The sequence below is a fragment of the Nelumbo lutea genome, chromosome 1 (assembly GCF_056320005.1).
Source record: "Nelumbo lutea isolate HS-2025 chromosome 1, American lotus-T2T, whole genome shotgun sequence".
Lineage (NCBI taxonomy): Eukaryota > Viridiplantae > Streptophyta > Magnoliopsida > Proteales > Nelumbonaceae > Nelumbo > Nelumbo lutea.
In genome coordinates this window covers 65,828,849-65,889,796 of record NC_142684.1, presented here as the reverse complement: position 1 = coordinate 65,889,796, position 60,948 = coordinate 65,828,849, and the positions used below count along the sequence as shown (strand labels likewise).

At 38.1% G+C, this 60,948-nt stretch overlaps 3 protein-coding genes and 2 long non-coding RNA genes across 9 annotated transcripts; 3 read left to right on the top strand and 2 right to left on the bottom strand.

Moving 5' to 3' along the window:
- Positions 1–8,573: 8,573 nt before the first annotated feature.
- On the top strand, positions 8,574–10,796 carry LOC148875000 (small ribosomal subunit protein mS81 (rPPR8)-like). Its single transcript, XM_088968377.1, has one exon. It carries the CDS (start codon positions 8,693–8,695, stop codon positions 10,637–10,639), a length of 1,947 nt encoding a protein of 648 aa, XP_088824503.1. The 5' UTR covers positions 8,574–8,692; the 3' UTR covers positions 10,640–10,796.
- Positions 10,797–26,003: 15,207 nt separating this feature from the next.
- On the bottom strand, positions 26,004–26,883 carry LOC148874999 (uncharacterized). The gene is made up of 2 exons (XR_016105128.1): positions 26,517–26,883; positions 26,004–26,427 (listed from the first exon to the last, which is right to left on the bottom strand). It is a non-coding gene; the product is annotated as an uncharacterized LOC148874999 (long non-coding RNA).
- A 6,665-nt stretch (positions 26,884–33,548) lies between these two features.
- On the top strand, positions 33,549–34,299 carry XERICO (RING/U-box superfamily protein). Its single transcript, XM_088963994.1, has one exon. It carries the CDS (start codon positions 33,682–33,684, stop codon positions 34,162–34,164), a length of 483 nt encoding a protein of 160 aa, XP_088820120.1. The 5' UTR covers positions 33,549–33,681; the 3' UTR covers positions 34,165–34,299.
- A 581-nt stretch (positions 34,300–34,880) lies between these two features.
- Positions 34,881–42,097, bottom strand: LOC148874996 (BTB/POZ domain-containing protein At5g47800-like). Of its 5 annotated transcripts, none has more exons than XM_088963989.1 (7): positions 41,872–42,097; positions 41,621–41,740; positions 38,397–38,570; positions 38,212–38,281; positions 36,910–37,311; positions 36,049–36,783; positions 34,881–35,677 (listed from the first exon to the last, which is right to left on the bottom strand). In XM_088963989.1, the coding sequence occupies exons 3-7, from the start codon at positions 38,453–38,455 to the stop codon at positions 35,246–35,248; spliced, it is 1,698 nt and encodes a 565-aa protein (XP_088820115.1). In that variant the 5' UTR covers positions 38,456–38,570; positions 41,621–41,740; positions 41,872–42,097; the 3' UTR covers positions 34,881–35,245. The 5 variants fall into 5 exon arrangements, with proteins under 5 accessions (XP_088820115.1, XP_088820118.1, XP_088820116.1 ...); XM_088963992.1 differs by having other exon boundaries at positions 41,654–41,740; positions 41,872–41,969; XM_088963990.1 differs by lacking the exon at positions 41,872–42,097 and having other exon boundaries at positions 41,621–41,842.
- Positions 35,557–38,473, top strand: LOC148874997 (uncharacterized). The gene is made up of 2 exons (XR_016104853.1): positions 35,557–35,695; positions 38,067–38,473. It is a non-coding gene; the product is annotated as an uncharacterized LOC148874997 (long non-coding RNA).
- Positions 42,098–60,948: the final 18,851 nt, after the last annotated feature.

Genomic DNA, 60,948 nt, shown 5'->3' with positions numbered 1-60,948 from the left:
TTGGATTCATTTGGCCTTTAAAGACTTCATATGGAGCACTTCTCTTATTCTAGAAGAAGCACGATGGGTCTTTATGCCTATGCATAGACTACCAGGCCCTCAACAAGGTAACTATAAAAAACAAGTATCCCATTTCATTAATTATTAACTTGTTTGATCAGCTAGAGCATGCAAGATTCTTCTCCAAATTTGACTTGCACTCGGGATACTATCAAGTGAGAATAGTAGAAAGGGATGAGCCAAAGACTATTTGTGTGACTAGGTATGGTTCCTTTGAATCCTAGTCATGTCCTTTGGCCTCGCCAATGCCCCAGCAACAAGATCCGAGCCACCCACTAAGCTAAGATCCTTGGCGTAGTTAACTACTATAGGTGTTTCATTAAGGGATACTTTGGACACTGGATGAGCAACATTGTTCAACCTACAAAGAAGGGTTGTGCTTGGGAGTGGACAACTAAGTTCAATAGGCCTTTGAAGACTTAAAGAAGGCCATCATTGAAGAGCTCGTGTTACATCTGTCAGATCACAAATCACCATATGAGGTTTACACTAACATTTCAGAATTTTCCATTGACAGGGTACTTATGCAAGAGGGACACCTCATCACCTTTGAGAGCAAAATGTTGAATGATACAGAGAGAAGGAGGTGATTGCCATTGTGCACTACTTAAGGACTTGGAGGCACTATTTACTTGGGGCCAAATTCACTATGAGGACAGACAACATTGCACTAGCTACTTTTAGTCTTAAAAGAATCTTAGTCGTAACCAAGCAAGGTGGTAAGACTTTTTTAGCAGAATTTGGCATGGCCTTGGAGTATAAACTGGGACGAGACAATCATGTGGATAATGCCTTAAACCAAAAGTTTGAACTAGCAACAATGAAGAAAGACTACTTGACCACTATTACTCGCTCCAAAATACCATGCCAACCGAAGTCAAAGAAGGCCTGGACAAAGATTCTATGGCCAAAAACATCTTGCAGCTAATAAAAAAAGGTAAGACATGACAACTTTGGCCAAGGGATAGAGTTGTATGCAATAAAGGTGACTGTCTATATGTGTCTAAGTGGGGGAACCTTAGGCGCACTATTGTCTAAGAGTGTCATAATACTCTATGAGACGAGCATCTAGGCCAATGTAGGACATTGGCCTTAGTTAAATAATCTTACTTTTGGTCTTAAATGGAGGATGACATTGAGGCTTATGTGTGGACTTGCTTGGTCTGTCAACAAGACAAGATGGAGCAACATGGGCTAGGGGCCTTACTAGAGCCACTACCCATTCCAAGTAGACCCAAGGAAAGTATCACCATGGGCTTCATATTTGCCTTACCCAAGTCTGAAGGGTATGGCTCTATCATGGTGATCTTGGATCAATTCTCCAAGTATGGCACCTTCATATGTGCCCCTACTGACCGCACTACAGATGAGGTAGTCTGATTGTTCCTAAAGCATGTTGTCAAGTATTGGGGGTTATCATAAACCATCGTTAGTGATAGAGACCCTTAATTCACGAGTCATTTCTATACAAAGCTATTCAAGCTTATGGGGTCAAAGCTCAATCCTTCCACTAGCTTTCATCCCCAAATTAATAGGCAAATAGAATGGGTTAATGCCCTATTAGAGCTATATCTTAAACACTTTGTTAGTGCCAACCAATGAGACTGGGCCAAGTTGCTTGATGTGGCTTGGTTCTTTTACAATTTTTAAAGGAGTGTCTACTAATCATAGTCCATTCAAGCTGGCAATGGGGAAATAGTCACTCACACCACATACTCTTGTAGCTGGCTACACAAGGTGGAGCCTTAGAACCTATAAGTTTGCAAAGCACTACCACAAGAAGGCAAAGCTAGCCAAGGCCTATCTCACTAAGGCATCTAAGCAAATGAAGAAGTGGGTAGATAAGAAGCAATGACCAGTTGAATGCCAAGTAGAGGACTTGGTGATGGTCAAGTTACTGCCCCAACAATTCAAGTCTTTAAGAAAGGGACATAAGATCTTAATGTGACAGTATGAGAGGCCCTTCCCCATAATCAAGAGGATCAGTCGAGTAGCCTACAAGGTGTAACTACCATTGCGGTTGAAGATCCATAACGTCTTCAGTGCCAGCATGCTCAAGCCATACCATCAAGACATGGAAGACCCTTCGAGGAGTGTCTTAACAAGGGCATCTATAGCCGTCACCACCTCCTTCGACAAAGAAGCTAAGAATATCTTGGTTGATCGGGTTATACATTGCGAGGAGTCCCACCATATACTAAATACTTGGTAAAGTGGAAGCATTTTCCTGACAGTGAGGTTAGATGGGAGCATGCCAATACTTTATGGCAATTCAAGGATTAAATACAACAATACTTGCAAGGGACATTAAGAAGGACACCACCACCTTAAGTAGGGGAGAATGTAATGAATTGCCTAATCTTTTCCCTCCCTAAGGGCCTTTCCAGTGGATTTTGTAATAAGGATGTGGAAATATGTGATTGTAGTGAAGAGGTTCTATCCAACGGTCCACACAAGGAGGTCGTAAAATGGAGGGTCATGAATTCATGATTGCACCCCCAAAGGAGGTGGAGAGCCCTATAAATAGGAGTGACCTCCCCCCATTGGTATCATCATAAAGCTTTGAGTTCAAGTAGCCTTCACCTTCCTAAAGAGTTCTCTCCTTGTTGGCTTGCTTTACACCTTTCCTTTCCTTTGTTCCTTTGTTCTCTTATCAGTTATTATCTTTCCTTAGCCAACTTTGGGTCCTAATCACTTAGCTTAAGGAAGCTAAGTCCATTGGGGTATTTACCTTATTCTTTCTAGGAGCCAAGAGTGCCACACGACTTGGTCTCTGAAGAGTTAGATTGTGATATAAAGCTTCCATTCGTTCTAGACTTTTTCTTAGCTTTATAGTTATGATAGGATGGGTTTTTAAATGACTTAGTATCTTTGACCATCTTATCATACTAGGTTAATGCAAGAGTTGTTCCTTAGTTTAAACTAGTCATTATTTGCTTTGGAGAGTTGTCAATGATGTCTTTCTCCTCAAGATCTTTATTATTATCATTTATGCTTTCATTTCTCATTTTTTAATTCTTGGAATTTGAAGCTGAGGAGTTAAGTTAGCCTGAGTTCTCCAAGTGTTTGGTTTAAGATCCTTCTTCGTACATGATGATTTTCTTTAATGTGTTTCTTGTAGATAAGTGATCACCACACAAGTCTACTATCTAGCCTTTTCTTATCATTGCTTCTTTTAGCAAAATAGCCCCTCCTTAATAGATCAATTTTTGCAAATTTTCCAAAGGTTTGGCATAAGGCTGAATTTCTTTGCTAATGCTTCCTTTCCATTTAGGATTTTGTTCATACTAGGGGTTGTCTTTCTTAGCCTAGACAAGCCTATCATGTTACTATCTTTATACAGACCATCCCCCGAAGAGGTTGTTATTTCTATAGTCAAAATAATTTGTGACTTTTAGCTTGTTCTTCATTTTAAGTTGGCGTTCACTTAAGGTGGTTTCCTATTTTTTCCACCCTTGTCTTGGATTTGTATGGGATTGATACCCCTCCCCCACCCACCCCACAATCTCGTTTGTATCAGACCATTGTTCTTCACTTTGCCATTTTTTTGATAGATGTAAAAAAATTATTGCATTTTGAATATTGTTAATATCTTTTGTGTCCCCAAATCTCTCAAGAGTTATCACCCACTTGGGGCCTTGATCATTTTTGTGGTGACTCTTACACCATCATTTCCCATCATAACCATTAACCATTAAAATAAAGGCTCTATCAATCCAAGAAAGCCTTGGTAGTATTAAAGAGAACTACTCAACTTTAATTTCTCTCTCATCTTTTTAACATTATTTTCCCCTCATTTTCTCTTTAATTTTTCTTTCATTTTGATAAAAATATATCTAGAGTTATTGAGAGGGGAGATGTTGTTATATGAGGAAGAAAAACAACAACGCTTAAGGATTATCCAAGTCATAGTTACTACCACTAAGAAGAATAGACACCACTAAGAGCATATTAAAATACAACAAAAGAAAGGAAGGGAAAGAAAGAATAAAGCTAAAAAACTATCAACTTGGAGTTGTGGGGTAGGAAAAACGTGGACACAACCTAACTAGTAAGATGGCAGAGCTTGATGTGCCAAGTCCGCAACAGATCGAGTTCGGATAGTCCAACCACCTCAGGACGAGTTCACCTTGGTGTAAGGTCGCATCAAAACCACCTCGGTCTCAAGGCACTTCAGCGTTCACCCCAGGTCGGATCTAAAGAGCACTAGCTCGGGTAATACTGACAGACCACTACATGGCAACCCCGAAGATCTCGCCATCAGATTCTGAGCCCCGTGGGATCACACCTTGTAATGGTAAGCCTTATCTCCACCCCACCCGGTTCAAGTGGGATTGATAAGCCCTATCTGTTATCCCCCATTAACGCGAAAACGGATCTCACCATGACAAGGATCCCGGAACCGCTCCACGAAACCCGCGAGGACTCCACTATATAAAGGATCTACACTCGGAGGCCCATGGTATGCGTGATTTTCCTACTCTCAAGCTCTCTACTTTCAAAAGCAATTACAGTTCGCTACTAGCTTACTAACTTAAGCATCGGAGCAACCTCGCCGGGTTACCATCCCCGGGTTCTCTGATATCCTTGCAGGTTCAGTCCGTCATCCGTCTAGAAGCCAGATCACCTCTAACTAGGAGTAGCCAGATCGCGCTACATCAATTGGCGTCGTCTGTGGGAAGTGCTATGACAAGCCTCTTTTCACCAAGAATCACAAACTTAGAATCCATGGCATCCTCCCGCAATGCTGGACAAAATAATGAGATGAATGTCTCCAGGGGCAACCTTAGATCCTGACCGTGTGCACCGGTTAGTTCACCATACCGCTTTCTGCGGTTGGGGTCCCGACGCTGACCGTGCCTCAAGCAATTGTTCCAGTGAATGCCCCACTCCCTCTTGTAGTGGGTGAAACTTTTGTTGAACCATTTGCGGTTCCTCCTAGAGTCGGACACCATCAACTTGATGACCTGGTACACTGCGTGCGGGCTATTCAAACCCAAATGCAACAGGTCCAACAATTTCAGCACTACCAGTAACAGGTTTTACAGCATTTATACCAGTAGCAGTTCCCACCGTTGCAGCAGAATCAACAGTCGATTCCACCTCGGCATCCGGCAGCACAACAGAGTAAGTCCCATCGTCAGAACACTCGCCCTCCTCGCCGGGGAGAGACTTCCCAGATTTAGCATCCCCTTGGGAGCCAGCTCTCGTCCTGTGGCAGGAGGGAAAGGCAAGTTACTCCTCCCGCTTCACAGAACGTGAACATGTCGGGAGACACTCAGCCCGCCAAAGCTACTTCACCTTGGCCCCTGCATCATGAAGGTTCACTTGCAGGGAACCGGTTCGGGGTTCTGGCCGTAGACTCCAGGCGAGGCCCCTCCGTTCATAGCAGCCAGCATCAGTAGTCCAAACCACTCAGTGTCAGGACATTACCCAACCACATTGAGGTCAGCAACACCTCGTAACAATAAGCCTTATCTCCTCCCTGCCCGGTTCGAGCGGGATTGATAAGTCCTATCTATTATCCCCCATTAACGCGGAAACGGATCTTATCGTGACGAGGATCTTGGAACCGCTCCGCAAAACCTGCGAGGACTCCACTATATAAAGGCTCTACACCCGGAGGCCCATGGTATGTGTGATTTTCCTGCTTTCAAGCTCTCTACTTTCAAAAGCAATTTCAACTCACTACTAACCTACTAACTTAAGCATCGGAGTGATGTCGCCGAGTTAACATCCATGGGTTTTCTGATATCCTTGCAGGTTCAGTCCACCATCCGTCTAGAAGTCAAATCACCTCCCGTTGGGAGCAGCCAGATCACTGAGGTGTGAGGGATTCTTGAGAACCAAATTCTTGACTTCTGCTATAAAACATTTTAAACTATGCAATGATTCAATCATAATTTGAGAGAAAAGTGGCAAGAGACAGAATAAAAAGGAAAAATGTCCTTATCGGCTTATACTAAGAGATATGAGCTAAGGTGCACTAAATCACATGCCACGACATATGACTGGACCCACCACTAGCTCCAACAACAGTTTAGCAAAGATGTCCTGCATTTTAGAAAATGAACTCAAACTTATCCTACGGTTTGAAAAATCTCTCAAAAAGCACCTCTATTTTTTTTTTTTGACAATTTACAAAATCCTCCCCTACGGCTAGTGCACTGTTACAATCTGTTTATATAATGTCACATTATTTGTATATATTTTCTTAATTGCAAAGCTACCCTTTTTACAATTGATTTTGAACTTCATTGTTCTTCACATTTTCAAAATAAAACCCAATGACAATTCCTCTTTTTTTATCTTCCTTGTCTCTCCATTGCTTTAACCAATAGTGGGAAAGCTTTGAGTGTTTAGGAACTAATAATGATAACAAAGAGTGTCTTAAATCCTTTTACAATGGTTTGGCATCAAACATGCACCTAAAGACTTTAAAATCTCTACTCAAACAACATTTTGTTCCTAAATAGAAGTTGGGAAAAAACAACCTGAAAAAAAAATCATAGAAACAAATATTGTTGTGTCATCCTATTATAGTCAAACAATTTCTCTAGCACCTGCATTTTCAATATACCGATTGAATACCAATTTCCTTCTTCTTTTGTACTGCATAATCTTAGTAATTGTCATATTCGGTAGCTTCTAGACTTTCAATCCTCAAAAATCTCAAAAGATACAATAATAATCCAAATAAATGCAAATTCAAATCAAATTCCAAAATGTTTCTTGGACTTCATAAAGAAAAAACAGAATTCACAATTCTGATCCTAATTGAGTGTTAAAAATCACTTGGAAGGTTGTGAACTTCAAAGAGCTTTTTGGCCAGAAGATACAATTGGAATGATGAATTGAAAGGGGAAGTTATGTTCAGTTGAGGTTATGCCTTTGAATAAATACACATAGGCCCCGTTCATTTTTTGGTAAGTTAATTATTCGGGTAAATGCAATTATCTGGGTAAAAACTTACTCAGGTAAGCGCATTTATCCATGTGCTTTTATTTCTCAGATAAATAAAGTAATGACCATTTTAGTCATAAAAATCCATTATTAAAAGGGGCATTTTTGTCCTATTCAAGTGGTGACAATTTTCCCCTATGTGGGAAAGTTATTTGTCCACCTAGGAGATGGATATCACTTTCATGAATAAGTGATACCCAGAAAAATAAATTTTCTCTGATCCCCACAAAAAGCTGAAAAAAAAATATGAGATTTTTTATCAATGGGAACCAAAACCTCATGTACCAACTTTCTCCCCTCTCTAAATCCAAAAAAAGAATGTCCCTTAGAGTTTGAGTATATATAGGAGTTTGTTACAAATAAGCTAAGTGATAAGAAAAAACAGATTTGGATGAGAGATGGCATCCATGCATGAGTTTGCAGCCTTTGGCCCTCTTTTAACCTCTATTAAAGCTTTCTACAATCATTTCCCTTTTTCTCAAGTCATTCATCACCTATTAGATAGACCCTTACCATTACCTTACTTCCCCTTTTACATAAAGAATTCAATGGTGAAATAGTGAAAATAGTAAAAGAAAGGAGAGACTAAGAAGTTTTGGACATTAACAATAAAGTGAAAGAAGGTTTTAAATAAAAATATCGATATTATTTTCTTATAAAAAACAAATCGGTTTGATTGAGAGCCAAATCGGCGAGTATATTTATTTTGATAAGTAGGCCTTCGGCTTGATTGAGAGCCAAATCGGCGAGTTTATGACTACAAATGAACTCATCCACCAATAGTGTTGTGGTGATATTTGGCATTGACGTGATTCTTTCTTGCCAATTTTTCAAAAATCGATAAATTTTGTTATTTGGTATCATTTTGTGAGTTGCTTGGTGCTGGTTCTCAAAAGTTGATTATTTTGTATTAGAATTATTATTCAATGCTATGTCATCTTCAAAAAATCCAAAAAAGCTAAAAATCAAGAAATCACCAAAAAAATGTGATCTTTAAAAAATGCTGATTTCAATAGTTGATTTTTGGTCAATTTCCCAAAAATCATTAACGTGTTCGTTTCATCTTAACTCTTATGTTTTAAGAGGAATTTTTTAATTTTAAGAGAAAAGAGAAAAATGATTGTTCCTTTCCTCTTACCTATTACTTCTTAAGGTGCAATCATACAATTTTTTTGTTTTCTAATGATACCCCAAAAAAATAAAAAAAAAAACTCTAATATATGATGTCAAAATGGATATTTGATAATTTTCAGAACTCATAACAAAATTTACCGATACCAATATTCCTCTTAATATAATTATTACACTTTCAAATGTTAGACTTTAGAGCAACGAAGAGGCACAAAATTGGCCCAACCAAACAGAAATTTAAACACCATTCCTTTGTACTGTAATAAAATGATTTTTAAGAAACTATCATTCATGCCAAACATCACCCTAATTGTGGGAGCAAACGGCCACGTGGTGGGGCTTAATCCTTGACGCGTGTGATGACTGATAACGGGGCAAAACCCCTTTTAAAACTCCTACCTAAAATGAAAAGAAGGAAAAACCCTTTAAACCCTAATTTATACAAAGCAAGCAATCTTCGCTTCAAAGTTTGAAGTTTAAACACAAAGAAGAAAGGAAGAGCCCTAACTTCTCCCCACAGGCTTTCCCGAGCAAGAACATGAAAAATCAATCGCGATTGCTCCTCCGTAGTTTCTCTCGTTCCCTAGTCCGTAGCTCGACGGTCGAGACTCAGTGTTCCCGGGTTAGGAAGCTCAATCCTCAAATAGCTCGTTATTTCTCTGGATATTCTCATCAAAATGTTTCTCCACTTGCCTTTTATTTGGAATCAAGAAACATTACAAGTAGTAGGCTTTCGTCTCAACCGGCTTTGGAGCAGAAGGACTCTGACCACATTCTGGTCGCCCAGATATTTTCCAAGGACTGCAGTTCTGATAAGATCAAGGATGAACTAGAGTCAAATAATATATCCATAAACCACGATCTGGTCTTGTCGGTCTTGCAGAATCTCGATGGGAGCCCGGAGATTGCTCGTAGGTTTTTTGATTGGGTTTCAGAGACTGAAAATGAGAAGCTCAGTTCGAAGATTTATAATTTGATGTTGCGGATATTGGGTAAGAAAGATTGCGTCAAAGAATTTTGGGCTTTGGTTGAGATTATGAAGAAGAAAGGGTATGGTATTTCTAAGAGCACGTATACTGAGGTTTCGCAGAATTTTGAGAAGGAAGAAATGACAGGAAATCTAGATAAGTTGAAGGAGGTGCTCACATCTAAGTCTGCGCCAGTGGAGAAGGTGTGTTCTCGGGTTTGCAACATTATTATTAGAGAAGAAGCGTGGAATGAAGATGTTGAAAAGAGATTGCGAGATTTGGATGTTAGTTTTTCTAGTGATTTAGTTGCTATGGTACTGGAAAATCTTAGCCCGTATCCGATGAAAGCATTGATGTTCTTTTGGTGGCTGGAAGAAGGTCCATATTTTAAACACAACCAACAGACTTACAATGCTATGATTAAGGTTTTGGGACGGGAAGATTGCATTGATAGATTCTGGGCTGTCCTCGATAAAATGAGGGACTCTGGATATGAACTGGAGATGGAAACGTATTTTAAGGTTTTGGGGCGCTTTTATAAGAGAAAGCTGATTAAGGAAGCTGTTGATTTGTATGAAGTGGCAATGGCTGGCGCATATAAGCCTCCAGTTCATGACTGTACCTTTCTTCTTCATAAAATCTTGGTGAGTAAAGATCTAGATATGGATCTGTTTTCTAGAGTTCTCAAGATTTTTACAGAGGGTGGGAATGTTTTGACTAAGTCTATCTTTGATGGAGTTGTCAAGTCTTTGACCAGTGTTGATAGATTGGGTGAATGCAGGAAAATCTTAAAAATCATGGAGAATAGTGGATTTGTAGTTAGTGATGCTGTGGAAAGTAAAATCATCTACAGGCTTAGTAGTTCTCGGAGATTGGATGAGGCTTATGAAATCATGGATGAGTTTGAAGCATCCGGAAAAAATCCAACTTTTGAAGCGTGGTCATCTTTAATCCATGGGTACTGTGCAGTTGGTGATGTAGACAAGGCATCTTCTTGTTTCCAAAAGATGGTGGAAAAGAAGGGTATTGCAGGTCCTGGTTATGTTTTTGAAGTATTAGTTAAAGGGTTATGTGACAACAGCAGAGCAGAGGATGCATCCAAGTTGCTATCTGAGATGGTTAGTGGAAAGCAGCTACGGCCTTTGCATACTACCTACAAAATCTTAATTAAAATTTTATTGGAACGAGGGAGTCTTAAAGAAGCTTTGAGTCTTCTGGGGTTGATGAAGAACAATGGCTTTCCGCCATTCTTGGACCCTTATATCAGCTATATCTCCAAATCAGGGACAGGGGATGATGCCATTACATTTTTAAAAGCAATGACAACGAAGAGGTTCCCATCTACATCTGTGTTTATCCATGTTTTTGAAGCGTTTTTCAGGGCTGGAAGGCATAATGAGGCACACAATTTTCTTGCCAAGTGCCCAGGCTACATCCGAAGCCATGCTGATGTTCTTGATCTGTTTTACTCTATGAAGAATGGAGAGGTTGCTGCTTCTACTGCTTTAGTTGTGTAGGCTTCACTCATCTCTTGTTGTATTTTGTGATATTCAAATAGGATGAGTCTTTGGGTTTTGGTATGTAATTCAGCCTCACTCCTTTAAATTTTTTAATCTGGAGCATGGTTAAAATTTTTTATTGCAAATAAAATTCATGCTTTCAAGACTTTCTCCAGTTTCCACCGGTTCAATGGTTCACGTCTCAAATAAGTGGACAGGTCTGTTCTTCCATTTAATAGTATCTTCTATTCATTTCTTTTGTGTTCTTTGGGTGTTTAAAAAGACTCTGGAATGGAATATGGAATCTTTTTCAATAGCATTAGTATTTATTTAGTTGGTCTTTGTTCTGTGATCTTATTAACTGAGGTTTCTGATATATAAAAGTACGAGTTTAGGTCACACTCAACTCAGGTTAGATCAAGTTATGATTGGTCATTGAGTTCTTGCTTCTTAAGTTTTGTCTTGGGTTGCTCCTTGGTTCATTCTCCAGTTGCATCCCTATGTGATACCTTCTTTATTCTGTGCATGGCATAAACGTTATGCTAAGACCAAATGTCACTAGACTTTGTGCTGACATAGATTCTAGACAAGGTTCGTTAAAGTTCAATGAAGAAAGTGAAGAAAACAAAGAGAGTTGCAAGAAGAGGTAGAGAGGTTCTTATTTAAGATCGGAGAAGATAAGCATTGGTGCCAAGCATCTTTATGGTTCAGTTGATTGGCTGTACTTTTCTCTTAACGGGATTTTGGGTTTCTTTGTGGGGTTTGATTTTTCTGTTTTTGGATGGATTAGTAATGTTTCATTTGAGTTTGTTGGTTGGAAGTGGAAATCTGCATAGAGTATTTTGGTTTTTGAATTTTTGTATGAGTTTGGATGAAATTTAGCAATATCTCTTGGTTTGGAGAGTGTGTGTTGTGATTGTTTCTTTTGTTTACATGGGTTTCTTGGTTGGAGTTGTGATTGGGAGTAATGTTATTTATTTTTCTTTATTTTCTTTTTCTCGCAGGTGACTTTGGGCCACCTTCATTGTAATTTTCTTTTTCCTTTTAATAAATTTTATTTTATCATAAAAAAAGCTTTTAGATGCTAGATGAGTTATTTATAGAGGACATTAAATAACGCAGGACTTAGACAAGTGCAGTAGACAGAGCTTCATGTGTTCTCCTTTGCTCATGCAATCATGCTCCATGGACATTCCCCAACTTCAGATTGAAAATCAAAGCTTTAAAAAATTCTTATAAGTTGTATTAATAAAAAATGCATAATTTGATAAAAAGACAAATATGGAGCTGATGCCGACTGAGGGTTTCACATCTGGACAATCCAGAGAGCCCCTACTTGAAGAAATGTTTTGGTTGACTATATGAGCTCTTGACATGGTTGAAATAGTTGTCAAGAGAAGCCAAATGACCCATTATGTATTACCTGTCTGTGAAATTGAGCGTTGGTATTTGAGAGGGTTTCTAATTTCCTTTTCCCTTAGGCTATGTTTGGTTTGAAGGAAAAAGTAGAGAAAAGAAAGGAAAGGTGGGAAAACCTTTACAAACCTTGTATAGATTTCCTTACCTTTCCTTTCCCTACCTTTTCCTTCAAACCAAACATGGCCTTATTGTCCCTTTAGTATCAGGGGATATCATAATTCCCTTATTTACTACCAAAAAAATTTATACCCTTTATGCAATTAATGATAGCTGCTATTTTTGCAATTTATCTGTCCATCTGCTTTTCACTGTGTTCTCTAGGATGGTTTCTTCTCAGGATTTCATTTGTTTATGCAATTCTGGTGTTGTATGCAATTAAAATTTTGATCTTATTAACATTGAAATGATAACAGGTTCGACACTTCAAATTGGTAGCTTTATGGCCTGTTGTTTTGCACTCAAGTCTCAACATCTGAATGCCTTTGAAACTATAATTACGTGTAGATGTAGAGGTGCATTGGTCTTGGGGATTTTTTCTTGGTTTTGAAGTTTGAATGTAGAGATTGTTGCTCTGAAAGTGCTGAGTTCTGAAAATGTTTGTAAATGGAATGCTAGGTCGAATTTGCATTGCATGATGGATCGCTTTCATTGATTATGTCTTGTAACTGGTATATTGTAATCAATAATGCAGCCACCAGCCAGGGAGTACAGAGAAGCCTGTATTCTCCTTTCCAATGATTGAGACCCATGAATATTTCAGTGCACATATGTTTCTTCATTCACTGTAATGAAGTAACCTGGTGATCCAAATTATGCTCTTGAAAGATCCAATAAATAGCCACAAAACTGTCATCCCAAGAACTGTGGGCCACATCATAGATAAGGTTATACATGTAAAGTCAACTTCCACACCATTCGCCCAAAATTTTATCGATGAATTATAGTTGTAGAGGTGTTTAAACTTTAGGGTAAAAGACTTTAAACCTCCCCTGATATTCACACTAAATACTAAAACCTCCCTTTTTAAGTTGCATTAGCTGTTATACATGACGCAGTTGAAACGTCTAATATGCCCTTGTATATATCTCCCTTCTCTCATGTTACCTCAAGATAACCTGTTTTTCTCTTATTGTGCATTAACTGCCCTTTATATCACAATAATGTTCAATATTGTTATGATCCCTTATTTATTTATTTGTCTCTTTTGGGGTTTGTCTTTTGGTTTCCACTGGATCACCTCAAGAGGATTAATCTTCCTTCAGAAGATCTGTGCGTGAACTAATCCTAGCAATCAAAACACAAACAGACTTGCTCAAGGATAAATGTTAATCTTCTCTGGTTTTGCCGGTGCTCCAAATGTTTCCACAGAAATTTCTTGCATCAAATTACTGAATTAGCAGCCTCGATACTAAATCCCTGTTCTGAATTTTTGAAAGCTTATTGTTCAACCGTACTCTCTATTTCTACATGTATCTTCCCAGCAAACGGAATGGGAATCTTACGAACACAGACAAGCTATTTATTTACTGTTCGTTTTGATGTGTTCGCTGTTTCAATATCAGGAGTCTCATCAATATATTGCCGTCACATGTTGACAGAAGAACGATCTGGTCGTTGAGCATTTTACATTGTTAGCTTGAAAGCAAAGTTCCAGGTTGTAAAAAACGATTGCTTTGTTCTAGCAACATTTCCATCAACTCTCATCTGTTTCTCCACGTTCAATGAGACCCTATAGAGGTATCGCCATTACCTCTTCCTTCCATTGCTTCAGTCAAATTCAGACCAAAGAAAGTGAGATTTGGAGCTCAACTCGAATGAGCGATTTTAAGCTCCGCTAGAAAGGATTGGGTACCTTGATTATTTATCATTGTTTGCCTTCTTTCTAAAGGTCGATTACTCCAAAAGTATATAAAAAAAATCATGCTTTTGAGCTTTCTTTGTGGATTTTCTACCGAGTTTAGAATGTAAAGGGTATGGTTTTCAAAACCGGAGTGGACCAGATGGTTGGACCGGAAAAACCGGGAACCGGTTACCCGATCGGTTCTATTTTTCTCAAAAACCGGATTTCCTCCAAAACCATTGATTTTGGTCAGAGAACTATTGAACCGGCCGAGTGGTTAACTGTTTGAATCATTTGAACGGTTTTGACCGTTTTTTTTTTAATTTTTTTTATTTCTTTGTCAGAACGGGCCAAGTGTTTGGTTTAAACGGTTGGACCGTTCGACCTGATAACCAGACCCCTGACCGATTCAATCACTGGATCGGTTTTAAAGGGTTTTGGAGATAATTACCGAGTTCTAAATCATCTCTGTTCTATCTGAATATTTTTACTCTCGGGAGAACGAGTGGATGTTGGATTTTAATAGTTTTCCATTGTTTGTAATGATTGTGTAATCTACAATATTCAACTAAATATCAATTTAATGGAGTTTTGATATGTTTACTTTTGGCTTTAACTGAGTTTGTCTATATTCTATTTTTCTTATTTTCTTTATTTGTTTTCCATTGTCTCTTGCATTGGCAATACTACGAGTCTACAAACACCAATTCAGAAGAATGGCAAACGCTAACTAAAACATCATTTGTGAGGGGAGGTCTTTGTCCATTGAAATTAGGGGTAATATTGGATTTTTCAAAATATTTAACGGCATATGAAGTAACATACAATTAGGGGTGGATTCGAGTCAAGCCGAATATTACCAAGCTCGAGCTTGAGCTCAGTTCGAGCCAGAACCTTGTGCTCAAGCTTGGCTCGTTTCGAGCTTGATTTTGAAAAAAAATATTTTATAAAAATAAAAAATTATATATAAAATTATTTTTTATTTGATATTTAAAAATTAAGAATTATAATATTTTTATTATATATATATATATTATTTTTTATAATTTTATTATATATTATTATATATTATATATATTCAAGTCGGTTTGCGAACTTCACAAGTCGAGTTCTAGTAGACTCGAGCTTGGTTGAAACCGAGCCGAGCTGAGCTTTTCACAAGCCAAGCTTGAGCAGCTCGTGAAAAGTTGGGCTTATTGCCACCTCTAATACAACTAGATCTTAATGGATTTCTTATATAGGGGAGGTTTATGTCCAATGACATCACTTATAAGGGAGATCTTAGTCTATTTTGAAAAGAGAGGGGAGCTCTTAGTATTTTGTATGAATCTCAAGGGTGGTTTGAGTCTTTTACCCTAAACTTTAAAGACTGCCACTACTGGTAAGGTGCCAACTAGCTGGTTGGTAAGGTCTCCTGCTGATCGTAGTAGAGACTTGGGATGTACTCTCGCATGCACATGTGAACTAAGAAACATTATTACATTTTTCTGCTTCAAAAGCATTGGTTTTGCCAAAACTGAGGTTGTGTTTGGTTTTAAGGAAAAGGTGGGGAAACCTATACAAAGTTAACATTAAATTTTCTTGGGATGAGCCATTGAAAAGAGTGGAAAACCTGTACAAACTATATACCTTTTCCTTCAAACCAAACACAGCCTTAATTAAAGCGTTGAGCCATTGAGAAGAGTGGGAAGAAAATTACTCGCTTCCAAATAAGAAAAGACCCACAATTTGAATTTTAAGCCACTCGACAATTTGGTGCAAATGGCATGGCCCATTCATTCGCTGAATCAAAATTTCAAAGTTCAATCATCATCACAATAGCCATCAAATGTAAATGGAATTCCATCCATGATGCATGCCATCTTCCATAGTTGTCTCCTGTAATTGCTTCAAAAATAAACGAAATGAAATACAATGGAGAAAATAAAACATTTGTGGACCTGAGGTTCACATTTCATCCTATAAATGATCTATAAATGGAATTATTATGGCCACTGGTTTTTGGGTTGATGGTTTGATCGTTTGGTTCAAACAGATAGTCAATTCTGATAAAAAATTTAAAAAATGTTAAAAACCATTGAACGGGTTGATGGATCGACAATTCGACCACCTGAATTAAAGGATCATTGACTGATTCAATGATTTTTGGTCAGAGACCAGGTTTAATGTAAAACAGAATCGATTGCTTAGACAGTTCTCGGGCTGAACAGTCCGAGTATCTGGGTCGATGGTGGCTTGTAAACTCTTATAACGTGATGGTCCTCAATCTTCCGGCCATCAATTGGCATTTGGTAATGTTAGTTAAAGAGCCTTTTGGAGATTCAAATTCATTCCCCCCCACATTCAGATTGACCTTCAAAGGAAACATGCAAGAGTTGACACTTTGTGCAACTCTTTCACTGCCATTATATATGCATTTACTCTTTCACTGCCATTATATATGCAGCATTAGTTTGGCCTGTTGGTCTCATTTCATGTCATCATCAGGATTGGAATTTGCATCAGTGGCTATCATATTGGGTTGAGATGGACAATCCCTTCCAGCCTCACCATATTTCATTGTTCTCGGTTTGTGCTTTATTTCTTTGGAATATCTGGAAGCCTAGATGCATATTTATCTTCTCTGGAAATCTTTTTGACCCTGTTTATGTTGTTGGCTCCATCAAGCTCAACTCCCAGATCTCTTTCGGCCTCTTAGGTTGCTGTGTTTGGAAACGATGCAAATGGAGTGTAAATCCCAGTTTGGGGTAAATTTGTATTTTAGTTTACTTTTGCTTGTATTTGACAATATTACATTTATGTATTGACAAATGACAGAAAACACATTTTCTAATGCATATTTACATTGATAATAAGATGTAAAAGTATATTAATAAAAACGAAGTAAATTTGTATTCCAGTGAGCTTTTGATAAAAAAAAGCATATGTTTTATTAGAATTCGTCTTTGATCCATTACAACTAAAAGTCTGTTTAGTAAGAAGTAACCCAACTTTATAACTTATACGAACCTTTTTACACTCTATATATTTTTATTCACACTTATTTGCATAATTTCTAAACACAGCCTTGGGGAGGAAATCTCTTCTACTATCAGGAATCTGCACTACTACTCCTCCCCATTGCCATCGGTTGCTCTTCGTTGGGCTGCACCACCACAGGGTTTCATGAAAATGAATTTTGATGGGGTATTCAATGGCTATGTTGCTGGTGCGGGTTGTGTTCTTTTGAGACCATCACGAGTGAGCTTCCAACATCCATGCAGACTCGCCATTACTAGCTGAGGCTCTTGCTCCACCATTTAATTATGGAAGGTGATAAGAAAGTTTTCATTTATTCTTTGTTAGAAGGTGATAAGAAATTATCGCTAGAAGATTCCTCAAGTAATCGTTGACTATATAGAGACATCTTTTTTCGCATTCCCCATTGCTCTATTCCAAGGTTCTTAAAAATGAATCGGAAACAGAACTGGTCAGGGGACCAGTTTCCGATTAAGCGGTTCAATCGTCCGGATCAAATGGTTCGACCCGTGATGTCATAAATAAATTAAAATAATAATATATTTTGAAATAATAAAAAATAGCATAAAATTAAATAAAAACAGAAATATAGGAAAATATAAAAATAAAATAAAATTATCTAAATACAAAAGTAACAAATAGAAAATAATAAAAGTACAAAATTGTCCTCTCTGTTCTAAAGATGAGAAAGTTAAAAAAATAATAAAATGACTAAATTAATAAAATAAAAGCAAGAGTATGAGGGAGAATGAGATTGAGAACAAGAATCAAATAAAACAAATGGAGAGATGGAAAGGGGAGGAGGAGTAGCGACACTGTTCTCGCTGCTCGTGAAGTAGAGTAGATGTGTTCCTTCGAAAACAAAAGCAATAGTTTTGAGAGAACTTATGTAAAAGCGCACGCTGTCGCTGCAAAATTGTCGACCGCCACTACTCCATATTGCTCCTTGTTGCTGTTGATTACAAGAGGAAGGAAATCCGCCACTGCAAAATTGTTGGCTGCCATTGCTCTTGTTGCTGTTGATTACAAGAAGGAAATCCGTCGCTACTCCTTGTTGCTCACCACCGTAGATGAAGCCCTTTTGAAGAAGGAAATCTGGACAACAGTCGCCGGTCGTCGTGATTCACCGTTGGTCGACGTTGGTTGTGTTGCCGTAGGTCGTCAGTTAGACGTCGATCATGGCTATTGCAGGTCTTCGGTCGCGCCGTCGAATGAGAAGGAAGGTTGGAACTTGGAAGGGTTAGAAGTTGGAAGAAAAATGAACTTTTGTTCTAACCCTAACTCGTAAGGGAGAATCGTGGGATATGAATGGATTTTATTTTTTAAAATCGGACAAAAATAAATTTCGCCTACCCGCGAACTGCTGCTCGGGTCGAATAGTTTAGCAGTTCAACCACCCGGCTCAACAGCTTTTTGACTTTTTCAACAATTATTACTAAATAATCATTCACAGTATAACCGAACCCGGGGCTGAATGGTTACCGGTTTTCGGATCCAACCATCCGGTCCGATCCGGTTTTAAAAACCATGTTCTATTCAGTTTTGTTCTTAATCCTCCAATTCTATCACTCATTTGTTAGCTTCTCCAGCTCTTTCCTTGGGCATTCATGGGAGAGGGCTCCTGGCTTTCTTGGGCATTCATTGTATTCAGATTCTATTGAGCAATGAATGATAAAAAAAATAAAAAACATATTGAAATATGTTACTTTATTAACTGGCTCATCAACATGTACAAACATAGAACAAGCCCTTTATTTATTACTTTTATTATTTAGCCTTTCAGGATATAAGCAATCTATATATATAAAATGGACGTAATTTATGTTTAGACCTTAGCATTCAGATCTCACAATAATTTTTTTTTGAGAAAAGGTAAAATATAATTATATTAATAAAAGGTCCTATGTGTCCAATGATTAGCTTAGCTGTACAAAAAAGAATGACCATATTTGTCTATTTAATCCTCGGGACCTCGGTCTTGGCCAATTGGCCCGAGGTGACCAAGGTGACTTGGCCTGCTGAAATGTCTGGAAATGCTGAGATGTCTCCTAATTGACAAGTCGCTCCACGTGACATGTTAACAGGACATGCCAAATTACCCCTCATCAAAACTATTTTACTATTTGACAAAGATCAATAGTTCAACTTTTGGGTCAAATGTGTTAACATTTAATGTCATAAATAAATAATAAAAATTAATAAAATATAAATATACAAAAATGAAAAAATACATAAATTTGCAAAAAATCATTCATGTAGATGTATAATACTATATAATTATCATATTAAACAAAAGATAAGTGTGACATATCATAATTATTTTTATACATAGAAATACAAAAATTATAGAAAAATTGAACACATTTGTAATTCTATATTTACACTACTAATAAAAATATGAATAAGATTGTGGAACTTTCTTTTAACTAAAATACTCATTTTTTGAGTTTAGTTCTTATTTAATTGTGAGGTTTAAATTGTAGATTGAACTACTGTTTTTCACTTCATTTAATTTTCTTTTATTTAAATCTTAAATTTCTTTAATAAATGAATAAAAAAGATATACCAAAAAGATAAAACATTACAAAAAGAAGAATTTAGCCAAGCAGATAGGTTTATCAATCATACTTGAAGTGTCCCAACTCGACCCGATTATCACATATTTGAATGAGGTGTTTATATAATTAGATTTGGATTTTACAATCTACAACTGACTAATAATAAAAGAAGTTAAAAAAAAATACATCTTTATAGAAAATTTTGGATACATTATTACTTCGCACATACTTACTAGTTTCATAAAATAATCAATTGCATTCCCACTTTGGAATTTCTTTCAACTGTGGTGCTCAAATTTTTTTTTTTTTGGTCTTTTAAGCAAACAAAACGTAGAACTAGAAAATTGTAACTACTATCTTGACTATATGGTGGGAGAATTTGGGTGGGAGGTATAAATCCTCCTTGAGTCTGGGGTGCCAACAGATAAATTTCAAATCCAATTGGAATATCCAAATTTGATTTGATATCCAATAGACATTGAAAATCAATGTTCGAATTCAAATTTTATTAAATATTTGAGTATTCCTTTCAAATTCAATTGATTAATTATTTTAAGTAATTAATAAATATATAAAACACATATTTTTTATATAAAGTAGATAAATATATAAATTATTTATATAATTTAATTATTAGGTATATAAATTATATAGAATATATTAACATTATATATATTATATATAAAACTTAAATAACTAGTCAAGTTTGGATATTTATCGAATTGAATTAGGCCATATCAGAATTCGATTCGATTATATCAAATCTAGAATTCAAAATCAGATCTTTTGAATAACGTTGACACTCCTATCCTCCACTACCTATATTCACATTGGAAAATTCGTGCAAACTTTTCTTCACAATCTGTAATAAATATCAGTAGTGACCGTAAAAATAAGGGGAAATGCTCACCATTTGTGTTGAATCCCTTACAATTGGGAGTGCAACAAGATGATTTCCTATAATGCCATTCATGTCCAAGCATGTTTTAGTTCAGAGTACTCATATCCAATCACTCTTAACTTTTGAGTTATGGTGGGATCCGATGCATTAGTGCTAGTATGATTACATCCAATTTCAGCGTTAAGAATAGCTCACCAACTGAAGAAATGGTCAAAAATGATTTAGGGGGTGTTCTATAGTGTGGATGAGAAATTGTGGCAGGGACCAATCCACACCACACCACAGTTCATAGTTGTTCTGAATTGTGGACAAATTGTGTGGATTAGAGCAGTCCACACCCACAGTGGCATTTTGTAGGCGTGGTGTGGTCCACACCACACTTTTTGATTCCATGTATCTCATACATTTATGAATGATCTACAGCAATATTTTAAAAAATAACCTAGAAATGGAACCGTTCTGGCCACCGGTTTCCAAGTCGACAGTCCAATCGTCTTTCGAATGGACAACCATTTCTAACAAACAAATCAAAAAATAAAAAAAAATAATTAAAAATAAAAAATGGTAAAAAACTGTTGAATGGGTCGATGGTTTCACCGCTCAAGTCAATGGGTTGTTGACTTTTTCAATGGTTTTTTAAAAAATAAATTTAAAATATAATTTTATTTATTGATAAAACATTAAAATTTAAAAAAAATTAAGTAAAATAACTAATATTTTATTGACAAAAACATTAAAATGTGAAACAGACAATAAGGTAGCCTTTCAGGGAAAGTGTGATTCCAGTCCACGAGATTTACGCGATTCCAAACACCGCCTTTGGTGGTTAGGGTTATGTAATGTCGTAGTATTTTTTTAGAAAAGGCCAATGCATTGAGGTATTTGGTTGATTGCCATTTTTTGAAAAACGGCACCTTGTGGGAGTCATATCAACAATCATACCCAGCAACGTTTTGGGAAAGCAAAAAAACGTTACAAATAATGTTTCCCAAAGTGGACCATTTTTCGAGAATTGAGTGATACATTTTTTATTGTTTTCGAGAATATCTGATATAATCTAACGTGGCACCATTTTCATAAAAATGACAATGGAACCAAATACCTCCTTAATAGCTCTATTAATTAGTCGGTAACTCACTTATCCAGGCAACAGTTAACTAGGCAATTACGTGCAAATATTCGTTCATGTTTCAACTTGAGTAAAGATAGAGGCGAGAGATTTTAATGTTTTTGAGAGGTGGATAACTAACTTACCCACACAAGAAAAAAACCAGCTATCCAACACTTTAAGATAATCGATTAATACTATTTTTTAATTGAGATCTATTATGCCAACGTTAGCATTTTAACATAGGGAAATTGATCAATTACCCAATGATTAAAGTATTAGTATTATGTATTGTATTAAACCACTTGAATACAGATACGGATATGAATACTCTTTGTAAACACATGGATACGGACAAAAAAAATGGATACACCAAAAAATGCACATAAATTCCATTAACATATTAGTAACATTATTTTTAAGATCAAAATAGTCATAATTAGTGTATAGATACATAGAAAATGTATATTCTAAAGGTATATGTGAAAAAATATACTATAACTAATATAATGGGATGCATAGAAATCATAAAATTGTATTGATATTGTATCAATCAAGAATCCTGGAACATATTATATATATATATATATTTTTTTAAATTAATACATGCACAAAACTATTATTATGTTATTTTCTATTGAATTTCAAGGCACAAAACATATGCAACTATTATATGTGAATTATTATATTGATTATTTTCTATTTTACTATTTTTAATTTTTAATATTAATCAAAATTCAACTAAAAATATAATTCTCAAATGTTTAGTTAACAATATTTTTATTTTTATAAACAACAAACATGTTATTATAAAATGTAATTAAAATATAAATTAAAAATTTATAAAAATATATAATATTAACTTAAAATATATCAAATATATTAAATTTTCTAAGGTACACATCATATGCAAATTCATAATTTTTAACTGCTAAAATAATTATTCCAATATTAATATTTTTATTTCCCTAAATTTTGAGATAAAATAAATCATTTTTTGATATAAATGTAGATTAATGGATTTGAAAAATTCCATTTATATTATATTCTTGAGGTTTTTGTAAATAATATTTTTATTTTTATAAATAATATATACTTTTATTTAGTTCAAATTAAAATATTAATTAATAATTTATAAAATTTTAAGATACATGTCATGTTCAATTTTATAAATATTAAGTACTAAAATAATTATTCTATTATTAATATCTTTTTTCATATAAATTCTTGAGATTAAGCAAATTTTTTATATAAATGTGGACTTAAGAAATTATTTATTCTATTGGTTTATAAAATATTAGTTTTAAATATTATTTTTTTATTTTGTTAGAATTCTTGAACACAAATGTAGTTTTTCCGCATTACATGTGGACACTAGAATAGAAAAAAAGTTATTTTATTTCATCAAAATTCATAAGATAAAAGATGGCCTAGTGGATTAAGTGCATAGTTAAGGCTTTAACGCTAGGTGATTTGTGTTTGAATCACACTAAGCGCATTTTTACAAAAAACGCGTGTCCACACAAGAAACACATCGATCTGTATCGTAACGGTCAATACAACACGATATGGGTCAATACGAATGTGTATCACTCCGGTACGCACGATTCAGGGGATATGGGATTAGTTGTAGCATATCCTATATCCCCTCTGGCCGATACTGATGTGATACGACGTATTGTATCGATATTTGAATTCTTGCAATTACCATTTTCTTTTGATAAAAAAACAATTAACCAATTGACCAATTTATCTCATGAGATACTAGTAAGGAACAACTATCCAAGGAAACCATTAGGGGTAAGCAAGTGGGTAGGTTTTACCTAGAATCAAATGAAATGGACCTTGAACTGGCTTTGAAACGACCCTACCCGATTTGTTATAGGGTAGCGTTTGGTTCCCATTTCTTGGAACCGACCCCACCAAGGTCAGTTACAGGGTCTAGGGGTTTACCCTACCCGAACCGACCCCACCAAGGTCAGTTAAGGATTTGAGCCCAAACATTCATGGTTAGAAAAACCATGGTCTCACTTGACCATTGAGTTACTTAAGTTATTTGATCATTTGTTTTCATCTTAATATTTATATGTATATAATAAATAATGTAAAAAATAATATTTACAAAATTTAAATTATAATAATAAATTATCGACCATATATTAATATATTATGATAATCTATATATTAAATTATTCAATTTAATTGATAAAGATAATATAAATTTTAAATTATATATTATTATTATTATTATTATTATTATTATTATTATTATTGAAAATCAAATTTTTAAAGGATACGTTTCATTTCTTTTTCTTAAAGGTAGAGAATAAAGAAAGAACAGATTCAATAGATAAACCCCGGAACTCATGCTCACCCATAAAAACTATACAATCAGGCGGGATTGTTCCCACGCCACCGTTGTCATACCCTGTCACGCCGAGTGACCATGTAAAGGATAGTAGGATTCAACGAGCGAGACGAAAATTATTGGGTTCCGAGTTATCTAAGCTACGAGTTATCTAAGCAGAAGATAACTACAACAGTACAACAAGTGGGCGAAGGGTCGTTACGCAAAGAAAGTGCTGGGTAAACCGGTACATGTGTTATTATGTCAATGCCTTTGTTGACGCTGCAGTAGATGACAGGCGGTTAACGTGTGAATTGGGCAATGGGTAGTTATTGAAGAGCTACGAACGAATGTGACCTACGTACGTACCAGAGGACCATGTGGACACGTGTGGTGTCTAGAGTCTTCGAACTGCAGTTTGACACCTGTACTGTAGGAGATGGGTGCCCATGTGAACAACATATGATATCATTCATGGCGCTTCTGATTCAGCATTCAACGTACCTGGGAGGATTCTGTATTCTGTATTCAATAATCCGTCCCCACCCCACCACCGCTTCTCTCTCTCTCTCTACTAAAAGATTCTCTCTAGGTTGAGCTGGGTGCGTAGTGATCTCTTGAACCCTGCAAAAAACATATCAGATGCTCTTGGACATTGGTCATTTCAAAATTCAAATAGACAAGAATCCCCGTAGATATGGATCAATCTAGTATCAAACAAACTGTCATAAAATTAAAAGAATTCCATAGCATTAGACGTTGATACGTTATTAACAATTGGCGGGATTGATTGATATACCTTTTCAACGGTCAGATTCTTTAAAGTTAGTGAACTGCATATATAAAATATAAACTTGTTTATGTTGGAGCATATTCAGCTCATACTCATGGACAAATATATAAAATAAGTGTCACGGTTAATCAGTCTTGAGAGTTTAGATTTTGTTTCTTCCCCAATATTTTGTAACGTCAAGAAAAGTATAATATTGATTCAGATGTCTCATTGACGAGCTATGCGAAAGACGGGTTGGCCTCAGCTTGTCGCGTGCAGACATTTAAGTGTGAAGCAAAAGTTTTTGAACCATAATGATGAATGCATGATTAATATTTTAGTTAGTAAATCAAAAGTGTTTAATTTTTATTAGGGAAGGAAATTTTGAATTTGGTATCAGTTATCAAAATACTATTAGAGTTTTGTTAGGTGTTTTATGAGATATCTCAATGATGGATTTTCTTTTCATCTAAAGATTCTCATAATATATACATACTACTTTTATTTTTTTGCGACCCTTTTAAACTTATATGGCGTGGATGATATCACTAATCTTGCATGTCATCTTTAAACTTGCGAGGCATCCCATCACGTACATTATTAGTGATGCATCTATTTTTTTTGAATCGTTTCTAACATGCAATGACCTTGCACCCATAACGATTGTGCAATGACTTTAAGTTCATCACAAATTCACATCAATTTTGAGCTCATCGTAACCTATTTCGGTCATAAACTCATCGCATGTCTACGTAGATATATGTCAATTTATAAATTCATCGTAGGCATTCATGTTATTAATTTAGTAACTTCATTTAATCTGTAGGTATTTAACTACATCGATCCAACATAAAGATCTACGATATGCATGCATGTCCCAAAACTTTTGGGCAATATCATGGCAAATTAAGATCTGAAGTTAATAATATGGGAATTCATTAATTAATTAAGGTATTTATCATATGCTAAGAATATATCATCAAAACTTAAAAGGACAAGAGAAAAAAAATGTTTTGCTTAATTAAGTCGGTGCACATACATGACAAGGGATCCAATTGTTAATTTATTATACATTGCTCTGTGCAATTAATCCCCTCTTTCTCTCTCTGTCACATTGAGAGGGTAATGAAAGTAGTGGTGGTCCATTGACTGCAACAGGCCTTTGCAAACTCTGTTGGGGTCATTGGACCTAGACAAAAACTTTATCATGTACCACTAAATTACTTATTGTCTCATAGCACAGTCCTTTCTCTAGAGTTATCGGTTCTGTACCAACATTCAACAACCCATTACCCACCATGGCTCATAGTTTTATTATATTTTTTTTAATAATTTCCTTTTATTATTAATTGTTGAGTTGAGAATAATCAATGAAGAAAAGAAGAAAAAGCTAGCTAGTTCAAAATAAACACGATGGGATTAGGGAAATAAAACATTATCTTCTTGTACGTGGAATAAACACATTTGAGAAAGAATCTAATGGATGTGACAGCCTTCAACCCGCAGGCTCCACGAAAGAAGACGTCACCCAAAGTGATGGGGACATGAGTTCCATGTGCCATCTTATTGAGCATAAACATATATATATGGAACAAACACTTTACAATGCTTTGCGACTGCTAGCCACATGGACATGATGCAGGCCGTTGGAGTTTGGAGGCCCTCACCTCAACTCTGACATTCTATCAAACAACTAGAAGGCCGGACGGACCTCATCAATGCCCCTCCCCTTTACCCCCCTCTACACAGCGACACGTAACAGATATTGAGTAGTCTCGACTTAGAAGCATCAAGCTCACTGACATATATAATTTATCGTCCCCAATAATATCATCGTTGTTTTCTGCACGTACGAATGCCCGCCATGTATTAGCTTTGGCTGCATACGCATAGAGAAAGAAAGAAGGAAAGAGGGGCGACGCGTGCACTCACAGAGAGACGATAGAAAATACAAAGACACGGAATCAGCCAGACACGTTGACATCTCAACAGTCGACGGGATCTGCTCCTCATGAATGGGCGCCAAGTGTGAGGAGCAGATCCGGTCTCATGGAGGGAAGCGCGGAGAAGGCCCCCGGCCGCCTGCACGCAGCACGCCTCGGCTTCCTCTCTAGCTGTTGCTGTTGGTCATGGCGAAATCAGTGGCTTTGTCGTCCCTTGCTTTCTCACCTGTCATTGGGTCCTGCAGGACATGTGTCGTTTATTCTTTCTTTCTTTCACGAATTGTCTTTCCTTCTGCTGAGAGAGACCGGTATTCTTTCTTTCTTTCACGAATTGTCTTTCTTTCGTATTTAAGAATAACTGCTGAGAGAGACCGGATCTGCTCTTCACACTTGAGGCGCCTCACACGCATTGGGAACATCTCCTGTGCTGTGAGGCGCCCATTTGTGAGGAGCAGATCCCGTCACTCCCTCCATCCTACCTCCATGTCTAGCTAGTAGAAGTTAAGCTACCCTATATGAAAGCGACCATCTCTCTGCTGCTAGTCTTTGCTTATTGCCATTTTGCAGCAAAATTGTGTGTATACGATACAGAAAATTTCATGTTAACACCTAAAATTAGCTTCACTTTTTTCTTTCTTCTTGGACTTTATGGGCCCAAAAAGTTTTATGGGCGTTCCTGCCTCCTATATTTGTGTATAAGTAACGTCATCATACACATAATATTTTCTATTCGTTTATAGAAAATGGAAAAAGTAACCATATTCGAACGAATGGTGTAAGATAAGTTAAATAAAAGGGTAAAATACAAAACCTCCATGAAGTTTTTGAAAATCATAAAAGTCTACTCTTTAGTTTCAATTTAATAAATATTTTTTCTAAACTTTTAAAAAATTCTACAAATACCTCCCTTCCATCACTAATCCAAACGGAAAACGTTAAACTAAAGCGTTAGTTTTTTAAATACCCATTCTACCCTTTTGTAAATTATTTTACATACATTTTTATTGAAATACCCCTACTTGAAACTCAACAAAATCCTCGTTCGATCTCTTTATCCTCTTTCATATTTTTTTATGGTCCAAGGCCCTGGACCATGGCAAGAGGCTAGTGTGCTCTCTATCTTTGTTCTTCTACTACTGCTTTTTACTGATTTCACTATTTCTCTAGATCCTCCTAAGATCTCACCAGCTCTTACGCCTAACACCAAAAACCCGGTTCCCTCTTTTCCCCACCAACAAGGCTCCCTCATTTGCACCTTCTATCCTAGCTTCTTTACTGGATGTCATTTCTCTTGAATACAAGCAACCACATTGAGGATAGTAATTAGTATGGACCATGGTTTTCAAAAACGAACCGGACCGGACTGTCGGACCAAAAAAACCAAGAACCGATCAAGTGACCGGTTTCGGTTTTCTCCAAAACTAGAAATTTTCCCAAAATCGTTGATTTTGGTCAGCAAACCGCTGACCTGGGCGGTTAATCGTTTGAATGATTTTGGCTGTTTTTTTGTTTTTTAAATTTTTTTTAATTTCTTTTAGAATGGGTCGATCGTTCGGGTTGAAAAGTCGAACCGTTCAACCTAGTAACCAGACCCCTGACCAGTTCGGTCCTCGATTCGTTTTTGGAAACCACGGTATGGACTATGAAGTACTAATAGTATACATGTGAATTGCTCTTCACTTTGGGCATATCAACTCTAGCCTCTAGGACTGAAGAAATAGAGGACTGGTTTGGATAATTTGGCATCCTGATTATAGAAATCATTCTAGACAAAAGAGTTCAATGAATTACCACTTCTTTTAAATATTGAGAGCATGTCCATCTTTGCTTGGAGATTCAATGCCTTGCTGAAATAGTCATGCTCATTAAGGCCAGAGCAAACACCATATGTTTTCCATGTATTTTTCCACAGGTGGCAACTGTCACTGCTTGGGTATTTGATGCTAGGCCAGTAGCTATACAAGCTCTTCAAGTCTGAGATCTACATTGGATCAACAGGAGAATATAATCATGGTGAGAACTTTAAATGTGTACAATCTAGTAAGAAATTCCTTGAAAAGGATGCTACTGGCTACAACGAACTAGATCAACTCTGCTAATTAGTTCCATTAATGATCCAGTCATGAGATCATATATAACCGTAGTTTGAACTTCAAGAGCATGTGATATGTAAAGTGTAAACCAACCTCATCAAGATAGAATGGGCTCATATTGCATTATGTAAAAGCTTTCCCATCATTAGAGTAAGGCAGTTGGAGACCTTTCACAAGGAAGTCAGGTTCAGGTTGGCCGGTCTTGGGAAGGCAACACCATGCATGCAATAAGAACCACACCACTGCAAATTATTACCATGCTACACCCATGTTAGATATATCAAACCAAGGATAAAACCAGTCACACTCGTCTCCATGGGAGGTGCGAGTACAAGAACAACAACAATGCTAGAAAAAGCTATAAGGACGTAAGAAGCCATGCTGTGTTTCGATGAGAGAGGAGTGGTTGAGAGCCAAAATCCCAACCACAGGCCAAAGATTAACTAGGACTAGGAGAGGGGATGGTTTGTTGAGGAGAAGATTCATGACCCACTCATTAACACCTTTTTATAGTCATTCATGCAGCTGTAGCTGTAAAATTAAAACAAGGCCAGAACAACCATCAGACTCATCATTGGCGCTTGTATATTTAGCTTCTTAGGTTTTGTTTACAAGAAACACAAAGATAACTACAAGTACGAGTATGCCTTGAGGAGATAACTTCTTTGAGTCTAAGATAGTTACAATGTTCTTTTTAGAGATGAGATCTTGATGATGTTGAAAAGATGATAATTTGTTCAATATATTCTTTTAGCATACGTACTTGATGATGGACGATTTCCTTCTAAAAAATTGGGATTTGAATTTCTTTAACTGAGAGCGTCGATTCTTCCTTTGTTAGTTCGTTTAGTTTTTTGAACTTTCTTTTGCATGTAATATGATGTTATTGCTAAAGACTAGTAGTGTTACAACTTTTTCATCTATCTCTCTATGTTCGTCCGGATTCCAAATCTCGCTCTCCATCTCTCCCACCTTCCTTTTATCCATACCTCATCCTTTTGTTTCAATATCACTAAGTATTAGTTTTAGACCATACATGTGGATGAGTGATGTCGATCCATAACTCCAAAGGATCCAATGCAAGAAGCTTAAAAAATGCCCTAACGATTTAGTTAGGGGTAACTTTGTAACTTTACACATTTTCTGTTGGGATTAATGACGGAAGGGAGGTTTTTGTTGATTTTTTCAAAAATTCAGGGGAGGTTTTTGTTAAATTGAAACTAAAGGGGAGGTTTATATTATTGTTAGAAACTTTAGGGGAGGTTTTTGTATTTTACCCTAAAAAAATTGGTAAACTGGTCATTCTTATGGACTCTTTTCCACATTGCTTGCTTGTTAGTCGAATAGCGCACCTCAAACCATATTATCCCCCAATTAGGGGTGTCATTGGCATTTAAAAATCCAATTTCGAATTCAAGATTCAACATCATTGAATCGAATTCGGATATGATCTGATTCAATTAGATAAATATCCAAATTCAATTAATTATTTAAATCTTATATATTTATATAACGTACATATAATAATAAGTAAATTATTTAAATAATTCATCTATTTGTATACTTTATATAAATTAAATATTTATTAATTACCTAAAATAATTAATTGGTTAAATTCAAATTGAACCAAATATTGTCTGATTATTCAAATTTGATTTGTTTACACCCATACCCCCAACTCGAATGAAGACAATACTTAATCATAGGTCTTTGCTATAACCAAGGTGTCGTTTGGCAAGTATTTCTTAAAAGATCTTTTGGTAGACCTGACATAGAAAAGATGATGTGAGTTTTTGCATTAAGATCTTAGTAGCCTAAAGAATGTTTGGTTAAGGCACGTCTTTCAGCGTGAAGACAAAATGAAAAAAGTCGAAAAACTCCATTTAGAGCTTTCCAAAAATAACAAAAAATGGGCTTTGTGCGTCTTTTCAAGGTGGCATCTTTTGGCAGCTAAATCTTTTCCCAACTAAACAAAAAAGGACCAAAAAGCAGGTTGTCGAGCTTCTAAATAGTTGACAACCTACATGAAAAAATGCACCAAATGAGGTCCAAGACTAGAAAGCTAGTTGGTACCTTCTATCACTTCACAATTTTATATTAAGACATTATATTTAAATGAATATCACTTTATAACCTTTAAATAGAAAGCATATTCAAATTACTTATTGATCATTTTATACAAAAGATATATGCATAGGAAATTGTCCACTTTCACTTTGGGTATAATTTGGATTGCAATTCAACTTAGGAATGCCCACAATTTATTAATCATGGGCACATTTTTTTCAAAGTTTAGCTTTTCGGTTTGGTTATACATACATACATACTAACCAATTTAGTTATCACAATTTTCTTTCCTAGACTAACTGAAATCAAATCGAAAATGAAAACTATGTGTTGGATTAATCAAAATTTTCGGTTTGAATTACCTATTTCAGTTCTATTTTTTGGTTTCTCGGTTTTTCATGAGTACCCTTAGACTAGGATTGGACTAGCTTGGCCAAATTAAAAAAGAAGAGGGAAAACTCCCGATTAGTACCCTAATCTCGAGTCAGTGCTCGAACTTCAAAACGTGTCTATGTAGTGCCCATACTTTTAGAATGTGTCTAATAGGTCATTGTCGTTAACTGTCCGTTAGTTATTTGCCACTTCCACATAAACCAATTTGAACAAAACTCCTTCCGTTTAAATCTTGATTCCAATAAACTATGCTGTCGTTCCACCTTTAAACAATGTCCTCTCGTTTCAAGGTAGAAAGAACTGAGAAGTAGCGAAATTAGGAGGAAACAAAGAAAAAACTGATTTAGTTTGAAGGTAGAAGACAATGAATAGTATCTTCTTTCAAAGGGTAGTTTTGACATTTTCAAAAATTTTAAGTAACTCATGTGATACAAATAACTAACCTACTAGATATATTCTGAAAGTTGGAATACTGCATAAATACATTTTGAAGTTGGGGAATTGACTTAAAACAGCCTTAGGCTATGTTTGGTTTGAAGGAAAATATAGGGAAAGCAAAAAAAAAAAAAAATGGTAAAGAGACCTTTACAAATCTTATATTAGTTTTCCTACCTTTTTCTTCAAACCAAACATAACCTTAAAGTTAATGGTAATGACAGGAATTTTCCCTAAAAAAATACCATAAGGCTTATTTCACTTAACAAAGGAGTAAAGGACTAGCTGATATATAAACACAATTGACAAAACAGAGGGAGAGAATAGTTTACTTTATTTTTAACATAAAAGAAAGAGAATAGTTTCCAGCCTCAGCCCAGCAATAGGCAAGTACGAAAGAAGAAAGTATGGTTAAAAGCAAGCTTACGTACAAAGTAACCATGGTTAAAGAGTAATCAGAAGCTGGAAACTGACCTGACCATGGTTAAGGAACAAGAGTCAAGTGCAGAAGAAACTGCCCATAATCGGTTGTTGGTGGCCTCTTTCCTAACCTCTATATAATAGGTGAGAATTAGAAAGCCCATCCTCGACTGTCCAATCCACATCTCGGATCCGATGAATCTCCAACTTCCTCTTTCCTTTTTTCTTACTTCCATTACTTGAAGAAAGCTGAACCTGAGAAAACAAGCAAAAATTAAATCTCACTCCAGACGCAAGGCTCGATCTTGAAAAAACTCACGATGTAAGTTTCTCTTTCTGTTCATTCCTCAGTGTATGTGATGTGCTTCTTCTTTCCGTTTCCGTTTCAAGTGTTCAATTCATTTTGTTCTTGACAAACGGTAGATCTGTATCCGAAAACCCTCGTGTCTTCTGTTGTGTGCATTCTGATTTATTCTAATGTAGAAATCTTGAGTTTTCTCTCAAGGCTGATCTTGTGATACGGCAATCTTAATTTCTTGGTTAGGATTTTTGTTTTTGTTTTTGCATTTTTTTTGTTGGAAAATATAGATCTTATCCTTTCCCTCTTCTTCTTGTGCATTTTCCTCTATCTATGTTGACGATCTCTTTTCCTCCTCGGTATAGTCCATATATGTTAATGTCTACTCTGTCTCTTAAATTTAATATCCTTCCCTTCATTTTCTTTCTGATTTGGTTCTTTAAACCCTCTCCACTGTGCTTTCCCTCTTAGCTGTTGAAAGATGTCAGATCTTTCTCTATTGTACGAATAGTAAGGAGCTCATTTTATGTCTCGAGTCTATTATTCACTTTATGTTATTCGATTTTTTTTTTAAAAAAAAACCTGAACAGCCGATCTTTTGTTTTTTCAGATATGTTCTTGATGCATCCATCCGGTTTGTTTTCTCTTCTGTGAAATTTGATTGAGCTGTTTATCTCCGTCTTGACTGTTGAGTTTTTTCACCATCCATCTGGTTTGTTTTTAACGATGTCGTAATATTTTTTCCTGAGTTTCTTACCTGTCGAGGATATATTTGGTTTTTCCTTCACTGTGATTCAGTAACGGATGGGTTGCTTAGTATTTCTGGAGGCTTATAATTTAATTGAGTGGCTTTGTGGAATGTCTTAATTTTGGTAATCGAATTTGATCCTTTTCGTTGAATTTTTGGATTTTTTCTAATTGAATGTATGCTGTGATCCTTCGTTCCTCTTTTCCATTTAATTCCAACCATAATTTATTTAACATCTTTTCATCGTAGAAATGATTTTACATTGACTGTCAATTCGCTAATTCTGCTTCTAATTAGTCATTTCATTTCTTCCTTCATGTTCCTGTTGACATGCAATATTCTGATTTGTTTCTGTTTCTCTTTGAATGTTTCTCTTTTCCAGATAAATATATTGGAGGATAGAAGCTCGTCCTTCTACTTCAATCGAGAAATTAAAGTTTCTGACAGTAATACCAGAAAAACGACCGCTATTTCCTGCCCGTCCTTCGAAAGTTGTCGTAGAGCTCTCGTCCTCTGTTTGATCGCAGATTATAATTTTTAGCTACTTTTTTTTTAGAATTTCAGCTGGTTGTTGACGTTCATTCCCATTTTCATATTTGCGCCCAACATCAAATTCTGCATTAGCTCTGCTCAATTTCCCCTGAAAACTAATTAATAGATAAAAAACCCTGCAATCCCCAAATTCCAGTTTTCATTCAAGATGGGCCTATCAAGCCTCCCTGCACCATCCGAAGGAGTTCTCTGCGTCCTCCTTGTAAATACAGCCCTCTCGATCTCAATCTTCAAAGGCATCCTCCGGTCCATCCTTCACATTGTCGGAATCCGTTTATCATCATTATCGTCGCCATCAGATTCCTTTGAGACGGCACCACCAGAGCCTTTTGAGTTTCGTGTAACACCGTCAAGTACTTTCATGGAGGAGTTTCGGTGTCGGATTCCAGCCATTCGCTTCAGCTCCATTTTTGACGATAATTGCTCTGACCATGAGTGTTCTGTCTGCTTGACACGGTTTGAACCGGATTCCGAGATAAATCACCTGTGCTGTGGTCATTTCTTCCACAAGGTTTGTTTGGAGAAGTGGTTGGATTATTGGAACATAACGTGTCCTCTGTGCAGAACTCCTCTGATGCAAGAAGAAGAACATGGAGAAGAAGAAGAAGAAGCATCTTCTTGCATTTGGTAGACGAGTACCGGAGACTCACTGGTTCGTATTGGGTGGGGGGGTACTGCTGAATGTGATGGCACTCATCTCATCTGGATTAGTGTGTACATAGCTGTCTGTATACAGTCCTAGAGCTAGAGGGGGCTGTTGTGTACGTGGGTGAGGAGGGCGTATTTTTAAATACGTGTCTTGTACGCTAATGTTTTGCGTGAGGATGATGACAGCTTTTTGTCACAGAAAGTTTGTTAGTTAGTGTACAGATTTTGTAAATTACTGCAACCTTCTTGGTTGCTTTGTTTTCTACCTTAACCTTAGGTTGTCTGCTTGCTTGTGTGTGGACTGTGGAGGTTCAGCTAGCATTACCACCAATTCTTTTTAGGTTAATAAAGTGGCAGTTTTTTCTTTTTTCCGTATAAATGTGCAGCAAAGCCCAGGAAGTTCACGATAAAGGTAACCGGAAGAGTCTGAACTATCATGGGCCCGAAATCTCTCTCTCTCTCTCTCTGTGAAAAAGCAACAACAATTGGATAACTTGTTGAAATTTGAATTTGATTTTCTTCCTGGCATTTTGAAAGTTGGGATTCTTGATTCCCCAGTTTTGGGTTAAGGAATCCGCTGCCATTATAGATGCTTCATGCAGAGCACCCGTTACGGTTGATGTTTCCAGTAGCAGGACCGGGTCTAAACAGTCCTTAGAATTTCAGAGCTAAAGGTGAATATACAGTAATGGACAGAAATTGGTCTAACAATCATAGATAAGCTAAGTAATCAATTAAACAATTAAATGTGAATTACAGTAATGAACCTTATTTAACACTGAATCTCGGACTGCAAATTATTTCTGCCTTGCTAGTTTTCTATGGATTGGATAAGGTCATTATGAAAGCTACAGAGAACAAAAGAAATATGGGCAGCAGCGAGCTCCGCAAGATATGTGACCTTATGAGGCAGATTAATTACACCTTTGTAGCCACCTCATAAGGTCTTATCTGTCGGCTCCTTATGAGGCAGATTAGCATCTCCAAAAGAAGGAGATGCAGATTACATACACATCCGGAAGATCTTATCTGTCGGCTCCTTTATTATGGCTATGGCTGTGGTGTTATTTGCTTTTCCTTTCTATTATCTTAGGCCCCATCTTGCTTCCAGAAACTCCTTCCTTTTTAATATCCTGTCCAGCTTCCTTCTTGAATACTCTTTTTTCCAACTCCATTGCTAGTTTTGCATCTGTTTTCGCTGTTTTTTCAGTTATATTTTGAACTGTAACTTTCCCTGCACTCTCTACACCTTTGTAGCTCTCGCCTCCAGCACCTGGTATCTGATGTCCACCTCCATGAATGATCTCATTTTGTGGGGGCTTGCGAGTATTTGATCTGGCACCTCTCTCCTGATCGAAGAAAAGGACTTGTACTACTGTTCTCAAAGGAAGCCGCTCATTCCTTACGGCATGTGCGCATACCTCTGGAGATAATTTCCTGCAGTCTAGGATTCGACAAAGGCGCTTCTTCTCTGCTTTGCTTAAATCTGGGTGCTCCTATCATCATCAATAAAGGCAAGTTTAGTGGTTAATTATATGTTGCACAATTCAAATTTGCACATGATGTTTATTTGCACTCCACATATTTGTACTTGTACTCCTTCCAAACTGAACCTATATTATCTTGCGTGTCCATTGCAAGATTGCTAGATAGAATGCATAATTGGTGGACACAATAATGACACAGAACTACCTCCGTGTGTATGTGTGTAAGCAACAATTTCTCTGTAACAAAGACAGATTGTATGCCACAACTCATCCATGTCAAGGCCTACTACTTGTGCATCCATGGCATGACACCTTAACAAGTTTGAATTCCTAAGCAAAAACATTTTTTGTTTATCTTCTTTCAAATCCAAATGCTTTACCTTGAGATAGATGTTGATTGCCTTGTAAAGATCATCGTGTTCTGTCCGGGCAATTCCTGGCAAGGATTCTGCAAGAGTTACTATCTTCAACGAAGGCATGTTGACATCCCTCGCCACAACTTGGAGATAAGAATCAACAAGCTGTGCCACTTTCCTTATCACTCTTACAGACTCGCTGTCATCTGGGGAGGTCTGTCTTCGCCATTGAACCAAGAAACTTTCTAGAACTGCCCCCACTAAGTCAATATCATAAAAGTGTCGATCTGTAGAAGAGCGTGAAGGAAAGAACAAGTCTCTCACTGTTGCTTCCTCTAGTTGTCTGCCTGCTCTCTTTATGAGCTCAGCCTTAGTCGAATGGGACACCCCAAGAAAGTTTGCCTCGCTGAGTAGTCTCGACAAGAACCGAATAGAAACTGATCCCCTGTCACTAGGAATCATACTCACAATGATCTCAAGAACCTGTTGATGTTTCTCCTTGGTTTGTTCAGTTGGAAACACTGAACTCTCTGTGATCCTGTGCTGTGCTGTTTCTGGTAGCCATCTACATGCATAAACATGCAATGCTTCCCCAATCAACTGCGGTGGTAGCATCTTTGTTGACCCGATGGCAGTGATTATACATCTAAAAAGGTTTATGTCGAGATTGGATATATCCTCTGTCCACCAATCCTTGGGGACAGAATGGTGGCGCTTTTCTGTGTATCGTGGCCTAGTGTAAGTGAAGGGCCATGTGACCTACAAAGATTAAAAGTAACTAGTCTTGGTGGGGGAGAGAATGTTTAAATTTTGCCTTGTTTTACTCCTTTACTCTGTATTTTGGATGCAATTCAGATTACTAATCAGTTTCAGTTTCTAACTAACCTTGGATGGGTGTGTGAGAATTCTCTCCACAATTGAGTCCATGCACCGCCTGACGATTCCAAGATTTTCAGACCACTCTGGTAGCTCTGCTGTGGTTTGTAGACTGACAATCGAATCTTTCCAACCTTCGAGTATGCATGAGTTGAAGAAGGTTTCAAGTTTCATGACAAAATTTCCCTTCTCAACAGATTCACTCATCCTAAGAAACTTTGCAGCACACAATGCAGGCACAATGTTGTGAGCACTGAGACTAATTGTAATTCCATAGCAGAACTTTGCACAAAGCTCAAAAGCTGCTTCTCCTCCAGGAACATCATGAAGTCCTACTACCGGTATCTCACTATGGTTTCCAGCATCAGAACAGAGTCGTTGTAAGAGGCCACACTTTGGAAGAAGTGGAAACTACATTTAAGAATATAAAAAATTAAGAAACATCCAATCAATTTTGAGTCGTAAAGAAATTAGTATGAAAACTAAGAAAAGAAAATGTGATTGCTGATGTTTATTTTCTCCATTTGTGTGCTCATGGACTCTTCACTGGTATTCTCACAACCACCTTTCACTTGGAAAAGAAAAGGATTAGATCTTGGGATTAGTACGAGATTAGGTCTGGATGGGTGATTATTTGTTCGTTTGTAGGCTTAAGGTATTGGAATCTTCAAATGTTTTAGAGACTCCATAACTTTAACACTAGTTAATTTCTTCCTGTCCATGTGTTTACTGCAGTTGCTTTTGGATAACCTGCAAAAATTTTCACCATGTTTTTTTGGTCTTGGTTCCTGTATGTGTTTTGCCATGATAATACCTTCAATGATGATTTCTTATTGAATTTTTTGTGGATCCTGGTGCTTTATCACTTCGAATTAGTATCTGTTTAGGCAATTTAGGTCGGGGCAGTGAAGTCTTAGTAAAACTGCAGGAAGAAGTGATCCACCCTCCCTGCTATCAGTATATTGCAGATGTAATTGGGATCTAGAGATTGCTGTTTGGTGACAACCAGAAGGTTTTGTATATTCACTGATATAATCAGTTTTCATAACAATCTAATTTGAAGGAACTTTCTTCAACATATGCAATTCTTTCCCCACTTGCGCTCCAAATTAACCTGCAATATGCCAAATGCATATGATGATAAAATTGGATTGTTTTTGTCCCAGGAGATCTCCTAGGTTAATCCAGCAAGTTTTGGGCTATTCTCTCTCTTTTCTATGTGTCTATTGAGGATGCTGAGTGGTGACCGATCCTTATGAAGCTCTTCATCAATCAAATTTTCACGAGAAATGTAACTAAAGTAGGACTTACCTTATGAAGCAGATATTTTATGTTGTTAATTTGTATGATGAGGTCACTAGGCACATCTGAAGACACAGATCTGCATGGTTGAAACAAATTTCCTTCCAGACATTAATTTTCTTTCTTAGTTTTTTGATAGAAGGGTGACATTGACTCTGATCAGCAATGCCTAAGGTGATTATAAAACATCATACCTGGTAGCCTCTTCTGTGTAGAAAGTATCGGGCCTAGTCCCTAGTTTCATAAACTTCATCTTTGTTTTGGCTTCTAATTAAACTCATATGATATGCTCCTGAGTAGTGCCCACTTTATAAAATTAATCCATGTTCCTTGCCTGCCATAGACATTACTTTGAAGGAAACCTAAACCTGAAATGACATCATTCCATTCATTTTCACGGAAACAACTAAAGAAACATTCCATTCATTTTCACGGAAACAACTAAAGAAACCACTAACAGAACATTGAATTAGAGAAAAACATTAATTCATAAAAAAAAATATTGCTATCACCATGTATAGACAGTAATGCAAACCTACAATTGTGAAATTATGCCGTACATTTTGATTGTGAGATGTAATTAGTAACCCTAAAATGGCCATTACCCAATGTGGGTCTTTTCTGGGTCTTGAGAGTAGACTGGATACAGTCCTAACTTTTGGCATTTTTTATTGCACAAAGTGGCCAAAATCGGATTTGGTCGTCACAAAACTGTCCTCACAGCCCCTTGCAGTTGTGTATTAGGAATATCTAGCCATAAATAAAAACCTACAAATATGGAGATGTTCCTAACGCATGCTGCAAAAGGCTGTGGGTGACGGTGTGAGGAAGATTCTGTGACGACCAAATCTGAACTCAAAGTGGCCACTCTCATATTGGAACCCATGTTCTCAAACTTGCCAGCCCAAGATTTTACCATTGCACCGAGTAAGCATGTCAATGCTATAGAGTAAAGACCAACTACTCTTTTATAATCCAAATATCCAAGTAATTTATCACTTTTCCTCCATATAAAATTAAATTTACAAAAATTAGACCTAAGGTGTATATCATTTTCTTTTGTTTTTTTTTTGATAGATAGGAGTATATGAATTCTGTCTTTCATCGTATTCTATATATCAAGAGCTCATGCTTCCTATCAAATTGCAAGTAATCCTCAACTCAAAAACCACTTGAATCCACTTCTCTTTTAGAGCTAGCCTTTTACTTGCATCAATTACTCCACATGGATACAGTCATTGGTAGAGCATAGCATATGAGAATATAAACTAAAAATTGGTAGAACCATTGATCTAATGAGATGATAACCAAAAGCTTCAGCATTGGTATGAGCATGTTTTCTTGAAGGAATTGATTATATGTCCCAAACAAAGGCATAAAAGGCCAAAAAATATGTTGATGGAAGAAGAAAAAGAAGAAAGGAGAAACGGATGGAAATTCGAAAATGAAAGAGGTTGAGCTATAGAATGCTGTAGTCCTTGGCTAGCGGTGGTATTGATAAAATTCAGTAGCACACATGCACCTGCCACTCACCAACGCATGCAACTTAGGAAGTAGTACTGTATTACATACCTCTGGTCCAACAAAGATCCCCATAATTTGCTGCCCACTACTGTAACAAGGCTTGATCCCTATAAGACAGAAGAGAGCTAGCCTTTCTTTGGGGCGGTTGATGTTGGGAAGGGTTGGGTAAGGGCGTGGGAGAAGAGGAAACAGGCTCAGTAGTCAGTACTACACCCACAACCAATGAACCAAAGCTTTTCAGTATGCATGGCTTTTGATTGGCAATCTCTGGGTATTCTGTGCAAATCTTATGCGTCAGATCGATATCTTTCTGGATTTCCTTGAGTGAAAACCAGCAGAAGTAGTAGAAGTGGGATTGCACACGATTGTATGAAAAGATAGATAGATAAATAGATCCAGAAAGCTTCACAGGATGTAGCTATAAGCTTAAATTTCACAATAGAAAATGAAGAGATAAACCACTACAATATAATCTTGGCTGAACTTCCATCTTTATGTTTGTTTGTTGAGTCGATTAGTCGAATCAGTGGTCTGGCCACACGTATCAACAAGACCATAATAGACAAGTTTTGTTCCTGAGTAGAGCCTATCAAAGGCCACAAACTTTTACCAGTATACATAGACTTTAACAGGAAAAACAATTTGTTTTGTCTCACCTGTTTACACCTAATGGGGGACCTCTCTATTTTTCATGCATATATTCTATGAGAGAATGAGTGACATCCCATAAAATCTCAGGCAATTTGAAGGCCAGATTATGGTCTCTGTCACTTTCTTTTGGACACTATGTGCTGCAGCAGAGTGTCTAAATCTTAATTCGTCGTCATTTATTCATTGAGGCCACAAGTGGTGCTGCGTGCTCTACACACTGGTGGTGATAAAAGGAGCCACGGTGGGTTCATGGCACAGTTTATAGATTGGGCTCTGATCTGAGAAGAGTATAGGAGGAGAGACGCCGATCGAGACGCCCATGTTTTTCAAAGTGGGCAAACGTCAAGTTTGCATCGATCATGGCCGGATCCAACGCAATCTTTACGTTATCACTAGATGTTACAGGATCGACCCTAACAGAAGACTACAGAGGGACCATTAATTTGCTACCTTTTTTTCGTGCTTATTAATGAATCCAGCAACCCCAATAAACTCCTAAAACGTGTTTACTTTATTTATTTATTGTTCCTATCCACTGGAATTTTCTTTTCTTTCAACTATGTGGTGATTGGTGAGGTTCATTTTTCATTCAAAATTTTTTAACAGGATTATATATGACATTAATGAGTACCTTTATTAAAGGTTATCCAGATCTTCTTTTGACAAAGGTTTGAGAATCTCTTCTTTTGTAACAAAAAAGATAAAGCGCATTCATTCGTGGGTGAGAGCGATGATTTCATGATGGGGAAGAAAGAAAACCATGACAAGTCTACCATCTGTAACATTATTTGCCTCCAAAATTCAAACACCAAAATGAGATTGTAAACTGACTTTAGCTTCAACCCAATAAATGATAAACACGTTAGGGTTCTTTTATGGCGATTTACTCAATTAGAGAGTAATCTCCTACTATGATCACCACTCCTAGTTGTGAAAATCATGGGTATCTGAGTTTTCTTTTCCTTTTTTTTTTTTTTTTTTTTTTTCAAACTAGTAGCAGGAAATACGAAATACGGACAATAAAGAAAGACCCATTTGAAGCAAGTTTCCGTCAATCAATTCATATATACTGGAATAAATAAACCACCACCACCAAGTACCAACCCTCTCTGAACTGGTTGGGTGACGGAACTGAGGAGCCAAAGAAGATGAATATAAATAATAAGCTGTTAATTAGCATGCTCGATAATGCCACGGGGAACATTGGCAGAGTAGTTTTTAAGAAGGAAACAAAAATGAATACCAGAAAATATCACAAAACTCCGCTGAATCTCACTTGAACCTGATCGACCTCTGCCGCTATAAGCCTGTAAGTTGTGCTTAGAACTCGGCTACGAAAATTGCTCAAGCTTCGCTTCAAAGCCTGACGATCGGAAAAACAAATCAAAATGATACATCTATACATAGACATGCATATAAATAACGCAAGACATATTTGTAGAGAATGAAGCGGAAAATTAGAGAGAGGGGGGGATCCGGAGGAGATAATTTTACCTATCAAATAGAGAGAGAGAGAGATGGCTCAAAGGACTGAAAGTAGGGGGGGGGGGAGGGGTACATGGGTTTCTGTCCTACTTCTATTCACCATTAATAAAATACGGAAGCTAATGAAAAAGGAAGCCCAGAGGACATGATGTTTGAATAATAGAGGTGGTTTGGTTGGTCTAGTCAACATAGTAATGTAACCATTACATGGTGCACACATGATGATAAGCTGCTTGAATAGAACAGAAAAGAGAAAAGAGAAAAAGAGCTGAGAGAGAGAGGGTTAGAGGTTTAAGTTGGGTTTGGTGCGTAATAGTATTGATTGAAATTGAAAACAAAGCAAAGTGGGTTCTACCTCTTAAAGGTGGGGAAGGAGTAGAAAGATGTCCTGTGCATCTCCATGATTGTTCCCCCCACTATGTAAGTATATTCTTGCTCCTAGAGAGTTCCTGATCTTACTGTCGGCCACGTGGCTAATAAGACATCTCTTGTCCTTAGAATTGGATGATGGAAATGGAATGAATCTCCACTCCGTCTAATAAGCTACCATTAGCCGACTAATTTGCATATATAGCTTGTTTTGGCTATGCATCCATCTTCCACAGTCCTAAGTGGACAGTTGCTCCTCTCTCCTCTGTGTGTGTCCGGTGTCCCCACTTGTATGACACGTGTACTATACATTGGCATTTTGGGGTGCACCGTGCACCATTGGACTGCATTGGGCAGCCAGGGCCATCTGTATTGAGTATTGAATGATAACCATTAAATGACCGGCCCTAGCTTTTTCCAACCCCTCCTGAGACCATGGTTCTTATTCTTAATTAGGGTGAAGGCGGGAGGAGTACTCTGTACTGGCTACCAACTGAGGTCCCACTTGGTTGAATTTGAAGCAATGGCCAATGGGATTTGGACACGTGGGTGGATAGTACAATTATACAAATGCATGAGCGCAAACATGATTAACTGGAGGGGATTCCAGTACAAAAATTGTCGGGCCATATTTCAAAACATGCCGGGCCCCGGGTCCGGTCACGCCCTCTACCCATATATGTAGTTGCTTCAGACTTCACAATGGCAATCGTGACTGGAAGGACTCTCCAGGGAGTGTGAGTGGAATGGGATCCCAGTACATCTTGCTAAATTTGGCTCTTACCCTCTTTCTTTAGTTGGAACAGACCACTGTGTGCAATTTTATTTCTATTTCTATTAAATTAAAATCTTGTAAATTACAATTATAATAGAACCTAGGTTGTGTTTGTGTAATTTTGTATGCAAAGATTAAAATATCTATACACTATACAAACTGATATATGTATATGTCGATATAGTTGATGTTTTTTGGTTTTATAATAATGAGAGGATCCTAGAAGAGATCTGCGACTTTTAAAAAGTTTTTAAAATGTTTGTATATCAATATATTTCGAACGTATTGAATAATATCAATGCTGATGTTGTTAAGGGTGTCAATGGACCGGTTTTGGAATTAGACCCCGTCCAGTCCAAAATCAATTTAGACGGATTGGACGGACCGACAAGACATATTGGATTGGATTAATCCGGTCCAAAATGTTTATTAGATTGGATTGGACCTGATTCGTTCATAACAAATTTATACTGGATTGGATTGGACCAAATCCAGTCCAATTGACACCCCTAGATGTTGTATCCATATTCTAATCTTTAATTGTGCATGTGCCTGCATTTTCTAATATTTTTATGGAGAAATTTCTTGGGCCTAGTGCCACTTTGGTCATCCCAACTTTAAAATGCAACAATTCAGAATTTGAACTTTCAAAACATGTCAATCTAGTACCTACCATTAACCGATCTGGTAACCAGTAGTTATGTGGCATTTGAAAAAGACACAAATGCCCTTCGAGTGTCATCTAATTTTCTTTATCAACCATTCAAACTTTGATAAAAAAAAATTAGCAATCCCAAATCCTTGCCTCTTGCCTCTTTTATTCAAGAAAGTTGGAGTCTAAAACGTCCAACTAACTCTAACTTTCTTGAATAGAAGAAGCAAGGATTTAAGATTGTTAATTTTTTGTCAATGTTTATTTGAGTGATTGATAAAGAAAATTAGATGACACTTGAAAGACATTTGTATCGTTTTGAAATGCTACTTAATGGCTGATTAATATGTGATTAACGGTAGGTATTGGGTTGACACCTTTTAAACTTTTTTTTTTATCATTTTCACAAGATAAAAACCATTCACAGGATTCAAATCAAAGGTTAGGAGCGCAATTGAAGTGTTTGATTGTCAATTTTGTCGGAATTTTTAATTAGTACAATTCATTGGATACCCACCACCACCAAACCAAATGGCTGAGAGGATCTGATTCGGACCGATCCTCTGCTCATCAGACTATGATATTAATTAATATTGCATTGCATATAACCCTCTATCCGAACCTTCTTTTTGTGGGCCCCATCATAAAATATACCTGATGCGTGGTGTTTGATTCATACATGATGGGAACTCCAAGTTTGACCTACTCGTAGCCTTGGAAACCTAGGAAAAGCTTTATTGTAAGTGGACGTGGTCGTGGTGCACGAGGAAATTAAAAGTTCTGATGGGTGTCTGTTGTTGGAGCTCCCACAAGGAGACAGAAGCTCGGTGTTAAGAAAAGTGGGTGGGTGAGTTAAATGGAGATGATGATGACGATGATGAAGATGATCACGATCATGGGGGTGGGACCGACCGCCATGTATTGATTTAATCCTAATTACCAACTTTGTTAGGAGGCGTTTCGCATCCCTTAATGGAACAAAGAGCACCTAATTAAAGCCTAAAGCAGACTTTGCTTTACCCCATAAAAAGAAGAAGAGGGTGGTGCATTTTTCTAACGTTTCAAAATCATTCAATTGGTAGGTCATGTGTATAAGCCATCAAGAAGCTCAAATATAATTATGCAATTCATTGTTCTTAACTTTTTTTTTTTCTTTTTCCTCTTCTTCTTCTTTCTATCTTGGTAATCCGTCAATTCGCCGGAATGTGAAGAAGAAAAATATGTATACTGGAGCAAGATTTAGCTGAATGCTTTAACTGTTCAGTAGGCTTACTTGGGGTCTGCATCTTTTATAATGAGGCCATGAATTTATTACTTGTGTAGAATTTCATCATTGGCTTTACAGCCCGCTAAACAGCTAAGTGTCCGAATTCCTATAATAAACTATGAAACAAATAATAACAACCCCCTTATTATCCATCAAATTTATATGCCACACAACCAATCCAATCCTTCACCCTATGTGGTGACTGATATTGGACATTATTATTGGTTAAATAATAACTAACACAACCATCCAATACACCTAATCTAAGAGTATGGACAAATGCAGATTACCTGATTGCAAATGGCTGTATGGCCGACTGTGGAACCAGTGATAACACCCCATGCTAGTCATAAATGATAAGTGAGAGATGGAATGGTTGTGGGCCTTACGTATTTTATGACCAGTGTTGTGATATTATCATTTGTTCCACAGCCTGGTATACAGTCATTGCATTCAGTTAATTCGATCTTACAGGAAATATGCTGCAAAACATAACCTTCGGGTGATTTAATAGTTTATAGCCCGAGTTTCTTGTGTATTGGCCTCAACGAGTTAGTGACCAAATAATTTTATTATAAACATGAGAGAAATGCCTGGAATTTTAGGCTGTATTTTGTTTGAAGGAAAAAGCAGGGAAAGGTAGGGAATACTTTACAAACCTTGTATAGGTTTTCTTACCATTTCTTTCAAACCAAACATAGCCTTAGTTTTCAAAATTTCACGAACAGTATCACTATCAAAAGCTGAGTTGATGAGATTGCAATTCCAAAATCTTGAATTATTGGCTACCTTATTATAGGGTTGTGGCCAAGAAGCTGATTTTTTTTTTTTTATCAATTTGCAATTGATCCAATGATCATTTAATACATGGGTGTTCCAACCAAGGTTCAAAAATCGCTACATATACTGGGCCCCTTTCCGATATGCCCCTACATTGTATCGGGTGAGGGCCGACTTAAACCGACCCCTTTGAATCGATTTTGAAAAAAATTAAAATTTAAGAAAGAAAAAGGATCGATACAGGCCGATATGCCCTAGTGATGTACCACTTTGCATCAATACTTTAAACCTTGGTTCCAACCATTTTAGATAATTCATTTACACCTAGCTAAGAGGTATGTACAGTAGTTCAGTAAACTTGACCAAAGAGGAGAATCACCAGGTTTCTTCTTTAGGCATCAAAAAGAACTATTTCACGTATTCTTGGCATTCATCAACAGCCGGGCCCATGAAGAATTTTCTTCTCGGGTGAACCTCCGGGCCAATTTTAAACGGACTTTGTTCATGAGTCTACGAGATCTTAAATCCAAACCACCTTTGTCCAAAGGACGGAGAAAACTGTTCGACCCTTTAAGATAAAGGTTTATTTTATTTTACTTTGGGTCCATCGCCGCCAAAAATCTCTATAGATTGAGTTCAGCTCTTTACAAATAGAGGTAGGAATGTTGAAACCTGCCCATGTGATAAAGTGGGATGGAAGAAAGAGTGGTCTTAATTAATGAGGGGGCACTTTCCAGCATGAGATAAAACCCAGACTTCCATCCTTTAAGTTTGGATCTAACATTCTCTACTATGAACTTCCAAGACGAAAATATCCTCGAGGTGTCAAGAAGCGGGCCTCCAAGGTACATATCATGCAGGTGTAACTCCGCCACTCCCAATTTATGAATAATTGAGTTTCTCACCAAAGAAGTCATATGTTAAGGTTCAAAGATACATCGTGTCGGTGGTTTCTCAATACACCCCTTCAGGGATTGTATCGGGTCATGCACTGGTTCAGAAGATAGTCGGACCTAAAATCGATCCCTCTGAACCAATTTCAAAAAAAATAAGTAAAACCTAAAAAAAAAATACCGATACAGTGTGATACGCTTCTAACAGCATATTGGGCGTATTGATATTTTGAACCTGTCGTATACTCGTATGTTTACTAAAATAAATGGCAAACTTCTCAAAGTAAACTTGTTGGCCCGACCAGGGGCAAAATCTTTCTAGCAAATCTTTCAAACACTGAACCTCATCAAGGTCATCAACACCAAAAATGAGAAGATTGTCTGCAAACAACAAATATTCATCTGAAGACTAGAGTTGCCCACTTTGAAACCTTTGACATTAAAACCAATAGAGGGCTTCGGAGAGCATTCTTGACAGCAGCTCTAAATACATTAGAAAAAGGAACGGGAAAGGGAATCCATAAAAAGTGGTATATAAAAAATTAAGGAATTTTTAGGAAAATTCATAAAGAATTTCACAAAATTTGTTAGGAATTCTTCCTCAAATTTTTGTTTCTCTCTTATTTTCTGTAAAACCAAACATAAACTTCTTAGAGAAATAGGAAGTCCAAGGGACAAAGTTTGACTGCTTAGAAGAAATAATATGGGCTGCTTTGAAGAGCTTGGATATCCTACAAGTCAAAACTCTATGCACATTGGGATGACAATTTTTCCTTTTTCCCCAATCCCTGTGGGGACCCGCCTGGAATGGGGCAAGGATGGGGATGATTTTTCCTCCATGGGGACGGGGATGGAGAAAGTTTCATCCCTGTTGGTGGGAATGGGGGGAGCACTCTCTGCCCTGTGGGGACTCCAATCTCCACCCCATGGCGATCCTACTAACATATATGTATATGCATGCCTATATATGTATGTATGTATGTATGTTAACATTTTAAAAAATGTGATTGAATTAATATGATTGAATATATTTGAATCATTTCTAATAAAATTGTATATTTTAACTATTTTACTTTTAACTTTCAAATAAAAAAAAAAAAAAACAAAATAGTTGACATTATAAAAAATCACGGAGAATTGAGATCTCCATGGGGATGGGGATAATCTTATACCCGCTAGCGGGGATGGGGATGGGGAATTTCATAATATGTAATTGCAATTGCATAATAAACAAAAACAAAATGATCTTAATATGCAATTGCATGGTATTGCTTTCAAAGTGTGTGCAAAGTTTTTGCCTACGGCTTAATTTAGAAGGAATACAAATACAAATATACACAGTATAAATACATACAGAATAATACAAAATATAAAGTTTTGCACTCTACATAGGTACTCCTTTCAAATTGAACTTACATGTTTTGAGGCTTCCAAACTTACCTTACACGAAACTTCAAAACAGCCCAGACTGTATTTTTTGAACAGTCAAAATTTCCTCTGTGGCTAATTACAATGGAAAATACTTGACTCCTACCTGGTTTGGTGGAAAATAGATTCGGTAGTCACACCATTGTGAGCACATTCAGTAAGAACATATACTCTGACGGGTGCCTCAGAATTTTGTTTAAATCATTTCAAGGTCAAGGGTAGGGTGGAAATATTTTATGGAGCAGATCTTACAAATTTTCCTGAATGCTTAGTCAATGTGCTCATCTTGTGTGCCTATTTGATCTGGACTCAAGATGCAAACCACCCAATGCAATTTATATATTAATTTTAGGATTTAGACCTTGTTCACTTTTCGGTAAGTTACTTATCCGGCTAAATGCAATTACCCAGTTAAGTGTATTTACCCATATTCTTTTATTTCTCAGGTAAATAAGGCAATGACCATTTTGGCCATAGAAATCAATTATTAAAGGGGACATTTTTGTACCATTCGAGTGTTGGCAACTTTCCTCCTATGTGGGAATAGGAGATGGGTATCACTTTCCTGGGTAAGTGATACATAAGAAAATAAACTTTCCCTAATCTCCACATAAAGCTGAAAAAAGAACATGGGACTCTTGGTCAATGGAAACCAAAATCCCATTAAACCAACTTTCCTCTCTCTCTAAATCCAAAAAAAAGAACACCCCTTTAAGGAATTAGAGGTTTAGTGTTATAAGGGTTTAGAATCTAGGTTTTTTAATGTAAAAATTGAGAGATGATTGGGTGCTATTATTATCGTGGACAACTACCATCTACAAAGACACTTCATCTATCCATAGATGTATTGCCCTAGCCCACCACAAAGTCACTTCATCTAATTCAAGGTGTGGCAGAATCTACATTTTGAGAGGAAGAAAGATGCAAAATGACAACGTGTTCTTCAAAAATGCATTCACGTTCAATCTAATTCAAATATAATCACTAACAAAAAAAAAAAATGCTTTCAAAGTGCAGTTTTTGTGGAGACTAAGTTTAATGTTTTATTTTATGCACTTAAGTTTGGACTGGACGATCGGATCGAAAAAACCGAGAACCAGTCAGGTAATCGGTTTCAGTTATCCCTAAAACTGGAAATTTGCCCAAAATCGTTGATTTTGATCAGTAAATCGCTGACCCAGGTGATTAATCGTTTGAACTGTTCAAATGATTTTGACCATTTTTAATTTTTTTGTCAGAACGGTCCAACCATCTGTTTGACCCGGTAACCAGACCCTGACCAGTTTGGTTTCCAAATCGTTTTTAAAAACTATGATTTCAACCCTTTCGCTCCAATGATCTAATCTAGGTTTAACAACATTAATTCAGGCTAATATCTCAGAATTCAAAAGTAAGAGTGCAACTTTAGTGGATTAGGGTTGGGATTTTGTTAAAATTTCAATGGGCCGCAGAAGGTGATAAAATCACAATTAACCTGATTGATCAACGGGAGGATAAATAGATATAAGCTAGAAATTCACAATCAGGTCGCTAGATTTTATAAATACAAGGAAAATACATCCATGTAAATTGATTTTGATGTAATAAGACTTTCAACAACCAAATGGATATGGACGGCAATAATTAATTCACTTGCATTGAATATTTAGCTGAAAGGGTAGTAAACAGTCCGAGTTCTCCGATCAAGCTTTACTCACTCGACTGAGACCTTCGCTTGTCACCATAACGCTCAAAGTGGCTTGTTTTAATTATATTGGGTTTTAAACTACTTCACATTTTATTCAACCGTTCAGTTGTGGTGAGGTGTGGTTTATCATATTGTAGTATGGTTTTTATCATATTCAAAATGTTGGTTACAGGTTTTTTTTTAGCCTCAACCATGCCACAGGATAATATAACCCCAGTGTTAGTTATGGTGCTTTGTAGGCTCAGTTTTAGTTAATCAATTTTATTTTATTATTAGTTATTATTTTATTAGTTCTCTTATGTGTGTAACTGCAGTGGTTAGGTTATGGGAGAGCGGTATTCTTGAAAGATGAAGGAAGACCCGAGGCAAGAAGTAGGTTTGGAGGCTAGGGTCAATGGAAGTGATAATGTGGCAGGATGGAATGGTTGAGTGAATGATTTCGTTATGAGGAGGATCCCCATTTATAAGGAGGGATCCCGAGGTCCCAAAAGGAAGGAATTAAAAGTGTTTGATTTCCACTAGGAAATGGAGTATTATATTCGTTGTCGGTCATTAAGGAGCACTGCTAAGGTTTTGCCACATGTCATATGAGATCTCTCAATGATAAACTTTCTTTTCATTTAAGGATTCTCATAATCCGCGTGTACTACATCCTTTCACAACCTACTTAACCAACATGGCGTTGGTGACGTCATTGTTTGGTGGGCACATCTTTACTAAACTTACATGGTGCCTTATCACACACATAACTTAAAGTTGCATGTGTAGCTGATATTTAACTCCGATTCATAGTGACATGTGGTTCCGTAATAGTCCGAAATTCATCATAAAACTGCGTGCATCCAAAGTTCATCACAAAACTACGTGTATCCGAGGTTTATCGCAAAACCATGTGCGTCCAAGGTTTATCGCAGAACCGTGTGCATCTAAACCTCACTGTGGATTTACATTGGCTAAAGTTTATCCTGACTTGTGTCGGGTACAAATTTATCGCAAACATGTGGTGAGTCATATGTTCATCAAATATGTTCGATGAGTTATAAGCTCATCATAGGTAACCGATGAGATGAATTCATCGCAAACGTTCATGTAGTATCAATTTGGTATCTTCTATACTTTGATGGTCTGAACGATCACTATGTACTTACAATGTGTGTATTTTATATTTTTATATTACTTTTAATTTTTTGGATAAATTTCTTAAAATACCACTATTGTTTAGTTAATTGAAAAACTGTACTCTTACCGTTTAACTATCAAATAAACGGTTGATGCAAATCCAATGTGCATAGACGACACCAAGCACCTCAAGAGACTGAGTCATCTGACCACGGATCTCGTTAATGGTAGGCAGGTATCATATCATCTGGCGTTGTGCTTTGCCCACCACCGGCCATCTCTAATGACCACTGGTAACATTAAATAGGTGTGCGTTTTTCTCACATCAGATGTTGGAATTGGCTCAAAATAAAATTAGTTACAGAAAGTGGCTATTAGTGCATGGTAACTATTAAGTAGTTATAGAAAATGACTATTAGTGCATGGTAACCATAAAGTAGTTACAGAAAGTGGCTATTAGTGCATGGTAACCACAAAGTCAGATATAAAAGGAGTGGATATCTTGTATCTACATCTCCTTCTTCTTCTTCTACAATTATAATGAAAGATCTCTCTCTGGAGTGTGTTCTCTTCCCATAGATGTAGGAGGATTTTCTCCGAACCATGTAAATTCTTGTGTCTCCATACCTATTTGCTTGAATTTTTTTTTGTTTACTTTGCCATTTTGTGTGTTCTCCATTTTTCTTAACGGGTTGATTTAGGATATGTGATCTAATGCTTCTACACCAACAAATGGTATCAGAGTCAAGTTATTAAATCTGTGAAGTACTTACGATGGCGAAGATGTCGACTATAAATTTGGAGGTGGAAAATTTTGATGGCAAGACGAATTTTGGGTTGTGGAAAAAGAGGGTGAAGGCAGTTCTGGTACAACAAGGTCTTCACAAAGCTCTCCTTGGAAAGGAGAAGGCAGAGAAGATGAGAAGTGATGAGTGGGCTGAGTTAGATCTGAAAGCATTGAGCATGATTTAGTTATACTTGGCAGATGAAGTGATGTACAACATACTCAATGAGGAAACCACCATTGGCTTGTGGACAAAGTTGGAGAAATTGTATATGACATAATCTCTCACTAATAAGTTGTACCTAAAGAGGCAATTATATAGTTTGCATATGGCCAATGGAACCAATTTATTGGACCATTTGAATACATTCAATCGGTTGATTGCACAACTTCTCAATGTAGATGTAAAGATTGATGAAGAAGATAAGGCGATTCTTCTCCTCTTATCTCTCCCAAAATTGTATGATCATTTAGTGATGACCATCTTGTATGGGAATGATACATTGGTGATTGATGAGGTCACAAGTACTTTGTTGTCAAATGAGATGCAACAAAAGCCTACCTTTAGTGATAGTGAAAGTTTGATTGCAAATGGTTCGGGTTATGACCGGGGCAGATCTAAAGAAATGTGAGATAAGAAGAATAAAGGCATGGCAAAATTCAAATTGAAGAAAACACAATGCAATGGTGCAAGAAAGATGGTCACTGGCTAAGGGATTGCACGAAATTTGTAGAGGTAAGTGTTGCTTCTGATACAGAGAATGATGGAGATCTTCTTACGGCCTCCTCAGGTATGGATCCCTTGGATAATTGGATACTTGATTTTCGATGTTCTTATCATATGTGTCCTTATAGAGATGGTTTTCTATATATGAGTCACAAGTTGGCGGCACAATTCTTATGGGAAATAATGCCGAGTGTAAAATTGTTGGGATTGGGACAATTGAAATCAAGATGTTTGATGGGATTGTTAGAACATTAACAAATGTTAGACATGTCCCAGATCTTAAGAAAAGTTTAGTCTCACTTGGTGCTTTAGATGATCTTGGGTGTACATATAGTGGGGCTGATGGAGTCATAAAAGTTAAAAGGGTGCCATGGTTGTCATAAAAGGAGAGAAAATTGATCATTATATAGGTTAATTGGAAAAACTATCATTAGGAATGCAGTTGTCACATCCACTTTAGATGATGATTATAGTCAGTTATGGCACTTGAGATTGACACACATTAGCGAGAGAGGCATGATAGAACAACACAAAAGGAAATTATTTGATGGTGTTAAATCTTGCAAATTAGATTTCTACAAATATTGTATTTTTGGAAAGCAATGCAGTGTCAGTTTTACAATATCTACTAAAAGAAGCAAAGAGATTCTTGAGTATGTGCATGCAGATACATGGGGTTCATCGCTAGTGACTTCTAGTGGTGGAGCACGATATTTTGTTAGCTTTGTTGATGATTATTCTAAAATGGTTTTGATGTACTTCATGAAGCATAAATCTGAAGTTTTTGAGAAGTTCGAGATTTGGAAGGCAAAAGTGGAGAAGCAAACCGGAAAGCAGATAAAATATCTATGGACAGATAATGGTGGAGAGTTTACCTCTACATAGTTTCAAAAATTGTGTAGCAGAAGGGATTACTCGACATCTTACTACTCCAGGCACACCACAACAGAACGGGATAGCAGAAAGAATGAATAGGACACTACTAGAGAAGGCAAGGTGCATGAGAATCTTTGCAGATTTACCAAAGTAGTTTTGGGCCGAGGTAGTTAATATGGCCTATTATGTGGCAAATAGATCACCTTCCAAAGCATTGGGACTCAAGACAGTAGAAGAGGTATGGACTGGTAATTCTGTTGATTACTCAAATTTGAGAATTTTTGAATGCCCTTGTTATGTCTTGTTATAGGATAGAGAGAGAACAAAGCTTGATGCTAAGTCAAAACCTTGCATTTTTCTAGGATACAATGAAGGGGTGAAAGGATTCTGACTTTGGAATTCTAACACCAAGAAGGTTGAGATAAGCAAAGATGTTGTATTTGATGAAGCTTCTATGTTGAAGAAAAATCTACAGCAAATCCGAGATGGAAAGAAGAGCAATACCTCAATTCAAGTGGAGCTAACTGAGGAAGAGAAAATGGGTAGTGAACCAATCGCTACAGATTCTGCTCATCAAAGCCAAGAAGTTGCACAATCCCAAGAGGAACCACCATATTCCATTGCTGTAGGTAGGGCTAAAAGGAACATAAAGAGACCAGTTAGATTTGATGATACAGTTGCATTTGCATTAGCAACTAATTGTGATGATCCAATGACATACAAAGAGGCAATGAAAGATAAAAACACCTCACTATGGATGGGTGCTATGAAAGAGGAGATGGCTTCTCTTTGGAAGAATGAAACTTGGAAGTTAGTAGAATTGCCTAAGAGTAAAAAGGCTATTGGGTGCAAGTGGGTGTACAGAAAAAAAGAGGCTTCATTTGCAAGCAAACCAATTAGGTACAAGGCAAGGTTAGCAACAAAAGGATATGCACAAGAGGAAGGAGTGGACTTCAATGAGATTTTTCCTCCAGTAGTGAAGCACTATTCCATTAGAATATTGTTGGCGATAGTGGCTATGTGGGATATGGAGTTGGAGTAGCTTGATGTGAAAACAACCTTCCTTCATGGGAGCTTAGAAGAGAAAATTTACATGGTGCAGCTCAATGGGTTTGTTAAGAAAGGCAAAGAACTGGTATGCAAGTTGAATAGGTCGCTCTATGTCCTTAAGCAAGCACTGGGACAATGGAACAAGCGCTTTGACACCTTTATGACTTCACATGGCTACATCAGAAGTAAGTACAACAGTTGTGTTTATTTTTGTTTCTTTCATGATGATTCCATTATACTATTGATGCTTTATGTTGATGACATGCTTATTTCTTGTAAGAGTTTGCATGAGATTGCTAAGTTAAAGCAGGAATTGAGCATAGAATTTGAGATGAAAGATTTAGGTGGAGCAAAGAAAATCTTGGGTATGGAAATTCAAAGAGACAAGCGCAATGGGAAGATGTGGTTGACCCAAAAATGGTATATTGAGAAGGTATTGACCAAATTCAATATGAAGGAGGCTAAGGCAGTGAGCACACCACTAGTTCAACACTTCGAACTATCTCTTCAACATTGTCCAAAGATAGAGGAAGAACATGAGGAGATGATACATATACCATATGCCAATGCAGTTGGATGTCTTATGTATGCTATGGTATGCACCAGACCGGGCTTATCTCAAATAGTTAGTGTTGTGAGCAGATTTATGGCTAATTCGGGGATTGCTGTAAAGTGGATTCTGCACTACTTGAACGGTACCTAAGGTACAAGTTTACTATTTCAGAATGGTTTGAAAGGAAACAAAGTGGTTGGGTATGTAGATTCAAATTTTGCAAGTAACCTTGACACAAGAAAGTCTACTATGAGATATATTTTCACTCTTGGTCAAGGTCCTATTAGTTGGAGATTTATATTATAAGATACGGTGGCTCTGTCTACTACAGAAGCAGAGTACATGGCGGCAGTAGAGGCAGCCAATTGGTTCAAGAGTTTGGAATTGATCAGAAGAACACTTGTGATCACTATGATAGTCAGAGTGCTATATGTCTTGCAAAGAATCCAGTATACCATGCAAGGACTAAGCACATAAATGTGCGGTATCACAGGCTCAAAGATTTTGTAGAGATTGTGACATTCAGTTGGAGAAGATTTCTTCCCAAATGAACATAGCAGACATGATGACCAAGCCATTGCCAAGGGAGAGGTTCAAGCATTGCCTGAATCCTTCAAACATACAATAGTGCTAAGTTATGAAGGCCCCAGGAAGAGGGGGTAATCTAGATAGAGAAATGGAGCAGGGTGAAGAAGAGAGTTGAAGACTTTTTTTTTTTGAGTCAAGGTGGAGAATGTTGGAATTGACTCAAAATAAAATCAGTTACAAAAAGTGGCTATTAGTGATATTAGTGCATGGTAACTGATGGAGGATGATTTGACCCGACCTACTGAGATGATGCCACATGGACCTGACTCAGCACGAGCAACAACTCAACAGCTTGGTTTGACTGCGACCAAGTAACGAGTCTGTAGAACAACTCGCTACGTCATAGCTCTCTATAGGGGGAGCTCGCTACAACGCGAGCTCCAGATCCCCTGAGCTACTGAGAAGGGAATACTTAAAGATTATTTCAGCTCGCGAGCTAGGGAAACCAATTCACTCTAGCACCTGGGCAGAAGAACTGCCCCAAAGACCAACCTTGATAAGGGTTACCTCGAAGTACCCCTAAGAGCTTGCTACAAAGTAGCTTGCGGATAGCCCGCTACGAAGTAACTTGCGACTGTGATGTGACGCTCTCAGGAAACTTCCATCTGACAAGACCGTGCTCGTTAGACTGTGCCACGTCTCTCGACTGACGGCACAGTCCCTGCCCGATTGACAGTCTGCCCCACATCTCTCGACAGATGGTGGCGTGTCTGTCTCTTCGAAGACGTGCCACTCAGCCAAGCGGGTAGTGCATTGTAACGATCACCTATGCAGCCCTGGCAGGTAACAACTATGACAGGAGCCCAATGGTGGTTACGCTTGATTTGACAAGAACGCCCCTATAAAAGCCCTATAAGCGGAGAGACAGACTCTCTCTCGAATTAGATATGAACTTGCACTCTTACTTGCTCATGAGCTAATCTCGAGACATAGTGATCCAGCACGATCTACACTCTTAGCCTTTTATACTCTCTCTCTCTTCTTCCTCCCCAACGTTCTAACTTAAGCTTCAGAGTATTCCCGCCGGGCAAATCCCCAGGAATCCTTCTTCTTCATCTTCTCAATTGTCGTTCATTGCCAACAAGGAGCCAGTCAACAACCAGCTAGGAGTGCCTGGATAATGCCGCATCATTTGGCGCCGCTTGTGGGAAGCGCTTCTGAAAGCCTTCCTCCAAGCTTTTACAGCACCTTCTTCCAAAAACGTAGCATTCTTCATGGCTTCTTCCAGAGCGCTTCTGGGGAGCAGCCCCAGCTTCCTACTGTCTACATTGGACAGTTTACTGTCCCCCTCACCATGGATGGAGTCCCCAGTTTGAATGTGCCTCTCACGGTGGCACCCGTCGCTGCCCCGCTCCCTTCTACAGTAGGAGCAACCTTTGCTGAACCCTCGGTTGTGCCCCCAACGGCCAACTCGAACCAACTGGAGGACTTAGTGCAATGCATGCGGGCCATGCATGCTCAAATGAAACAATTCCAACAATTCAAACTCTACCAACAAGTGTTGCACCAGGTTTCCCAGTACCAGTACCAGCAGCAGTTTCCCTCTCTGCCCCAGGCCCAGCCGTCGCTTCCCCCTTAGCACCAAGCCAACCCGCCGGAGTGAGTGGCCTCATCGGGGAGAAGCTTCCCAGGCCCAGGATCTAGCCAAGAGCCACACCTCTTCCCATAGCAAGAAGGAGAGGCCGGCTAATCCCTCGGCACTCGCCTTGCAGCCTATGGGCGGGCCAGGGGCCTCTCACCCAACAAAGCCCATGTCACCACAACCTTCGCAGTTCGAGCTCCCGTTAGTGGACAACCCGTTCGAGGTCCTGGCAACAGGCTATAGACAGGGCCCTTCGATTCAGAGTTGTCACCAGCAGTCCGAGCCTATCGAGTTCGGCAACACCGAAGTGTCGAGCACCAACGCTGAACCGGCAAAATAGCAGTGCAAATGCCGATGAGCTCGTCGAACTGCTTCTAGAGCCTCTCCCGAGCTCAAAGTAAAAGAGGAGGTATGCTCATCTAAAGTGAAAGCTACCCCCCTCCTCTCGGTTTCTTCCCCGCTATCTCCAGAACTCCTTGTTGTCCCCATGCCAAAGGATTTCAAGCTCCCTCCTCTAGACAAGTATGATGGATCTTTCGATCCAAATGACCATGTGGACGCCTTCCAATCCCAGATGCACCTGGCATGAGCCAGCGAGTCCTGCATGTGCATGACCTTTTCCACTACCTTCAAAGGAGTGGCCTGCACCTGGTACCGAAACCTCGAGCCTGACTCGATAAGAAGTTGGGCGTAGTTTGTGCAGGTTTTCACCTCCCACTTCGTCACCAACAAGAGGTGCCCCCGAACTCAGGAGAGCCTCCTTGGCATAGTGCAAAAGGAAGGGGAGTCCATCTGGAGATACATCAACGGTTCAATGACGCTTGTTTACAGATACCCGACCTGGATCCCGTAGTTCACCTCATAGCAGCCAAGCGAGGTATCACCCATAAGGAGTTCAAGTGGCACGTAGTTGTCAACCAACCCAAAACCATAACCGAGTTCCTTAAGCTCGTGGATCGCTTTATTGGGACTGAGGAGGAGATCAACTAGAAGGGTGAGTAGGCCTTAGAAAAAAGAAAGAGGGAGCCAGAACCCTCGTCTCAGAGCGACAACAGGAAGAAGAAGGACATAGCTCGGGGGGCGAGGCCAGTCCAACCCTCCCAAGCTTCAGCAGCAAAAAGGGACTACACGCCCCTCAACACAAAACGGGCTGAAATCCTCATGGTGATCAAGGACGCTCCATATGTGAAGTGGCCACACCGGCTGAAGGCCGACCCTAACACTCGGAATAAAATTTGTATTGTAGTTTTCATAAAGATCACGATCATAGTACCGAGAGTTGTAAAAACCTCCACAATGAGATAGAAGAGCTCATCCGTCGCGGATATTTACGAAATTTTGTACAAAATAATAATAATAATAATAATAATAATAATAATAATAATAATAATAATAATAAAGCAGGTCAACAAGGAGAGCAAAGTAGAGATGCTCCCGAGTCCAGCAGGCAAGTGGAACAACCGCAGAAGTAGCCCCCCGAGGAGAGACTAGTCCGGGGGATCATCCATGTTATAGTTGGAGGCTCGATCGTAGCGGGCTGCACCTCAGTAGACCCCATCTTCTTCACAGAAGATGATGCACACAGGGTCCACTACCCCCATGATGATGTGCTCGTCATAAAGGTGAAGATCAATGACTTCGAAGTTAAGCGAGTCCTTGTCGATTCAAGCAGCTTGGCAGACATCCTCTTCAAAGCAGCCTTCAACAAACTTCAGCTTCAGGAGAGCGACTTAAAGCCCGCGAGCACTCCCCTGGTTGTGAGGCTCAACCACGACTTCTTGGTGGTCGCAACCCCCTCCCCGTACAACACTATAGATGGTCAGCTGATTAGCCATGCATTACGGGCTGTGGTGTCCACCTACTACTTGGCCATGAAGTTCCCCATGGACTTTGGCATCGGGGTAGCGTGAGGTGACCAGCTTGAGTCTCGCAAATGCTATGTCGCCGCCCTCAAGGGAAAAGCCAAGGTGGCCGACAACCTCGAGCTGGAGCGACCTACGGAGCAGAGTGAGGAGTGAGCTGCGCCTACGGAGGAAACCGTCTCTATCCCAACCTCGGCAGAGGACCCTGCCCGAACACTTCAGATCGATGCTTCCATCGAGGAGCCCCTACGATCCAAACTGGTACGCTTTCTACTTAAGAATTTAGATGTTTTTGCTTGGTCCGCGGTGGAAATGCCTGGCGTAGACCCCAACATCATAACTCATAAGCTTAATACTGATCCTGTAGTTTGGCCCGTTAGATAGAAGAAACGCAACTTAACCCCGGAGCGGTGGAGGGCAGTCGACAAGGAGGTCAGAAAGCTCATTGCAGCCAATTTTATCAGGGAAGTCCATTACCCGAGCTGGGTGGCCAACCCCGTTCTGGTGAGAAAAGCTAACGGTAAATGGCGCATGTGCGTCGACTACACCGACTTGAACCAAGCTTGCCCAAAGGACTGCTTCCCACTCCCCATGATTGACCGCCTAGTGGATACGACTTCGGGGCATGAGTTGCTGAGCTTTCTAGATGCCTACTCGGGCTACAACCAGATCAGGATGGACCTAGCCGATGAAGAGAAAACTGCCTTCGTAACTGAGCTCGGCCTATATTGTTACAAGGTCATACCCTTCGGATTAAAAAATGTTATGTAGATGACATGGTCATCAAAAACCCAACTCTCTTGCGACTTAATACAAGATTTGGACTTAGTTTTTGAAATTCTGCGTAAATTCAATATGAAGTTGAACCTGAATAAATGTGCCTTTGGAGTCACCTTGGGTAAATTCCTGGGGTACATCGTGAACTAGCATGACATTGAGGCCAACCCAGACAAAATAAAGGCCATCTTAGACATGCAACCACCCCAATAAATGAAAGAGGTTCAGAGGCTGAATAGCCGAATAGCCGCCCTGAGCTGCTTCATGTCCAAGTCAGTAGATCGCTACCTACCTTTCTTTAAAGCAATTAAAAGCAAAGGGTTCGAATGGACCCAAGTCTATCAGCTCGCATTCGACAAGCTCAAAAAATACCTCGCTAGTATACAGGTCTTAACCCGACCCAAAGAGGGTAATGTTTAAGAGTTGTACCTCTTGGCCAGCGACGAAGTGGTCAGGTCGGTACTAATAAAAGAAGTAGATTGGGTCCATCGACCTATCTACTATGTTAGTAAAGTGTTGCAGGGAGCAGAGACAAGATACCCGGAGATAGAAAAACTAGCCTACGCATTGGTTATCACAGCCCGAAAGCTCCACCCATACTTCCAAGCTCACACTGTTATCGTCCTCATCGACAAACCCCTGAGGCAAGTCTTACTCAAGCCCGAGGTCTCCGATCAACTGACAAAGTGGTCCATTGAGCTCAGTGAGTACAATCTCTAATATAAGCCACAGATTGCTATTAAAACCGAAGCCTTAGTAGATTTCATTGTAGAATGCACTTTTAGCTCCGAAGTCCCCAGGCCGGTTGAGCACGAGGCCCCCAGTTCGGGCGAGCCCGAAGCTCCTAGGCCAATTGAGTCTGAGCGCTGTGAGGTTGCAGCCAGTGCAGCATCTCTCCTAGTTAGGCCAAGTGCAAACTGGGATGAGGAGCCCTGGATCCTTCACGTAGATGGCTCCTCGAACCAGCAGCGGTGCTGGAATAGTCCTGCACGACCCAAGTGGCACAAAGTTGGAGTACGCACTGCGCTTCGAGTTTGTGGCATCCAACAATGAAGCGGATTACGAAGTGTTGATAGCTGGGCTATCTCTAGCAGAGCCGAGATGGATTGACCCGCTCGCAAGCTACCTGCTACATGGGACCCTCCCTGCAGATCGCAACTCCGCCAGAAGGGTTGAGCATCAGGTGGCCAAATATGTCATGATAGACGAACGGCTGTACCAAAAATCCTACACCCTCCCCTACCTGTGTTGCTTGCGACCTACCAAAGTCGAGCTCATACTTCGCGACACTCATGAGGGTCTGTGCGGCGAACACTT

What these genes read in the sequence shown, in the direction of transcription:
- LOC148875000 (XM_088968377.1), top strand. Translation starts at nt 8,693, where the DNA reads ATGAAAAATCAATCGCGATTGCTCCTCCGTAGTTTCTCTCGTTCCCTA.
- LOC148874996 (XM_088963989.1), bottom strand. Translation starts at nt 38,455, where the DNA reads ATGAAGTTTATGAAACTAGGGACTAGGCCCGATACTTTCTACACAGAA. An exon ending in TACACAGAAGAGGCTACCAG is followed by an intron (nt 38,282 to 38,396) that starts GTATGATGTTTT and finishes TCAACCATGCAG; the next exon opens with ATCTGTGTCTTCAGATGTGC. An exon ending in CAATCAACATCTATCTCAAG is followed by an intron (nt 35,678 to 36,048) that starts GTAAAGCATTTG and finishes TGATGATGATAG; the next exon opens with GAGCACCCAGATTTAAGCAA.
- XERICO (XM_088963994.1), top strand. Translation starts at nt 33,682, where the DNA reads ATGGGCCTATCAAGCCTCCCTGCACCATCCGAAGGAGTTCTCTGCGTC.